We start from the raw sequence: 71,805 nt of genomic DNA, 5'->3' as shown, positions 1-71,805 counted from the left end.
AACGAATTTTGTAAGAAATTCTCTCTCTTTCACTGTCTTTGTTTCACGGGTTTTTAAAAGTAATTCATTTTTATAATGGGGTTTAGCTGCTTTTCACTGCTGTGTTTATGCCGCTTTATACCCACTTGACTCACTTACAGAGAGATATCAATACATAGGTAAGATTCTTACTAGTCAGATATATTCTTGGGCGGTGAGTAGGGGGTGTTGAGTCCAGTTCACTGAGCAAGGAGTAGGTCTTGTCTATTACATATTGGGTTTATGGAATGGTATCTGAGCTAATTTGAAACCCGTGTTTTATGCATCACCCCACCTCACCTTTCCCGTTGAGCAGCCATAGTGTGTTTTCTAAACGTGTGACTCTGTTCCGTTTTGTAACTCAGTTCAAGTGTAGCGGTTTTTACATTCCCTCTATAAGTGATATCTTATGACAAGTGTCGTTATCTGTGTGACTTTTTTCACTTAGAATCGCCGTACCTAAATGCACTCATCATGCTGCTACTAGCCTTATGACGTTGATTTCATGGCTGAGTGATATTCCATTGTACATAAGGACCACAACTTCTTTAGCCATTTTTCTCTTTCCTGGGATATTTAAGGTGTAACGAAGTGCAGGTTCTTGTCAAGAGAGCAGCCCTAAACTTTGGGGTGCCTGTGTCTTGCTGATTTTTAGTTTTCCCAATTTATACGCCCATGAGTGGAAGTGCCCTATGCTCTCTAAGCTGCGTTTTTTAGATGTTTCAGGACACACCGTACACTTCTCCAGAGTGGCTGTTGGCAATTTACATCCCGCCCATCAGCGTAGCCAGGCTCCCGGTTCTCCATGGCCTGTCCTTCATTTCTGGTTTTGACACTTTATTCAGCATGGCCCTTTTGACCGATGGGAAGCGAGACTTCTTTGTAGCGCTGATTTGCCTTTCCAGGTTGCTTGGTTGGCCAAACAGGGCGTATGCGTTTTTTCCTGAATATATTTAGAAAAAAACGCATACGCCCTGTTTGGCCAAGGGCGTGATTGTCGAGGTTTGGCCGCTTTTCCTGTGCTTTCAAGGCGATTCGAATCTACCTCCTGAAATCTGTTTCCTGCAATTCTGCCTTGCTTTCAAATCCTCTTCGTTGCCTTCCCTCAATATATTTGTGGACGAGAGTTATCATTTATAACTCTGCAGGTTTGTGAATTGCAGTGCCCCTGAGCTCCATTGTTCAAATCGGTTTCTTGGGAGCTGGCCGCAAAAGCGCAGGATTGCTTCAGGCCCTGTTCTGGTCCCGGGCGGCAGGCTGAGCCTGTGGTTAATTCTTCTTCCTGATGGGAAAATAGAGTGACCTGTGCCAGTCCCAACACCTAGAGCTAGTCTCTCATTGGTTCCCCCTCTTCCCGTTCATCCTCAGGACAAATTGCAACCTGTACGGAACAGGAGGTTAAAGGTGCTGAGTCTCCAAGGAGGGAGATTGCTAGTAAAGCGGCTGGAATGGCGAACCCGAGCACAAGGAGATGAGAAATGAGGTGCGTTTTAGAAACCTTTCCCGATCACACGGTGTACCATCTTCTGGGTTTCTCATGCATGTTTTCGAAGTAGGAAGATGCCCTTGAACCTGAGATTTGGGACCCATGGGATGGGTACCACGCAGTATTACTTTAAAGGGTCTGTGTTTGCTCACCCAACCTCAGCAAACCTCTCAGCCCCAAGAGTGTCCACCCTTATGTCTCCATCAGCTGTGGGTCTAGATATCGTCAATCCAGGTGGCATCACAGCCCCTGAACGAATTTTGTAAGAATTTCTCTCTCTTTCACTGTCTTTGTTTCACGGGTTTTTAAAAGTAATTGATTTTTATAATGGGTTTTAGCTGCTTTTCATTGCTGTGTTTATGCCGCTTTACACCCACTTGACTCACTTACAGAGAGATATCAATACATAGGTTTTAAGACTCTTACTAGTCAGATATATTCTTGGGCGGTGAGTAGGGGGTGTTGAGTCCAGTTCCCTGAGCAAGGAGTAGGTCTTGTCTTTTACATATTGGGTTTATGGAACGGTATCTGAGCTAATTTGAAACCCGTGTTTTATGCATCACCCTGCCTCACCTTTCCCGTTGAGCAGCCATAGTGTGTTTTCTAAACGTGTGACTCTGTTCCGTTTTGTAACTCAGTTCAAGTGTAGCGGTTTTTACATTCCCTCTATAAGTGATATCTTATGACAAGTGTCGTTATCTGTGTGACTTTTTTCACTTAGAATCGTCGTACCTAAATCCACTCATCATGCTGCTACTAGCCTTATGACGTTGATTTCATGGCTGAGTGATATTCCATTGTACATAAGGACCACAACTTCTTTATCCATTTTTCTCTTTCCTGGGATATTTAAGGTGTAACGAAGTGCAGGTTCTTGTCAAGAGAGCAGCCCTAAACTTTCGGGTGCCTGTGTCTTGCTGATTTTTAGTTTTCCCAATTTATACACCCATGAGTGGAAGTGCCCTATGCTCTCTAAGCTGAGTTTTTTAGATGTTTCAGGACACACCGTACACTTCTCCAGAGTGGCTGTTAGCAATTTACATCCCGCCCATCAGCGTAGCCAGGCTCCCGGTTCTCCATGGCCTGTCCTGCATTTCTGGTTTTGACACTTTATTCAGCATGGCCCTTTTGACCGATGGGAAGCGAGACTTCTTTGTAGCGCTGATTTGCCTTTCCAGGTTGCTTGGTTGGCCAAACAGGGCGTATGCGTTTTTTCCTGAATATATTCAGGAAAAAACGCATACGCCCTGTTTGGCCAAGGGCGTGATTGTCGAGGTTTGGCCGCTTTTCCTGTGCTTTCAAGGCGATTCGAATCTACCTCCTGAAATCTGTTTCCTGCAATTCTGCCTTGCTTTCAAATCCTCTTCGTTGCCTTCCCTCAATATATTTGTGGACGAGAGTTATCATTTATAACTCTGCAGGTTTGTGAATTGCAGTGCCCCTGAGCACCATTGTTCAAATCGCTTTCTTGGGAGCTGGCCGCAAAAGCGCAGGATTGCTTCAGGCCCTGTTCTGGTCCCGGGTGGCAGGCTGAGCCTGTGGTTAATTCTTCTTCCTGATGGGAAAATAGAGTGACCTGTGCCAGTCCCAACACCTAGAGCTAGTCTCTCATTGGTTCCCCCTCTTCCCGTTCATCCTCAGGACAAATTGCAACCTGTACGGAACAGGAGGTTAAAGGTGCTGAGTCTCCAAGGAGGGAGATTGCTAGTAAAGCGGCTGGAATGGCGAACCCGAGCACAAGGAGATGAGAAATGAGGTGCGTTTTAGAAACCTTTCCCGATCACACGGTGTACCATCTTCTGGGTTGCTCATGCATGTTTTCGAAGTAGGAAGATGCCCTTGAACCTGAGATTTGGGACCCATGGGATGGGTACCATGCAGTATTACTTTAAAGGGTCTGTGTTTGCTCACCCAACCTCAGCAAACCTCTCAGCCCCAAGAGTGTCCACCCTTATGTCTCCATCAGCTGTGGGTCTAGATATGGTCAATCCAGGTGACATCACAGCCCCTGAACGAATTTTGTAAGAATTTCTCTCTCTTTCACTGTCTTTGTTTCACGGGTTTTTAAAAGTAATTGATTTTTATAATGGGGTTTAGCTGCTTTTCATTGCTGTGTTTAAGCCGCTTTACACCCACTTGACTCACTTACAGAGAGATATCAATACATAGGTTTTAAGATTCTTACTAGTCAGATATATTCTTGGGCAGTGAGTAGGGGGTGTTGAGTCCAGTTCCCTGAGCAAGGAGTAGGTCTTGTCTTTTACATATTGGGTTTATGGAACGGTATCTGAGCTAATTTGAAACCCGTGTTTTATGCATCACCCCGCCTCACCTTTCCCGTTGAGCAGCCATAGTGTGTTTTCTAAACGTGTGACTCTGTTCCGTTTTGTAACTCAGTTCAAGTGTAGCGGTTTTTACATTCCCTCTATAAGTGATATCTTATGACAAGTGTCGTTATCTGTGTGACTTTTTTCACTTAGAATCGTCGTACCTAAATCCACTCATCATGCTGCTACTAGCCTTATGACGTTGATTTCATGGCTGAGTGATATTCCATTGTACATAAGGACCACAACTTCTTTATCCATTTTTCTCTTTCCTGGGATATTTAAGGTGTAACGAAGTGCAGGTTCTTGTCAAGAGAGCAGCCCTAAACTTTGGGGTGCCTGTGTCTTGCTGATTTTTAGTTTTCCCAATTTATACACCCATGAGTGGAAGTGCCCTATGCTCTCTAAGCTGAGTTTTTTAGATGTTTCAGGACACACCGTACACTTCTCCAGAGTGGCTGTTGGCAATTTACATCCCGCCCATCAGCGTAGCCAGGCTCCCGGTTCTCCATGGCCTGTCCTGCATTTCTGGTTTTGACACTTTATTCAGCATGGCCCTTTTGACCGATGGGAAGTGAGACTTCTTTGTAGCGCTGATTTGCCTTTCCAGGTTGCTTGGTTGGCCAAACAGGGCGTATGCGTTTTTTCCTGAATATATTCAGGAAAATACGCATACGCCCTGTTTGGCCAAGGGCGTGATTGTCGAGGTTTGGCCGCTTTTCCTGTGCTTTCAAGGCGATTCGAATCTACCTCCTGAAATCTGTTTCCTGCAATTCTGCCTTGCTTTCAAATCCTCTTCGTTGCCTTCCCTCAATATATTTGTGGACGAGAGTTATCATTTATAACTCTGCAGTTTTGTGAATTGCAGTGCCCCTGAGCTCCATTGTTCAACTCGCTTTCTTGGGAGCTGGCCGCAAAAGCGCAGGATTGCTTCAGGCCCTGTTCTGGTCCCAGGCGGCAGGCTGAGCCTGTGGTTAATTCTTCTTTCTGATGGGAAAATAGAGTGATCTGTGCCAGTCCCAACACCTAGAGCTAGTCTCTCATTGGTTCCCCCTCTTCCCGTTCATCCTCAGGACAAATTGCAACCTGTACGGAAGAGGAGGTTAAAGGTGCTGAGTCTCCAAGGAGGGAGATTGCTAGTAAAGCGGCTGGAATGGCGAACCCGAGCACAAGGAGATGAGAAATGAGGTGCGTTTTAGAAACCTTTCCCGATCACACGGTGTACCATCTTCTGGGTTTCTCATGCATGTTTTCGAAGTAGGAAGATGCCCTTGAACCTGAGATTTGGGACCCATGGGATGGGTACCACGCAGTATTACTTTAAAGGGTCTGTGTTTGCTCACCCAACCTCAGCAAACCTCTCAGCCCCAAGAGTGTCCACCCTTATGTCTCCATCATCTGTGGGTCTAGATATGGTCAATCCAGGTGGCATCACAGCCCCTGAACGAATTTTGTAAGAATTTCTCTCTCTTTCACTGTCTTTGTTTCACGGGTTTTTAAAAGTAATTGATTTTTATAATGGTGTTTAGCTGCTTTTCATTGCTGTGTTTAAGCCGCTTTACACCCACTTGACTCACTTACAGAGAGATATCAATACATAGGTTTTAAGATTCTTACTAGTCAGATATATTCTTGGGCGGTGAGTAGGGGGTGTTGAGTCCAGTTCCCTGAGCAAGGAGTAGGTCTTGTCTATTACATATTGGGTTTATGGAACGGTATCTGAGCTAATTTGAAACCCGTGTTTTATGCATCACCCCGCCTCACCTTTCCCGTTGAGCAGCCATAGTGTGTTTTCTAAACGTGTGACTCTGTTCCGTTTTGTAACTCAGTTCAAGTGTAGCGGTTTTTACATTCCCTCTATAAGTGATATCTTATGACAAGTGTCGTTATCTGTGTGACTTTTTTCACTTAGAATCGTTGTACCTAAATCCACTCATCATGCTGCTACTAGCCTTATGACGTTGATTTCATGGCTGAGTGATATTCCATTGTACATAAGGACCACAACTTCTTTATCCATTTTTCTCTTTCCTGGGATATTTAAGGTGTAACGAAGTGCAGGTTCTTGTCAAGAGAGCAGCCCTAAACTTTGGGGTGCATGTGTCTTGCTGATTTTTAGTTTTCCCAATTTATACACCCATGAGTGGAAGTGCCCTATGCTCTCTAAGCTGAGTTTTTTAGATGTTTCAGGACACACCGTACACTTCTCCAGAGTGGCTGTTGGCAATTTACATCCCGCCCATCAGCGTAGCCAGGCTCCCGGTTCTCCATGGCCTGTCCTGCATTTCTGGTTTTGACACTTTATTCAGCATGGCCCTTTTGACCGATGGGAAGCGAGACTTCTTTGTAGCGCTGATTTGCCTTTCCAGGTTGCTTGGTTGGCCAAACAGGGCGTATGCGTTTTTTCCTGAATATATTCAGGAAAAAACGCATACGCCCTGTTTGGCCAAGGGCGTGATTGTCGAGGTTTGGCCGCTTTTCCTGTGCTTTCAAGGCGATTCGAATCTACCTCCTGAAATCTGTTTCCTGCAATTCTGCCTTGCTTTCAAATCCTCTTCGTTGCCTTCCCTCAATATATTTGTGGACGAGAGTTATCATTTATAACTCCGCAGGTTTGTGAATTGCAGTGCCCCTGAGCTCCATTGTTCAAATCGCTTTCTTGGGAGCTGGCCGCAAAAGCGCCGGATTGCTTCAGGCCCTGTTCTGGTCCCGGGCGGCAGGCTGAGCCTGTGGTTAATTCTTCTTCCTGATGGGAAAATAGAGTGACCTGTGCCAGTCCCAACACCTAGAGCTAGTCTCTCATTGGTTCCCCCTCTTCCCGTTCATCCTCAGGACAAATTGCAACCTGTACGGAACAGGAGGTTAAAGGTGCTGAGTCTCCAAGGAGGGAGATTGCTAGTAAAGCGGCTGGAATGGCGAACCCGAGCACAAGGAGATGAGAAATGAGGTGCGTTTTAGAAACCTTTCCCGATCACACGGTGTACCATCTTCTGGGTTTCTCATGCATGTTTTCGAAGTAGGAAGATGCCCTTGAACCTGAGATTTGGGACCCATGGGATGGGTACCACGCAGTATTACTTTAAAGGGTCTGTGTTTGCTCACCCAACCTCAGCAAACCTCTCAGCCCCAAGAGTGTCCACCCTTATGTCTCCATCATCTGTGGGTCTAGATATGGTCAATCCAGGTGGCATCACAGCCCCTGAACGAATTTTGTAAGAATTTCTCTCTCTTTCACTGTCTTTGTTTCACGGGTTTTTAAAAGTAATTGATTTTTATAATGGGGTTTAGCTGCTTTTCATTGCTGTGTTTAAGCCGCTTTACACCCACTTGACTCACTTACAGAGAGATATCAATACATAGGTTTTAAGATTCTTACTAGTCAGATATATTCTTGGGCGGTGAGTAGGGGGTGTTGAGTCCAGTTCCCTGAGCAAGGAGTAGGTCTTGTCTATTACATATTGGGTTTATGGAACGGTATCTGAGCTAATTTGAAACCCGTGTTTTATGCATCACCCCGCCTCACCTTTCCCGTTGAGCAGCCATAGTGTGTTTTCTAAACGTGTGACTCTGTTCCGTTTTGTAACTCAGTTCAAGTGTAGCGGTTTTTACATTCCCTCTATAAGTGATATCTTATGACAAGTGTCGTTATCTGTGTGACTTTTTTCACTTAGAATCGTCGTACCTAAATCCACTCATCATGCTGCTACTAGCCTTATGACGTTGATTTCATGGCTGAGTGATATTCCATTGTACATAAGGACCACAACTTCTTTATCCATTTTTCTCTTTCCTGGGATATTTAAGGTGTAACGAAGTGCAGGTTCTTGTCAAGAGAGCAGCCCTAAACTTTGGGGTGCCTGTGTCTTGCTGATTTTTAGTTTTCCCAATTTATACACCCATGAGTGGAAGTGCCCTATGCTCTCTAAGCTGAGTTTTTTAGATGTTTCAGGATACACCGTACACTTCTCCAGAGTGGCTGTTGGCAATTTACATCCCGCCCATCAGCGTAGCCAGGCTCCCGGTTCTCCATGGCCTGTCCTGCATTTCTGGTTTTGACACTTTATTCAGCATGGCCCTTTTGACCGATGGGAAGCGAGACTTCTTTGTAGCGCTGATTTGCCTTTCCAGGTTGCTTGGTTGGCCAAACAGGGCGTATGCGTTTTTTCCTGAATATATTCAGGAAAAAACGCATACGCCCTGTTTGGCCAAGGGCGTGATTGTCGAGGTTTGGCCGCTTTTCCTGTGCTTTCAAGGCGATTCGAATCTACCTCCTGAAATCTGTTTCCTGCAATTCTGCCTTGCTTTCAAATCCTCTTCGTTGCCTTCCCTCAATATATTTGTGGACGAGAGTTATCATTTATAACTCTGCAGTTTTGTGAATTGCAGTGCCCCTGAGCTCCATTGTTCAACTCGCTTTCTTGGGAGCTGGCCGCAAAAGCGCAGGATTGCTTCAGGCCCTGTTCTGGTCCCGGGCGGCAGGCTGAGCCTGTGGTTAATTCTTCTTCCTGATGGGAAAATAGAGTGACCTGTGCCAGTCCCAACACCTAGAGCTAGTCTCTCATTGGTTCCCCCTCTTCCCGTTCATCCTCAGGACAAATTGCAACCTGTACGGAACAGGAGGTTAAAGGTGCTGAGTCTCCAAGGAGGGAGATTGCTAGTAAAGCGGCTGGAATGGCGAACCCGAGCACAAGGAGATGAGAAATGAGGTGCGTTTTAGAAACCTTTCCCGATCACACGGTGTACCATCTTCTGGGTTTCTCATGTATGTTTTCGAAGTAGGAAGATGCCCTTGAACCTGAGATTTGGGACCCATGTGATGGGTACCACGCAGTATTACTTTAAAGGGTCTGTGTTTGCTCACCCAACCTCAGCAAACCTCTCAGCCCCAAGAGTGTCCACCCTTATGTCTCCATCAGCTGTGGGTGTAGATATGGTCAATCCAGGTGGCATCACAGCCCCTGAACGAATTTTGTAAGAATTTCTCTCTCTTTCACTGTCTTTGTTTCACGGGTTTTTAAAAGTAATTGATTTTTATAATGGGGTTTAGCTGCTTTTCATTGCTGTGTTTAAGCCGCTTTACACCCACTTGACTCACTTACAGAGAGATATCAATACATAGGTTTTAAGATTCTTACTAGTCAGATATATTGTTGGGCGGTGAGTAGGGGGTGTTGAGTCCAGTTCCCTGAGCAAGGAGTAGGTCTTGTCTATTACATATTGGGTTTATGGAACGGTATCTGAGCTAATTTGAAACCCGTGTTTTATGCATCACCCCGCCTCACCTTTCCCGTTGAGCAGCCATAGTGTGTTTTCTAAACGTGTGACTCTGTTCCGTTTTGTAACTCAGTTCAAGTGTAGCGGTTTTTACATTCCCTCTATAAGTGATATCTTATGACAAGTGTCGTTATCTGTGTGACTTTTTTCACTTAGAATCGTCGTACCTAAATCCACTCATCATGCTGCTACTAGCCTTATGACGTTGATTTCATGGCTGAGTGATATTCCATTGTACATAAGGACCACAACTTCTTTATCCATTTTTCTCTTTCCTGGGATATTTAAGGTGTAACGAAGTGCAGGTTCTTGTCAAGAGAGCAGCCCTAAACTTTGGGGTGCCTGTGTCTTGCTGATTTTTAGTTTTCCCAATTTATACACCCATGAGTGGAAGTGCCCTATGCTCTCTAAGCTGAGTTTTTTAGATGTTTCAGGATACACCTTACACTTCTCCAGAGTGGCTGTTGGCAATTTACATCCCGCCCATCAGCGTAGCCAGGCTCCCGGTTCTCCATGGCCTGTCCTGCATTTCTGGTTTTGACACTTTATTCAGCATGGCCCTTTTGACCTGTGGAAGCGAGACTTCTTTGTAGCGCTGATTTGCCTTTCCAGGTTGCTTGGTTGGCCAAACAGGGCGTATGCGTTTTTTCCTGAATATATTCAGGAAAAAACGCATACGCCCTGTTTGGCCAAGGGCGTGATTGTCGAGGTTTGGCCGCTTTTCCTGTGCTTTCAAGGCGATTCGAATCTACCTCCTGAAATCTGTTTCCTGCAATTCTGCCTTGCTTTCAAATCCTCTTCGTTGCCTTCCCTCAATATATTTGTGGACGAGAGTTATCATTTATAACTCTGCAGTTTTGTGAATTGCAGTGCCCCTGAGCTCCATTGTTCAACTCGCTTTCTTGGGAGCTGGCCGCAAAAGCGCAGGATTGCTTCAGGCCCTGTTCTGGTCCCGGGCGGCAGGCTGAGCCTGTGGTTAATTCTTCTTTCTGATGGGAAAATAGAGTGATCTGTGCCAGTCCCAACACCTAGAGCTAGTCTCTCATTGGTTCCCCCTCTTCCCGTTCATCCTCAGGACAAATTGCAACCTGTACGGAAGAGGAGGTTAAAGGTGCTGAGTCTCCAAGGAGGGAGATTGCTAGTAAAGCGGCTGGAATGGCGAACCCGAGCACAAGGAGATGAGAAATGAGGTGCGTTTTAGAAACCTTTCCCGATCACACGGTGTACCATCTTCTGGGTTTCTCATGCATGTTTTCGAAGTAGGAAGATGCCCTTGAACCTGAGATTTGGGACCCATGGGATGGGTACCACGCAGTATTACTTTAAAGGGTCTGTGTTTGCTCACCCAACCTCAGCAAACCTCTCAGCCCCAAGAGTGTCCACCCTTATGTCTCCATCAGCTGTGGGTCTAGATATGGTCAATCCAGGTGGCATCACAGCCCCTGAACGAATTTTGTAAGAAATTCTCTCTCTTTCACTGTCTTTGTTTCACCGGTTTTTAAAAGTAATTCATTTTTATAATGGGGTTTAGCTGCTTTTCACTGCTGTGTTTATGCCGCTTTATACCCACTTGACTCACTTACAGAGAGATATCAATACATAGGTAAGATTCTTACTAGTCAGATATATTCTTGGGCGGTGAGTAGGGGGTGTTGAGTCCAGTTCACTGAGCAAGGAGTAGGTCTTGTCTATTACATATTGGGTTTATGGAATGGTATCTGAGCTAATTTGAAACCCGTGTTTTATGCATCACCCCACCTCACCTTTCCCGTTGAGCAGCCATAGTGTGTTTTCTAAACGTGTGACTCTGTTCCGTTTTGTAACTCAGTTCAAGTGTAGCGGTTTTTACATTCCCTCTATAAGTGATATCTTATGACAAGTGTCGTTATCTGTGTGACTTTTTTCACTTAGAATCGCCGTACCTAAATGCACTCATCATGCTGCTACTAGCCTTATGACGTTGATTTCATGGCTGAGTGATATTCCATTGTACATAAGGACCACAACTTCTTTAGCCATTTTTCTCTTTCCTGGGATATTTAAGGTGTAACGAAGTGCAGGTTCTTGTCAAGAGAGCAGCCCTAAACTTTGGGGTGCCTGTGTCTTGCTGATTTTTAGTTTTCCCAATTTATACGCCCATGAGTGGAAGTGCCCTATGCTCTCTAAGCTGCGTTTTTTAGATGTTTCAGGACACACCGTACACTTCTCCAGAGTGGCTGTTGGCAATTTACATCCCGCCCATCAGCGTAGCCAGGCTCCCGGTTCTCCATGGCCTGTCCTTCATTTCTGGTTTTGACACTTTATTCAGCATGGCCCTTTTGACCGATGGGAAGCGAGACTTCTTTGTAGCGCTGATTTGCCTTTCCAGGTTGCTTGGTTGGCCAAACAGGGCGTATGCGTTTTTTCCTGAATATATTTAGAAAAAAACGCATACGCCCTGTTTGGCCAAGGGCGTGATTGTCGAGGTTTGGCCGCTTTTCCTGTGCTTTCAAGGCGATTCGAATCTACCTCCTGAAATCTGTTTCCTGCAATTCTGCCTTGCTTTCAAATCCTCTTCGTTGCCTTCCCTCAATATATTTGTGGACGAGAGTTATCATTTATAACTCTGCAGGTTTGTGAATTGCAGTGCCCCTGAGCTCCATTGTTCAAATCGGTTTCTTGGGAGCTGGCCGCAAAAGCGCAGGATTGCTTCAGGCCCTGTTCTGGTCCCGGGCGGCAGGCTGAGCCTGTGGTAAATTCTTCTTCCTGATGGGAAAATAGAGTGACCTGTGCCAGTCCCAACACCTAGAGCTAGTCTCTCATTGGTTCCCCCTCTTCCCGTTCATCCTCAGGACAAATTGCAACCTGTACGGAAGAGGAGGTTAAAGGTGCTGAGTCTCCAAGGAGGGAGATTGCTAGTAAAGCGGCTGGAATGGCGAACCCGAGCACAAGGAGATGAGAAATGAGGTGCGTTTTAGAAACCTTTCCCGATCACACGGTGTACCATCTTCTGGGTTTCTCATGCATGTTTTCGAAGTAGGAAGATGCCCTTGAACCTGAGATTTGGGACCCATGGGATGGGTACCACGCAGTATTACTTTAAAGGGTCTGTGTTTGCTCACCCAACCTCAGCAAACCTCTCAGCCCCAAGAGTGTCCACCCTTATGTCTCCATCAGCTGTGGGTCTAGATATCGTCAATCCAGGTGGCATCACAGCCCCTGAACGAATTTTGTAAGAATTTCTCTCTCTTTCACTGTCTTTGTTTCACGGGTTTTTAAAAGTAATTGATTTTTATAATGGGTTTTAGCTGCTTTTCATTGCTGTGTTTATGCCGCTTTACACCCACTTGACTCACTTACAGAGAGATATCAATACATAGGTTTTAAGACTCTTACTAGTCAGATATATTCTTGGGCGGTGAGTAGGGGGTGTTGAGTCCAGTTCCCTGAGCAAGGAGTAGGTCTTGTCTTTTACATATTGGGTTTATGGAACGGTATCTGAGCTAATTTGAAACCCGTGTTTTATGCATCACCCTGCCTCACCTTTCCCGTTGAGCAGCCATAGTGTGTTTTCTAAACGTGTGACTCTGTTCCGTTTTGTAACTCAGTTCAAGTGTAGCGGTTTTTACATTCCCTCTATAAGTGATATCTTATGACAAGTGTCGTTATCTGTGTGACTTTTTTCACTTAGAATCGTCGTACCTAAATCCACTCATCATGCTGCTACTAGCCTTATGACGTTGATTTCATGGCTGAGTGATATTCCATTGTACATAAGGACCACAACTTCTTTATCCATTTTTCTCTTTCCTGGGATATTTAAGGTGTAACGAAGTGCAGGTTCTTGTCAAGAGAGCAGCCCTAAACTTTCGGGTGCCTGTGTCTTGCTGATTTTTAGTTTTCCCAATTTATACACCCATGAGTGGAAGTGCCCTATGCTCTCTAAGCTGAGTTTTTTAGATGTTTCAGGACACACCGTACACTTCTCCAGAGTGGCTGTTAGCAATTTACATCCCGCCCATCAGCGTAGCCAGGCTCCCGGTTCTCCATGGCCTGTCCTGCATTTCTGGTTTTGACACTTTATTCAGCATGGCCCTTTTGACCGATGGGAAGCGAGACTTCTTTGTAGCGCTGATTTGCCTTTCCAGGTTGCTTGGTTGGCCAAACAGGGCGTATGCGTTTTTTCCTGAATATATTCAGGAAAAAACGCATACGCCCTGTTTGGCCAAGGGCGTGATTGTCGAGGTTTGGCCGCTTTTCCTGTGCTTTCAAGGCGATTCGAATCTACCTCCTGAAATCTGTTTCCTGCAATTCTGCCTTGCTTTCAAATCCTCTTCGTTGCCTTCCCTCAATATATTTGTGGACGAGAGTTATCATTTATAACTCTGCAGGTTTGTGAATTGCAGTGCCCCTGAGCACCATTGTTCAAATCGCTTTCTTGGGAGCTGGCCGCAAAAGCGCAGGATTGCTTCAGGCCCTGTTCTGGTCCCGGGTGGCAGGCTGAGCCTGTGGTTAATTCTTCTTCCTGATGGGAAAATAGAGTGACCTGTGCCAGTCCCAACACCTAGAGCTAGTCTCTCATTGGTTCCCCCTCTTCCCGTTCATCCTTAGGACAAATTGCAACCTGTACGGAACAGGAGGTTAAAGGTGCTGAGTCTCCAAGGAGGGAGATTGCTAGTAAAGCGGCTGGAATGGCGAACCCGAGCACAAGGAGATGAGAAATGAGGTGCGTTTTAGAAACCTTTCCCGATCACACGGTGTACCATCTTCTGGGTTGCTCATGCATGTTTTCGAAGTAGGAAGATGCCCTTGAACCTGAGATTTGGGACCCATGGGATGGGTACCATGCAGTATTACTTTAAAGGGTCTGTGTTTGCTCACCCAACCTCAGCAAACCTCTCAGCCCCAAGAGTGTCCACCCTTATGTCTCCATCAGCTGTGGGTCTAGATATGGTCAATCCAGGTGACATCACAGCCCCTGAACGAATTTTGTAAGAATTTCTCTCTCTTTCACTGTCTTTGTTTCACGGGTTTTTAAAAGTAATTGATTTTTATAATGGGGTTTAGCTGCTTTTCATTGCTGTGTTTAAGCCGCTTTACACCCACTTGACTCACTTACAGAGAGATATCAATACATAGGTTTTAAGATTCTTACTAGTCAGATATATTCTTGGGCAGTGAGTAGGGGGTGTTGAGTCCAGTTCCCTGAGCAAGGAGTAGGTCTTGTCTTTTACATATTGGGTTTATGGAACGGTATCTGAGCTAATTTGAAACCCGTGTTTTATGCATCACCCCGCCTCACCTTTCCCGTTGAGCAGCCATAGTGTGTTTTCTAAACGTGTGACTCTGTTCCGTTTTGTAACTCAGTTCAAGTGTAGCGGTTTTTACATTCCCTCTATAAGTGATATCTTATGACAAGTGTCGTTATCTGTGTGACTTTTTTCACTTAGAATCGTCGTACCTAAATCCACTCATCATGCTGCTACTAGCCTTATGACGTTGATTTCATGGCTGAGTGATATTCCATTGTACATAAGGACCACAACTTCTTTATCCATTTTTCTCTTTCCTGGGATATTTAAGGTGTAACGAAGTGCAGGTTCTTGTCAAGAGAGCAGCCCTAAACTTTGGGGTGCCTGTGTCTTGCTGATTTTTAGTTTTCCCAATTTATACACCCATGAGTGGAAGTGCCCTATGCTCTCTAAGCTGAGTTTTTTAGATGTTTCAGGACACACCGTACACTTCTCCAGAGTGGCTGTTGGCAATTTACATCCCGCCCATCAGCGTAGCCAGGCTCCCGGTTCTCCATGGCCTGTCCTGCATTTCTGGTTTTGACACTTTATTCAGCATGGCCCTTTTGACCGATGGGAAGTGAGACTTCTTTGTAGCGCTGATTTGCCTTTCCAGGTTGCTTGGTTGGCCAAACAGGGCGTATGCGTTTTTTCCTGAATATATTCAGGAAAATACGCATACGCCCTGTTTGGCCAAGGGCGTGATTGTCGAGGTTTGGCCGCTTTTCCTGTGCTTTCAAGGCGATTCGAATCTACCTCCTGAAATCTGTTTCCTGCAATTCTGCCTTGCTTTCAAATCCTCTTCGTTGCCTTCCCTCAATATATTTGTGGACGAGAGTTATCATTTATAACTCTGCAGTTTTGTGAATTGCAGTGCCCCTGAGCTCCATTGTTCAACTCGCTTTCTTGGGAGCTGGCCGCAAAAGCGCAGGATTGCTTCAGGCCCTGTTCTGGTCCCAGGCGGCAGGCTGAGCCTGTGGTTAATTCTTCTTTCTGATGGGAAAATAGAGTGATCTGTGCCAGTCCCAACACCTAGAGCTAGTCTCTCATTGGTTCCCCCTCTTCCCGTTCATCCTCAGGACAAATTGCAACCTGTACGGAAGAGGAGGTTAAAGGTGCTGAGTCTCCAAGGAGGGAGATTGCTAGTAAAGCGGCTGGAATGGCGAACCCGAGCACAAGGAGATGAGAAATGAGGTGCGTTTTAGAAACCTTTCCCGATCACACGGTGTACCATCTTCTGGGTTTCTCATGCATGTTTTCGAAGTAGGAAGATGCCCTTGAACCTGAGATTTGGGACCCATGGGATGGGTACCACGCAGTATTACTTTAAAGGGTCTGTGTTTGCTCACCCAACCTCAGCAAACCTCTCAGCCCCAAGAGTGTCCACCCTTATGTCTCCATCATCTGTGGGTCTAGATATGGTCAATCCAGGTGGCATCACAGCCCCTGAACGAATTTTGTAAGAATTTCTCTCTCTTTCACTGTCTTTGTTTCACGGGTTTTTAAAAGTAATTGATTTTTATAATGGGGTTTAGCTGCTTTTCATTGCTGTGTTTAAGCCGCTTTACACCCACTTGACTCACTTACAGAGAGATATCAATACATAGGTTTTAAGATTCTTACTAGTCAGATATATTCTTGGGCGGTGAGTAGGGGGTGTTGAGTCCAGTTCCCTGAGCAAGGAGTAGGTCTTGTCTATTACATATTGGGTTTATGGAACGGTATCTGAGCTAATTTGAAACCCGTGTTTTATGCATCACCCCGCCTCACCTTTCCCGTTGAGCAGCCATAGTGTGTTTTCTAAACGTGTGACTCTGTTCCGTTTTGTAACTCAGTTCAAGTGTAGCGGTTTTTACATTCCCTCTATAAGTGATATCTTATGACAAGTGTCGTTATCTGTGTGACTTTTTTCACTTAGAATCGTTGTACCTAAATCCACTCATCATGCTGCTACTAGCCTTATGACGTTGATTTCATGGCTGAGTGATATTCCATTGTACATAAGGACCACAACTTCTTTATCCATTTTTCTCTTTCCTGGGATATTTAAGGTGTAACGAAGTGCAGGTTCTTGTCAAGAGAGCAGCCCTAAACTTTGGGGTGCATGTGTCTTGCTGATTTTTAGTTTTCCCAATTTATACACCCATGAGTGGAAGTGCCCTATGCTCTCTAAGCTGAGTTTTTTAGATGTTTCAGGACACACCGTACACTTCTCCAGAGTGGCTGTTGGCAATTTACATCCCGCCCATCAGCGTAGCCAGGCTCCCGGTTCTCCATGGCCTGTCCTGCATTTCTGGTTTTGACACTTTATTCAGCATGGCCCTTTTGACCGATGGGAAGCGAGACTTCTTTGTAGCGCTGATTTGCCTTTCCAGGTTGCTTGGTTGGCCAAACAGGGCGTATGCGTTTTTTCCTGAATATATTCAGGAAAAAACGCATACGCCCTGTTTGGCCAAGGGCGTGATTGTCGAGGTTTGGCCGCTTTTCCTGTGCTTTCAAGGCGATTCGAATCTACCTCCTGAAATCTGTTTCCTGCAATTATGCCTTGCTTTCAAATCCTCTTCGTTGCCTTCCCTCAATATATTTGTGGACGAGAGTTATCATTTATAACTCTGCAGGTTTGTGAATTGCAGTGCCCCTGAGCTCCATTGTTCAAATCGCTTTCTTGGGAGCTGGCCGCAAAAGCGCAGGATTGCTTCAGGCCCTGTTCTGGTCCCGGGTGGCAGGCTGAGCCTGTGGTTAATTCTTCTTCCTGATGGGAAAATAGAGTGACCTGTGCCAGTCCCAACACCTAGAGCTAGTCTCTCATTGGTTCCCCCTCTTCCCGTTCATCCTCAGGACAAATTGCAACCTGTACGGAACAGGAGGTTAAAGGTGCTGAGTCTCCAAGGAGGGAGATTGCTAGTAAAGCGGCTGGAATGGCGAACCCGAGCACAAGGAGATGAGAAATGAGGTGCGTTTTAGAAACCTTTCCCGATCACACGGTGTACCATCTTCTGGGTTTCTCATGCATGTTTTCGAAGTAGGAAGATGCCCTTGAACCTGAGATTTGGGACCCATGGGATGGGTACCACGCAGTATTACTTTAAAGGGTCTGTGTTTGCTCACCCAACCTCAGCAAACCTCTCAGCCCCAAGAGTGTCCACCCTTATGTCTCCATCAGCTGTGGGTCTAGATATGGTCAATCCAGGTGGCATCACAGCCCCTGAACGAATTTTGTAAGAATTTCTCTCTCTTTCACTGTCTTTGTTTCACGGGTTTTTAAAAGTAATTGATTTTTATAATGGGGTTTAGCTGCTTTTCATTGCTGTGTTTAAGCCGCTTTACACCCACTTGACTCACTTACAGAGAGATATCAATACATAGGTTTTAAGATTCTTACTAGTCAGATATATTGTTGGGCGGTGAGTAGGGGGTGTTGAGTCCAGTTCCCTGAGCAAGGAGTAGGTCTTGTCTATTACATATTGGGTTTATGGAACGGTATCTGAGCTAATTTGAAACCCGTGTTTTATGCATCACCCCGCCTCACCTTTCCCGTTGAGCAGCCATAGTGTGTTTTCTAAACGTGTGACTCTGTTCCGTTTTGTAACTCAGTTCAAGTGTAGCGGTTTTTACATTCCCTCTATAAGTGATATCTTATGACAAGTGTCGTTATCTGTGTGACTTTTTTCACTTAGAATCGTCGTACCTAAATCCACTCATCATGCTGCTACTAGCCTTATGACGTTGATTTCATGGCTGAGTGATATTCCATTGTACATAAGGACCACAACTTCTTTATCCATTTTTCTCTTTCCTGGGATATTTAAGGTGTAACGAAGTGCAGGTTCTTGTCAAGAGAGCAGCCCTAAACTTTGGGGTGCCTGTGTCTTGCTGATTTTTAGTTTTCCCAATTTATACACCCATGAGTGGAAGTGCCCTATGCTCTCTAAGCTGAGTTTTTTAGATGTTTCAGGATACACCTTACACTTCTCCAGAGTGGCTGTTGGCAATTTACATCCCGCCCATCAGCGTAGCCAGGCTCCCGGTTCTCCATGGCCTGTCCTGCATTTCTGGTTTTGACACTTTATTCAGCATGGCCCTTTTGACCTGTGGAAGCGAGACTTCTTTGTAGCGCTGATTTGCCTTTCCAGGTTGCTTGGTTGGCCAAACAGGGCGTATGCGTTTTTTCCTGAATATATTCAGGAAAAAACGCATACGCCCTGTTTGGCCAAGGGCGTGATTGTCGAGGTTTGGCCGCTTTTCCTGTGCTTTCAAGGCGATTCGAATCTACCTCCTGAAATCTGTTTCCTGCAATTCTGCCTTGCTTTCAAATCCTCTTCGTTGCCTTCCCTCAATATATTTGTGGACGAGAGTTATCATTTATAACTCTGCAGTTTTGTGAATTGCAGTGCCCCTGAGCTCCATTGTTCAACTCGCTTTCTTGGGAGCTGGCCGCAAAAGCGCAGGATTGCTTCAGGCCCTGTTCTGGTCCCGGGCGGCAGGCTGAGCCTGTGGTTAATTCTTCTTTCTGATGGGAAAATAGAGTGATCTGTGCCAGTCCCAACACCTAGAGCTAGTCTCTCATTGGTTCCCCCTCTTCCCGTTCATCCTCAGGACAAATTGCAACCTGTACGGAAGAGGAGGTTAAAGGTGCTGAGTCTCCAAGGAGGGAGATTGCTAGTAAAGCGGCTGGAATGGCGAACCCGAGCACAAGGAGATGAGAAATGAGGTGCGTTTTAGAAACCTTTCCCGATCACACGGTGTACCATCTTCTGGGTTTCTCATGCATGTTTTCGAAGTAGGAAGATGCCCTTGAACCTGAGATTTGGGACCCATGGGATGGGTACCACGCAGTATTACTTTAAAGGGTCTGTGTTTGCTCACCCAACCTCAGCAAACCTCTCAGCCCCAAGAGTGTCCACCCTTATGTCTCCATCAGCTGTGGGTCTAGATATGGTCAATCCAGGTGGCATCACAGCCCCTGAACGAATTTTGTAAGAAATTCTCTCTCTTTCACTGTCTTTGTTTCACCGGTTTTTAAAAGTAATTCATTTTTATAATGGGGTTTAGCTGCTTTTCACTGCTGTGTTTATGCCGCTTTATACCCACTTGACTCACTTACAGAGAGATATCAATACATAGGTAAGATTCTTACTAGTCAGATATATTCTTGGGCGGTGAGTAGGGGGTGTTGAGTCCAGTTCACTGAGCAAGGAGTAGGTCTTGTCTATTACATATTGGGTTTATGGAATGGTATCTGAGCTAATTTGAAACCCGTGTTTTATGCATCACCCCACCTCACCTTTCCCGTTGAGCAGCCATAGTGTGTTTTCTAAACGTGTGACTCTGTTCCGTTTTGTAACTCAGTTCAAGTGTAGCGGTTTTTACATTCCCTCTATAAGTGATATCTTATGACAAGTGTCGTTATCTGTGTGACTTTTTTCACTTAGAATCGCCGTACCTAAATGCACTCATCATGCTGCTACTAGCCTTATGACGTTGATTTCATGGCTGAGTGATATTCCATTGTACATAAGGACCACAACTTCTTTAGCCATTTTTCTCTTTCCTGGGATATTTAAGGTGTAACGAAGTGCAGGTTCTTGTCAAGAGAGCAGCCCTAAACTTTGGGGTGCCTGTGTCTTGCTGATTTTTAGTTTTCCCAATTTATACGCCCATGAGTGGAAGTGCCCTATGCTCTCTAAGCTGCGTTTTTTAGATGTTTCAGGACACACCGTACACTTCTCCAGAGTGGCTGTTGGCAATTTACATCCCGCCCATCAGCGTAGCCAGGCTCCCGGTTCTCCATGGCCTGTCCTTCATTTCTGGTTTTGACACTTTATTCAGCATGGCCCTTTTGACCGATGGGAAGCGAGACTTCTTTGTAGCGCTGATTTGCCTTTCCAGGTTGCTTGGTTGGCCAAACAGGGCGTATGCGTTTTTTCCTGAATATATTTAGAAAAAAACGCATACGCCCTGTTTGGCCAAGGGCGTGATTGTCGAGGTTTGGCCGCTTTTCCTGTGCTTTCAAGGCGATTCGAATCTACCTCCTGAAATCTGTTTCCTGCAATTCTGCCTTGCTTTCAAATCCTCTTCGTTGCCTTCCCTCAATATATTTGTGGACGAGAGTTATCATTTATAACTCTGCAGGTTTGTGAATTGCAGTGCCCCTGAGCTCCATTGTTCAAATCGGTTTCTTGGGAGCTGGCCGCAAAAGCGCAGGATTGCTTCAGGCCCTGTTCTGGTCCCGGGCGGCAGGCTGAGCCTGTGGTAAATTCTTCTTCCTGATGGGAAAATAGAGTGACCTGTGCCAGTCCCAACACCTAGAGCTAGTCTCTCATTGGTTCCCCCTCTTCCCGTTCATCCTCAGGACAAATTGCAACCTGTACGGAAGAGGAGGTTAAAGGTGCTGAGTCTCCAAGGAGGGAGATTGCTAGTAAAGCGGCTGGAATGGCGAACCCGAGCACAAGGAGATGAGAAATGAGGTGCGTTTTAGAAACCTTTCCCGATCACACGGTGTACCATCTTCTGGGTTTCTCATGCATGTTTTCGAAGTAGGAAGATGCCCTTGAACCTGAGATTTGGGACCCATGGGATGGGTACCACGCAGTATTACTTTAAAGGGTCTGTGTTTGCTCACCCAACCTCAGCAAACCTCTCAGCCCCAAGAGTGTCCACCCTTATGTCTCCATCAGCTGTGGGTCTAGATATCGTCAATCCAGGTGGCATCACAGCCCCTGAACGAATTTTGTAAGAATTTCTCTCTCTTTCACTGTCTTTGTTTCACGGGTTTTTAAAAGTAATTGATTTTTATAATGGGTTTTAGCTGCTTTTCATTGCTGTGTTTATGCCGCTTTACACCCACTTGACTCACTTACAGAGAGATATCAATACATAGGTTTTAAGACTCTTACTAGTCAGATATATTCTTGGGCGGTGAGTAGGGGGTGTTGAGTCCAGTTCCCTGAGCAAGGAGTAGGTCTTGTCTTTTACATATTGGGTTTATGGAACGGTATCTGAGCTAATTTGAAACCCGTGTTTTATGCATCACCCTGCCTCACCATTCCCGTTGAGCAGCCATAGTGTGTTTTCTAAACGTGTGACTCTGTTCCGTTTTGTAACTCAGTTCAAGTGTAGCGGTTTTTACATTCCCTCTATAAGTGATATCTTATGACAAGTGTCGTTATCTGTGTGACTTTTTTCACTTAGAATCGTCGTACCTAAATCCACTCATCATGCTGCTACTAGCCTTATGACGTTGATTTCATGGCTGAGTGATATTCCATTGTACATAAGGACCACAACTTCTTTATCCATTTTTCTCTTTCCTGGGATATTTAAGGTGTAACGAAGTGCAGGTTCTTGTCAAGAGAGCAGCCCTAAACTTTCGGGTGCCTGTGTCTTGCTGATTTTTAGTTTTCCCAATTTATACACCCATGAGTGGAAGTGCCCTATGCTCTCTAAGCTGAGTTTTTTAGATGTTTCAGGACACACCGTACACTTCTCCAGAGTGGCTGTTGGCAATTTACATCCCGCCCATCAGCGTAGCCAGGCTCCCGGTTCTCCATGGCCTGTCCTGCATTTCTGGTTTTGACACTTTATTCAGCATGGCCATTTTGACCGATGGGAAGCGAGACTTCTTTGTAGCGCTGATTTGCCTTTCCAGGTTGCTTGGTTGGCCAAACAGGGCGTATGCGTTTTTTCCTGAATATATTCAGGAAAAAACGCATACGCCCTGTTTGGCCAAGGGCGTGATTGTCGAGGTTTGGCCGCTTTTCCTGTGCTTTCAAGGCGATTCGAATCTACCTCCTGAAATCTGTTTCCTGCAATTCTGCCTTGCTTTCAAATCCTCTTCGTTGCCTTCCCTCAATATATTTGTGGACGAGAGTTATCATTTATAACTCTGCAGGTTTGTGAATTGCAGTGCCCCTGAGCACCATTGTTCAAATCGCTTTCTTGGGAGCTGGCCGCAAAAGCGCAGGATTGCTTCAGGCCCTGTTCTGGTCCCGGGTGGCAGGCTGAGCCTGTGGTTAATTCTTCTTCCTGATGGGAAAATAGAGTGACCTGTGCCAGTCCCAACACCTAGAGCTAGTCTCTCATTGGTTCCCCCTCTTCCCGTTCATCCTCAGGACAAATTGCAACCTGTACGGAACAGGAGGTTAAAGGTGCTGAGTCTCCAAGGAGGGAGATTGCTAGTAAAGCGGCTGGAATGGCGAACCCGAGCACAAGGAGATGAGAAATGAGGTGCGTTTTAGAAACCTTTCCCGATCACACGGTGTACCATCTTCTGGGTTGCTCATGCATGTTTTCGAAGTAGGAAGATGCCCTTGAACCTGAGATTTGGGACCCATGGGATGGGTACCATGCAGTATTACTTTAAAGGGTCTGTGTTTGCTCACCCAACCTCAGCAAACCTCTCAGCCCCAAGAGTGTCCACCCTTATGTCTCCATCAGCTGTGGGTCTAGATATGGTCAATCCAGGTGACATCACAGCCCCTGAACGAATTTTGTAAGAATTTCTCTCTCTTTCACTGTCTTTGTTTCACGGGTTTTTAAAAGTAATTGATTTTTATAATGGGGTTTAGCTGCTTTTCATTGCTGTGTTTAAGCCGCTTTACACCCACTTGACTCACTTACAGAGAGATATCAATACATAGGTTTTAAGATTCTTACTAGTCAGATATATTCTTGGGCAGTGAGTAGGGGGTGTTGAGTCCAGTTCCCTGAGCAAGGAGTAGGTCTTGTCTTTTACATATTGGGTTTATGGAACGGTATCTGAGCTAATTTGAAACCCGTGTTTTATGCATCACCCCGCCTCACCTTTCCCGTTGAGCAGCCATAGTGTGTTTTCTAAACGTGTGACTCTGTTCCGTTTTGTAACTCAGTTCAAGTGTAGCGGTTTTTACATTCCCTCTATAAGTGATATCTTATGACAAGTGTCGTTATCTGTGTGACTTTTTTCACTTAGAATCGTCGTACCTAAATCCACTCATCATGCTGCTACTAGCCTTATGACGTTGATTTCATGGCTGAGTGATATTCCATTGTACATAAGGACCACAACTTCTTTATCCATTTTTCTCTTTCCTGGGATATTTAAGGTGTAACGAAGTGCAGGTTCTTGTCAAGAGAGCAGCCCTAAACTTTGGGGTGCCTGTGTCTTGCTGATTTTTAGTTTTCCCAATTTATACACCCATGAGTGGAAGTGCCCTATGCTCTCTAAGCTGAGTTTTTTAGATGTTTCAGGACACACCGTACACTTCTCCAGAGTGGCTGTTGGCAATTTACATCCCGCCCATCAGCGTAGCCAGGCTCCCGGTTCTCCATGGCCTGTCCTGCATTTCTGGTTTTGACACTTTATTCAGCATGGCCCTTTTGACCGATGGGAAGTGAGACTTCTTTGTAGCGCTGATTTGCCTTTCCAGGTTGCTTGGTTGGCCAAACAGGGCGTATGCGTTTTTTCCTGAATATATTCAGGAAAATACGCATACGCCCTGTTTGGCCAAGGGCGTGATTGTCGAGGTTTGGCCGCTTTTCCTGTGCTTTCAAGGCGATTCGAATCTACCTCCTGAAATCTGTTTCCTGCAATTCTGCCTTGCTTTCAAATCCTCTTCGTTGCCTTCCCTCAATATATTTGTGGACGAGAGTTATCATTTATAACTCTGCAGTTTTGTGAATTGCAGTGCCCCTGAGCTCCATTGTTCAACTCGCTTTCTTGGGAGCTGGCCGCAAAAGCGCAGGATTGCTTCAGGCCCTGTTCTGGTCCCAGGCGGCAGGCTGAGCCTGTGGTTAATTCTTCTTTCTGATGGGAAAATAGAGTGATCTGTGCCAGTCCCAACACCTAGAGCTAGTCTCTCATTGGTTCCCCCTCTTCCCGTTCATCCTCAGGACAAATTGCAACCTGTACGGAAGAGGAGGTTAAAGGTGCTGAGTCTCCAAGGAGGGAGATTGCTAGTAAAGCGGCTGGAATGGCGAACCCGAGCACAAGGAGATGAGAAATGAGGTGCGTTTTAGAAACCTTTCCCGATCACACGGTGTACCATCTTCTGGGTTTCTCATGCATGTTTTCGAAGTAGGAAGATGCCCTTGAACCTGAGATTTGGGACCCATGGGATGGGTACCACGCAGTATTACTTTAAAGGGTCTGTGTTTGCTCACCCAACCTCAGCAAACCTCTCAGCCCCAAGAGTGTCCACCCTTATGTCTCCATCATCTGTGGGTCTAGATATGGTCAATCCAGGTGGCATCACAGCCCCTGAACGAATTTTGTAAGAATTTCTCTCTCTTTCACTGTCTTTGTTTCACGGGTTTTTAAAAGTAATTGATTTTTATAATGGGGTTTAGCTGCTTTTCATTGCTGTGTTTAAGCCGCTTTACACCCACTTGACTCACTTACAGAGAGATATCAATACATAGGTTTTAAGATTCTTACTAGTCAGATATATTCTTGGGCGGTGAGTAGGGGGTGTTGAGTCCAGTTCCCTGAGCAAGGAGTAGGTCTTGTCTATTACATATTGGGTTTATGGAACGGTATCTGAGCTAATTTGAAACCCGTGTTTTATGCATCACCCCGCCTCACCTTTCCCGTTGAGCAGCCATAGTGTGTTTTCTAAACGTGTGACTCTGTTCCGTTTTGTAACTCAGTTCAAGTGTAGCGGTTTTTACATTCCCTCTATAAGTGATATCTTATGACAAGTGTCGTTATCTGTGTGACTTTTTTCACTTAGAATCGTTGTACCTAAATCCACTCATCATGCTGCTACTAGCCTTATGACGTTGATTTCATGGCTGAGTGATATTCCATTGTACATAAGGACCACAACTTCTTTATCCATTTTTCTCTTTCCTGGGATATTTAAGGTGTAACGAAGTGCAGGTTCTTGTCAAGAGAGCAGCCCTAAACTTTGGGGTGCATGTGTCTTGCTGATTTTTAGTTTTCCCAATTTATACACCCATGAGTGGAAGTGCCCTATGCTCTCTAAGCTGAGTTTTTTAGATGTTTCAGGACACACCGTACACTTCTCCAGAGTGGCTGTTGGCAATTTACATCCCGCCCATCAGCGTAGCCAGGCTCCCGGTTCTCCATGGCCTGTCCTGCATTTCTGGTTTTGACACTTTATTCAGCATGGCCCTTTTGACCGATGGGAAGCGAGACTTCTTTGTAGCGCTGATTTGCCTTTCCAGGTTGCTTGGTTGGCCAAACAGGGCGTATGCGTTTTTTCCTGAATATATTCAGGAAAAAACGCATACGCCCTGTTTGGCCAAGGGCGTGATTGTCGAGGTTTGGCCGCTTTTCCTGTGCTTTCAAGGCGATTCGAATCTACCTCCTGAAATCTGTTTCCTGCAATTATGCCTTGCTTTCAAATCCTCTTCGTTGCCTTCCCTCAATATATTTGTGGACGAGAGTTATCATTTATAACTCTGCAGGTTTGTGAATTGCAGTGCCCCTGAGCTCCATTGTTCAAATCGCTTTCTTGGGAGCTGGCCGCAAAAGCGCAGGATTGCTTCAGGCCCTGTTCTGGTCCCGGGTGGCAGGCTGAGCCTGTGGTTAATTCTTCTTCCTGATGGGAAAATAGAGTGACCTGTGCCAGTCCCAACACCTAGAGCTAGTCTCTCATTGGTTCCCCCTCTTCCCGTTCATCCTCAGGACAAATTGCAACCTGTACGGAACAGGAGGTTAAAGGTGCTGAGTCTCCAAGGAGGGAGATTGCTAGTAAAGCGGCTGGAATGGCGAACCCGAGCACAAGGAGATGAGAAATGAGGTGCGTTTTAGAAACCTTTCCCGATCACACGGTGTACCATCTTCTGGGTTTCTCATGCATGTTTTCGAAGTAGGAAGATGCCCTTGAACCTGAGATTTGGGACCCATGGGATGGGTACCACGCAGTATTACTTTAAAGGGTCTGTGTTTGCTCACCCAACCTCAGCAAACCTCTCAGCCCCAAGAGTGTCCACCCTTATGTCTCCATCAGCTGTGGGTCTAGATATGGTCAATCCAGGTGGCATCACAGCCCCTGAACGAATTTTGTAAGAATTTCTCTCTCTTTCACTGTCTTTGTTTCACGGGTTTTTAAAAGTAATTGATTTTTATAATGGGGTTTAGCTGCTTTTCATTGCTGTGTTTAAGCCGCTTTACACCCACTTGACTCACTTACAGAGAGATATCAATACATAGGTTTTAAGACTCTTACTAGTCAGATATATTCTTGGGCGGTGAGTAGGGGGTGTTGAGTCCAGTTCCCTGAGCAAGGAGTAGGTCTTGTCTTTTACATATTGGGTTTATGGAACGGTATCTGAGCTAATTTGAAACCCGTGTTTTATGCATCACCCCGCCTCACCTTTCCCGTTGAGCAGCCATAGTGTGTTTTCTAAACGTGTGACTCTGTTCCGTTTTGTAACTCAGTTCAAGTGTAGCGGTTTTTACATTCCCTCTATAAGTGATATCTTATGACAAGTGTCGTTATCTGTGTGACTTTTTTCACTTAGAATCGTCGTACCTAAATCCACTCATCATGCTGCTACTAGCCTTATGACGTTGATTTCATGGCTGAGTGATATTCCATTGTACATAAGGACCGCAACTTCTTTATCCATTTTTCTCTTTCCTGGAATATTTAAGGTGTAACGAAGTGCAGGTTCTTGTCAAGAGAGCAGCCCTAAACTTTCGGGTGCCTGTGTCTTGCTGATTTTTAGTTTTCCCAATTTATACACCCATGAGTGGAAGTGCCCTATGCTCTCTAAGCTGAGTTTTTTAGATGTTTCAGGACACACCGTACACTTCTCCAGAGTGGCTGTTAGCAATTTACATCCCGCCCATCAGCGTAGCCAGGCTCCCGGTTCTCCATGGCCTGTCCTGCATTTCTGGTTTTGACACTTTATTCAGCATGGCCCTTTTGACCGATGGGAAGCGAGACTTCTTTGTAGCGCTGATTTGCCTTTCCAGGTTGCTTGGTTGGCCAAACAGGGCGTATGCGTTTTTTCCTGAATATATTCAGGAAAAAACGCATACGCCCTTTTTGGCCAAGGGCGTGATTGTCGAGGTTTGGCCGCTTTTCCTGTGCTTTCAAGGCGATTCGAATCTACCTCCTGAAATCTGTTTCCTGCAATTATGCCTTGCTTTCAAATCCTCTTCGTTGCCTTCCCTCAATATATTTGTGGACGAGAGTTATCATTTATAACTCTGCAGGTTTGTGAATTGCAGTGCCCCTGAGCTCCATTGTTCAAATCGCTTTCTTGGGAGCTGGCCGCAAAAGCGCAGGATTGCTTCAGGCCCTGTTCTGGTCCCGGGTGGCAGGCTGAGCCTGTGGTTAATTCTTCTTCCTGATGGGAAAATAGAGTGACCTGTGCCAGTCCCAACACCTAGAGCTAGTCTCTCATTGGTTCCCCCTCTTCCCGTTCATCCTCAGGACAAATTGCAACCTGTACGGAACAGGAGGTTAAAGGTGCTGAGTCTCCAAGGAGGGAGATTGCTAGTAAAGCGGCTGGAATGGCGAACCCGAGCACAAGGAGATGAGAAATGAGGTGCGTTTTAGAAACCTTTCCCGATCACACGGTGTACCATCTTCTGGGTTTCTCAAGCATGTTTTCGAAGTAGGAAGATGCCCTTGAACCTGAGATTTGGGACCCATGGGATGGGTACCACGCAGTATTACTTTAAAGGGTCTGTGTTTGCTCACCCAACCTCAGCAAACCTCTCAGCCCCAAGAGTGTCCACCCTTATGTCTCCATCAGCTGTGGGTCTAGATATGGTCAATCCAGGTGGCATCACAGCCCCTGAACGAATTTTGTAAGAATTTCTCTCTCTTTCACTGTCTTTGTTTCACGGGTTTTTAAAAGTAATTGATTTTTATAATGGGGTTTAGCTGCTTTTCATTGCTGTGTTTAAGCCGCTTTACACCCACTTGACTCACTTACAGAGAGATATCAATACATAGGTTTTAAGATTCTTACTAGTCAGATATATTCTTGGGCAGTGAGTAGGGGGTGTTGAGTCCAGTTCCCTGAGCAAGGAGTAGGTCTTGTCTATTACATATTGGGTTTATGGAACGGTATCTGAGCTAATTTGAAACCCGTGTTTTATGCATCACCCCGCCTCACCTTTCCCGTTGAGCAGCCATAGTGTGTTTTCTAAACGTGTGACTCTGTTCCGTTTTGTAACTCAGTTCAAGTGTAGCGGTTTTTACATTCCCTCTATAAGTGATATCTTATGACAAGTGTCGTTATCTGTGTGACTTTTTTCACTTAGAATCGTCGTACCTAAATCCACTCATCATGCTGCTACTAGCCTTATGACGTTGATTTCATGGCTGAGTGATATTCCATTGTACAAAAGGACCACAACTTCTTTATCCATTTTTCTCTTTCCTGGGATATTTAAGGTGTAACGAAGTGCAGGTTCTTGTCAAGAGAGCAGCCCTAAACTTTGGGGTGCCTGTGTCTTGCTGATTTTTAGTTTTCCCAATTTATACACCCATGAGTGGAAGTGCCCTATGCTCTCTAAGCTGAGTTTTTTAGATGTTTCAGGACACACCGTACACTTCTCCAGAGTGGCTGTTGGCAATTTACATCCCGCCCATCAGCGTAGCCAGGCTCCCGGTTCTCCATGGCCTGTCCTGCATTTCTGGTTTTGACACTTTATTCAGCATGGCCCTTTTGACCGATGGGAAGCGAGACTTCTTTGTAGCGCTGATTTGCCTTTCCAGGTTGCTTGGTTGGCCAAACAGGGCGTATGCGTTTTTTCCTGAATATATTCAGGAAAAAACGCATACGCCCTGTTTGGCCAAGGGCGTGATTGTCGAGGTTTGGCCGCTTTTCCTGTGCTTTCAAGGCGATTCGAATCTACCTCCTGAAATCTGTTTCCTGCAATTCTGCCTTGCTTTCAAATCCTCTTCGTTGCCTTCCCTCAATATATTTGTGGACGAGAGTTATCATTTATAACTCTGCAGTTTTGTGAATTGCAGTGCCCCTGAGCTCCATTGTTCAACTCGCTTTCTTGGGAGCTGGCCGCAAAAGCGCAGGATTGCTTCAGGCCCTGTTCTGGTCCCGGGCGGCAGGCTGAGCCTGTGGTTAATTCTTCTTTCTGATGGGAAAATAGAGTGATCTGTGCCAGTCCCAACACCTAGAGCTAGTCTCTCATTGGTTCCCCCTCTTCCCGTTCATCCTCAGGACAAATTGCAACCTGTACGGAAGAGGAGGTTAAAGGTGCTGAGTCTCCAAGGAGGGAGATTGCTAGTAAAGCGGCTGGAATGGCGAACCCGAGCACAAGGAGATGAGAAATGAGGTGCGTTTTAGAAACCTTTCCCGATCACACGGTGTACCATCTTCTGGGTTTCTCATGCATGTTTTCGAAGTAGGAAGATGCCCTTGAACCTGAGATTTGGGACCCATGGGATGGGTACCACGCAGTATTACTTTAAAGGGTCTGTGTTTGCTCACCCAACCTCAGCAAACCTCTCAGCCCCAAGAGTGTCCACCCTTATGTCTCCATCAGCTGTGGGTCTAGATATGGTCAATCCAGGTGGCATCACAGCCCCTGAACGAATTTTGTAAGAATTTCTCTCTCTTTCACTGTCTTTGTTTCACGGGTTTTTAAAAGTAATTGATTTTTATAATGGGGTTTAGCTGCTTTTCATTGCTGTGTTTAAGCCGCTTTACACCCACTTGACTCACTTACAGAGAGATATCAATACATAGGTTTTAAGATTCTTACTAGTCAGATATATTCTTGGGCAGTGAGTAGGGGGTGTTGAGTCCAGTTCCCTGAGCAAGGAGTAGGTCTTGTCTATTACATATTGGGTTTATGGAATGGTATCTGAGCTAATTTGAAACCCGTGTTTTATGCATCACCCCACCTCACCTTTCCCGTTGAGCAGCCATAGTGTGTTTTCTAAACGTGTGACTCTGTTCCGTTTTGTAACTCAGTTCAAGTGTAGCGGTTTTTACATTCCCTCTATAAGTGATATCTTATGACAAGTGTCGTTATCTGTGTGACTTTTTTCACTTAGAATCGCCGTACCTAAATGCACTCATCATGCTGCTACTAGCCTTATGACGTTGATTTCATGGCTGAGTGATATTCCATTGTACATAAGGACCACAACTTCTTTATCCATTTTTCTCTTTCCTGGGATATTTAAGGTGTAACGAAGTGCAGGTTCTTGTCAAGAGAGCAGCCCTAAACTTTGGGGTGCCTGTGTCTTGCTGATTTTTAGTTTTCCCAATTTATACGCCCATGAGTGGAAGTGCCCTATGCTCTCTAAGCTGCGTTTTTTAGATGTTTCAGGACACACCGTACACTTCTCCAGAGTGGCTGTTGGCAATTTACATCCCGCCCATCAGCGTAGCCAGGCTCCCGGTTCTCCATGGCCTGTCCTTCATTTCTGGTTTTGACACTTTATTCAGCATGGCCCTTTTGACCGATGGGAAGCGAGACTTCTTTGTAGCGCTGATTTGCCTTTCCAGGTTGCTTGGTTGGCCAAACAGGGCGTATGCGTTTTTTCCTGAATATATTTAGAAAAAAACGCATACGCCCTGTTTGGCCAAGGGCGTGATTGTCGAGGTTTGGCCGCTTTTCCTGTGCTTTCAAGGCGATTCGAATCTACCTCCTGAAATCTGTTTCCTGCAATTCTGCCTTGCTTTCAAATCCTCTTCGTTGCCTTCCCTCAATATATTTGTGGACGAGAGTTATCATTTATAACTCTGCAGGTTTGTGAATTGCAGTGCCCCTGAGCTCCATTGTTCAAATCGGTTTCTTGGGAGCTGGCCGCAAAAGCGCAGGATTGCTTCAGGCCCTGTTCTGGTCCCGGGCGGCAGGCTGAGCCTGTGGTTAATTCTTCTTCCTGATGGGAAAATAGAGTGACCTGTGCCAGTCCCAACACCTAGAGCTAGTCTCTCATTGGTTCCCCCTCTTCCCGTTCATCCTCAGGACAAATTGCAACCTGTACGGAACAGGAGGTTAAAGGTGCTGAGTCTCCAAGGAGGGAGATTGCTAGTAAAGCGGCTGGAATGGCGAACCCGAGCACAAGGAGATGAGAAATGAGGTGCGTTTTAGAAACCTTTCCCGATCACACGGTGTACCATCTTCTGGGTTTCTCATGCATGTTTTCGAAGTAGGAAGATGCCCTTGAACCTGAGATTTGGGACCCATGGGATGGGTACCACGCAGTATTACTTTAAAGGGTCTGTGTTTGCTCACCCAACCTCAGCAAACCTCTCAGCCCCAAGAGTGTCCACCCTTATGTCTCCATCAGCTGTGGGTCTAGATATCGTCAATCCAGGTGGCATCACAGCCCCTGAACGAATTTTGTAAGAATTTCTCTCTCTTTCACTGTCTTTGTTTCACGGGTTTTTAAAAGTAATTGATTTTTATAATGGGTTTTAGCTGCTTTTCATTGCTGTGTTTATGCCGCTTTACACCCACTTGACTCACTTACAGAGAGATATCAATACATAGGTTTTAAGACTCTTACTAGTCAGATATATTCTTGGGCGGTGAGTAGGGGGTGTTGAGTCCAGTTCCCTGAGCAAGGAGTAGGTCTTGTCTTTTACATATTGGGTTTATGGAACGGTATCTGAGCTAATTTGAAACCCGTGTTTTATGCATCACCCTGCCTCACCTTTCCCGTTGAGCAGCCATAGTGTGTTTTCTAAACGTGTGACTCTGTTCCGTTTTGTAACTCAGTTCAAGTGTAGCGGTTTTTACATTCCCTCTATAAGTGATATCTTATGACAAGTGTCGTTATCTGTGTGACTTTTTTCACTTAGAATCGTCGTACCTAAATCCACTCATCATGCTGCTACTAGCCTTATGACGTTGATTTCATGGCTGAGTGATATTCCATTGTACATAAGGACCACAACTTCTTTATCCATTTTTCTCTTTCCTGGGATATTTAAGGTGTAACGAAGTGCAGGTTCTTGTCAAGAGAGCAGCCCTAAACTTTCGGGTGCCTGTGTCTTGCTGATTTTTAGTTTTCCCAATTTATACACCCATGAGTGGAAGTGCCCTATGCTCTCTAAGCTGAGTTTTTTAGATGTTTCAGGACACACCGTACACTTCTCCAGAGTGGCTGTTAGCAATTTACATCCCGCCCATCAGCGTAGCCAGGCTCCCGGTTCTCCATGGCCTGTCCTGCATTTCTGGTTTTGACACTTTATTCAGCATGGCCCTTTTGACCGATGGGAAGCGAGACTTCTTTGTAGCGCTGATTTGCCTTTCCAGGTTGCTTGGTTGGCCAAACAGGGCGTATGCGTTTTTTCCTGAATATATTCAGGAAAAAACGCATACGCCCTGTTTGGCCAAGGGCGTGATTGTCGAGGTTTGGCCGCTTTTCCTGTGCTTTCAAGGCGATTCGAATCTACCTCCTGAAATCTGTTTCCTGCAATTCTGCCTTGCTTTCAAATCCTCTTCGTTGCCTTCCCTCAATATATTTGTGGACGAGAGTTATCATTTATAACTCTGCAGGTTTGTGAATTGCAGTGCCCCTGAGCACCATTGTTCAAATCGCTTTCTTGGGAGCTGGCCACAAAAGCGCAGGATTGCTTCAGGCCCTGTTCTGGTCCCGGGTGGCAGGCTGAGCCTGTGGTTAATTCTTCTTCCTGATGGGAAAATAGAGTGACCTGTGCCAGTCCCAACACCTAGAGCTAGTCTCTCATTGGTTCCCCCTCTTCCCGTTCATCCTCAGGACAAATTGCAACCTGTACGGAACAGGAGGTTAAAGGTGCTGAGTCTCCAAGGAGGGAGATTGCTAGTAAAGCGGCTGGAATGGCGAACCCGAGCACAAGGAGATGAGAAATGAGGTGCGTTTTAGAAACCTTTCCCGATCACACGGTGTACCATCTTCTGGGTTGCTCATGCATGTTTTCGAAGTAGGAAGATGCCCTTGAACCTGAGATTTGGGACCCATGGGATGGGTACCATGCAGTATTACTTTAAAGGGTCTGTGTTTGCTCACCCAACCTCAGCAAACCTCTCAGCCCCAAGAGTGTCCACCCTTATGTCTCCATCAGCTGTGGGTCTAGATATGGTCAATCCAGGTGGCATCACAGCCCCTGAACGAATTTTGTAAGAATTTCTCTCTCTTTCACTGTCTTTGTTTCACGGGTTTTTAAAAGTAATTGATTTTTATAATGGGGTTTAGCTGCTTTTCATTGCTGTGTTTAAGCCGCTTTACACCCACTTGACTCACTTACAGAGAGATATCAATACATAGGTTTTAAGATTCTTACTAGTCAGATATATTCTTGGGCAGTGAGTAGGGGGTGTTGAGTCCAGTTCCCTGAGCAAGGAGTAGGTCTTGTCTTTTACATATTGGGTTTATGGAACGGTATCTGAGCTAATTTGAAACCCGTGTTTTATGCATCACCCCGCCTCACCTTTCCCGTTGAGCAGCCATAGTGTGTTTTCTAAACGTGTGACTCTGTTCCGTTTTGTAACTCAGTTCAAGTGTAGCGGTTTTTACATTCCCTCTATAAGTGATATCTTATGACAAGTGTCGTTATCTGTGTGACTTTTTTCACTTAGAATCGTCGTACCTAAATCCACTCATCATGCTGCTACTAGCCTTATGACGTTGATTTCATGGCTGAGTGATATTCCATTGTACATAAGGACCACAACTTCTTTATCCATTTTTCTCTTTCCTGGGATATTTAAGGTGTAACGAAGTGCAGGTTCTTGTCAAGAGAGCAGCCCTAAACTTTGGGGTGCCTGTGTCTTGCTGATTTTTAGTTTTCCCAATTTATACACCCATGAGTGGAAGTGCCCTATGCTCTCTAAGCTGAGTTTTTTAGATGTTTCAGGACACACCGTACACTTCTCCAGAGTGGCTGTTGGCAATTTACATCCCGCCCATCAGCGTAGCCAGGCTCCCGGTTCTCCATGGCCTGTCCTGCATTTCTGGTTTTGACACTTTATTCAGCATGGCCCTTTTGACCGATGGGAAGTGAGACTTCTTTGTAGCGCTGATTTGCCTTTCCAGGTTGCTTGGTTGGCCAAACAGGGCGTATGCGTTTTTTCCTGAATATATTCAGGAAAAAACGCATACGCCCTTTTTGGCCAAGGGCATGATTGTCGAGGTTTGGCCGCTTTTCCTGTGCTTTCAAGGCGATTCGAATCTACCTCCTGAAATCTGTTTCCTGCAATTCTGCCTTGCTTTCAAATCCTCTTCGTTGCCTTCCCTCAATATATTTGTGGACGAGAGTTATCATTTATAACTCTGCAGTTTTGTGAATTGCAGTGCCCCTGAGCTCCATTGTTCAACTCGCTTTCTTGGGAGCTGGCCGCAAAAGCGCAGGATTGCTTCAGGCCCTGTTCTGGTCCCAGGCGGCAGGCTGAGCCTGTGGTTAATTCTTCTTTCTGATGGGAAAATAGAGTGATCTGTGCCAGTCCCAACACCTAGAGCTAGTCTCTCATTGGTTCCCCCTCTTCCCGTTCATCCTCAGGACAAATTGCAACCTGTACGGAAGAGGAGGTTAAAGGTGCTGAGTCTCCAAGGAGGGAGATTGCTAGTAAAGCGGCTGGAATGGCGAACCCGAGCACAAGGAGATGAGAAATGAGGTGCGTTTTAGAAACCTTTCCCGATCACACGGTGTACCATCTTCTGGGTTTCTCATGCATGTTTTCGAAGTAGGAAGATGCCCTTGAACCTGAGATTTGGGACCCATGGGATGGGTACCACGCAGTATTACTTTAAAGGGTCTGTGTTTGCTCACCCAACCTCAGCAAACCTCTCAGCCCCAAGAGTGTCCACCCTTATGTCTCCATCATCTGTGGGTCTAGATATGGTCAATCCAGGTGGCATCACAGCCCCTGAACGAATTTTGTAAGAATTTCTCTCTCTTTCACTGTCTTTGTTTCACGGGTTTTTAAAAGTAATTGATTTTTATAATGGGGTTTAGCTGCTTTTCATTGCTGTGTTTAAGCCGCTTTACACCCACTTGACTCACTTACAGAGAGATATCAATACATAGGTTTTAAGATTCTTACTAGTCAGATATATTCTTGGGCGGTGAGTAGGGGGTGTTGAGTCCAGTTCCCTGAGCAAGGAGTAGGTCTTGTCTATTACATATTGGGTTTATGGAACGGTATCTGAGCTAATTTGAAACCCGTGTTTTATGCATCACCCCGCCTCACCTTTCCCGTTGAGCAGCCATAGTGTGTTTTCTAAACGTGTGACTCTGTTCCGTTTTGTAACTCAGTTCAAGTGTAGCGGTTTTTACATTCCCTCTATAAGTGATATCTTATGACAAGTGTCGTTATCTGTGTGACTTTTTTCACTTAGAATCGTTGTACCTAAATCCACTCATCATGCTGCTACTAGCCTTATGACGTTGATTTCATGGCTGAGTGATATTCCATTGTACATAAGGACCACAACTTCTTTATCCATTTTTCTCTTTCCTGGGATATTTAAGGTGTAACGAAGTGCAGGTTCTTGTCAAGAGAGCAGCCCTAAACTTTGGGGTGCATGTGTCTTGCTGATTTTTAGTTTTCCCAATTTATACACCCATGAGTGGAAGTGCCCTATGCTCTCTAAGCTGAGTTTTTTAGATGTTTCAGGACACACCGTACACTTCTCCAGAGTGGCTGTTGGCAATTTACATCCCGCCCATCAGCGTAGCCAGGCTCCCGGTTCTCCATGGCCTGTCCTGCATTTCTGGTTTTGACACTTTATTCAGCATGGCCCTTTTGACCGATGGGAAGCGAGACTTCTTTGTAGCGCTGATTTGCCTTTCCAGGTTGCTTGGTTGGCCAAACAGGGCGTATGCGTTTTTTCCTGAATATATTCAGGAAAAAACGCATACGCCCTGTTTGGCCAAGGGCGTGATTGTCGAGGTTTGGCCGCTTTTCCTGTGCTTTCAAGGCGATTCGAATCTACCTCCTGAAATCTGTTTCCTGCAATTATGCCTTGCTTTCAAATCCTCTTCGTTGCCTTCCCTCAATATATTTGTGGACGAGAGTTATCATTTATAACTCTGCAGGTTTGTGAATTGCAGTGCCCCTGAGCTCCATTGTTCAAATCGCTTTCTTGGGAGCTGGCCGCAAAAGCGCAGGATTGCTTCAGGCCCTGTTCTGGTCCCGGGTGGCAGGCTGAGCCTGTGGTTAATTCTTCTTCCTGATGGGAAAATAGAGTGACCTGTGCCAGTCCCAACACCTAGAGCTAGTCTCTCATTGGTTCCCCCTCTTCCCGTTCATCCTCAGGACAAATTGCAACCTGTACGGAACAGGAGGTTAAAGGTGCTGAGTCTCCAAGGAGGGAGATTGCTAGTAAAGCGGCTGGAATGGCGAACCCGAGCACAAGGAGATGAGAAATGAGGTGCGTTTTAGAAACCTTTCCCGATCACACGGTGTACCATCTTCTGGGTTTCTCATGCATGTTTTCGAAGTAGGAAGATGCCCTTGAACCTGAGATTTGGGACCCATGGGATGGGTACCACGCAGTATTACTTTAAAGGGTCTGTGTTTGCTCACCCAACCTCAGCAAACCTCTCAGCCCCAAGAGTGTCCACCCTTATGTCTCCATCAGCTGTGGGTCTAGATATGGTCAATCCAGGTGGCATCACAGCCCCTGAACGAATTTTGTAAGAATTTCTCTCTCTTTCACTGTCTTTGTTTCACGGGTTTTTAAAAGTAATTGATTTTTATAATGGGGTTTAGCTGCTTTTCATTGCTGTGTTTAAGCCGCTTTACACCCACTTGACTCACTTACAGAGAGATATCAATACATAGGTTTTAAGACTCTTACTAGTCAGATATATTCTTGGGCGGTGAGTAGGGGGTGTTGAGTCCAGTTCCCTGAGCAAGGAGTAGGTCTTGTCTTTTACATATTGGGTTTATGGAACGGTATCTGAGCTAATTTGAAACCCGTGTTTTATGCATCACCCCGCCTCACCTTTCCCGTTGAGCAGCCATAGTGTGTTTTCTAAACGTGTGACTCTGTTCCGTTTTGTAACTCAGTTCAAGTGTAGCGGTTTTTACATTCCCTCTATAAGTGATATCTTATGACAAGTGTCGTTATCTGTGTGACTTTTTTCACTTAGAATCGTCGTACCTAAATCCACTCATCATGCTGCTACTAGCCTTATGACGTTGATTTCATGGCTGAGTGATATTCCATTGTACATAAGGACCGCAACTTCTTTATCCATTTTTCTCTTTCCTGGAATATTTAAGGTGTAACGAAGTGCAGGTTCTTGTCAAGAGAGCAGCCCTAAACTTTCGGGTGCCTGTGTCTTGCTGATTTTTAGTTTTCCCAATTTATACACCCATGAGTGGAAGTGCCCTATGCTCTCTAAGCTGAGTTTTTTAGATGTTTCAGGACACACCGTACACTTCTCCAGAGTGGCTGTTAGCAATTTACATCCCGCCCATCAGCGTAGCCAGGCTCCCGGTTCTCCATGGCCTGTCCTGCATTTCTGGTTTTGACACTTTATTCAGCATGGCCCTTTTGACCGATGGGAAGCGAGACTTCTTTGTAGCGCTGATTTGCCTTTCCAGGTTGCTTGGTTGGCCAAACAGGGCGTATGCGTTTTTTCCTGAATATATTCAGGAAAAAACGCATACGCCCTTTTTGGCCAAGGGCGTGATTGTCGAGGTTTGGCCGCTTTTCCTGTGCTTTCAAGGCGATTCGAATCTACCTCCTGAAATCTGTTTCCTGCAATTATGCCTTGCTTTCAAATCCTCTTCGTTGCCTTCCCTCAATATATTTGTGGACGAGAGTTATCATTTATAACTCTGCAGGTTTGTGAATTGCAGTGCCCCTGAGCTCCATTGTTCAAATCGCTTTCTTGGGAGCTGGCCGCAAAAGCGCAGGATTGCTTCAGGCCCTGTTCTGGTCCCGGGTGGCAGGCTGAGCCTGTGGTTAATTCTTCTTCCTGATGGGAAAATAGAGTGACCTGTGCCAGTCCCAACACCTAGAGCTAGTCTCTCATTGGTTCCCCCTCTTCCCGTTCATCCTCAGGACAAATTGCAACCTGTACGGAACAGGAGGTTAAAGGTGCTGAGTCTCCAAGGAGGGAGATTGCTAGTAAAGCGGCTGGAATGGCGAACCCGAGCACAAGGAGATGAGAAATGAGGTGCGTTTTAGAAACCTTTCCCGATCACACGGTGTACCATCTTCTGGGTTTCTCATGCATGTTTTCGAAGTAGGAAGATGCCCTTGAACCTGAGATTTGGGACCCATGGGATGGGTACCACGCAGTATTACTTTAAAGGGTCTGTGTTTGCTCACCCAACCTCAGCAAACCTCTCAGCCCCAAGAGTGTCCACCCTTATGTCTCCATCAGCTGTGGGTCTAGATATGGTCAATCCAGGTGGCATCACAGCCCCTGAACGAATTTTGTAAGAATTTCTCTCTCTTTCACTGTCTTTGTTTCACGGGTTTTTAAAAGTAATTGATTTTTATAATGGGGTTTAGCTGCTTTTCATTGCTGTGTTTAAGCCGCTTTACACCCACTTGACTCACTTACAGAGAGATATCAATACATAGGTTTTAAGATTCTTACTAGTCAGATATATTCTTGGGCAGTGAGTAGGGGGTGTTGAGTCCAGTTCCCTGAGCAAGGAGTAGGTCTTGTCTATTACATATTGGGTTTATGGAACGGTATCTGAGCTAATTTGAAACCCGTGTTTTATGCATCACCCCGCCTCACCTTTCCCGTTGAGCAGCCATAGTGTGTTTTCTAAACGTGTGACTCTGTTCCGTTTTGTAACTCAGTTCAAGTGTAGCGGTTTTTACATTCCCTCTATAAGTGATATCTTATGACAAGTGTCGTTATCTGTGTGACTTTTTTCACTTAGAATCGTCGTACCTAAATCCACTCATCATGCTGCTACTAGCCTTATGACGTTGATTTCATGGCTGAGTGATATTCCATTGTACATAAGGACCACAACTTCTTTATCCATTTTTCTCTTTCCTGGGATATTTAAGGTGTAACGAAGTGCAGGTTCTTGTCAAGAGAGCAGCCCTAAACTTTGGGGTGCCTGTGTCTTGCTGATTTTTAGTTTTCCCAATTTATACACCCATGAGTGGAAGTGCCCTATGCTCTCTAAGCTGAGTTTTTTAGATGTTTCAGGACACACCGTACACTTCTCCAGAGTGGCTGTTGGCAATTTACATCCCGCCCATCAGCGTAGCCAGGCTCCCGGTTCTCCATGGCCTGTCCTGCATTTCTGGTTTTGACACTTTATTCAGCATGGCCCTTTTGACCGATGGGAAGTGAGACTTCTTTGTAGCGCTGATTTGCCTTTCCAGGTTGCTTGGTTGGCCAAACAGGGCGTATGCGTTTTTTCCTGAATATATTCAGGAAAAAACGCATACGCCCTTTTTGGCCAAGGGCGTGATTGTCGAGGTTTGGCCGCTTTTCCTGTGCTTTCAAGGCGATTCGAATCTACCTCCTGAAATCTGTTTCCTGCAATTCTGCCTTGCTTTCAAATCCTCTTCGTTGCCTTCCCTCAATATATTTGTGGATGAGAGTTATCATTTATAACTCTGCAGTTTTGTGAATTGCAGTGCCCCTGAGCTCCATTGTTCAACTCGCTTTCTTGGGAGCTGGCCGCAAAAGCGCAGGATTGCTTCAGGCCCTGTTCTGGTCCCGGGCGGCAGGCTGAGCCTGTGGTTAATTCTTCTTTCTGATGGGAAAATAGAGTGATCTGTGCCAGTCCCAACACCTAGAGCTAGTCTCTCATTGGTTCCCCCTCTTCCCGTTCATCCTCAGGACAAATTGCAACCTGTACGGAAGAGGAGGTTAAAGGTGCTGAGTCTCCAAGGAGGGAGATTGCTAGTAAAGCGGCTGGAATGGCGAACCCGAGCACAAGGAGATGAGAAATGAGGTGCGTTTTAGAAACCTTTCCCGATCACACGGTGTACCATCTTCTGGGTTTCTCATGCATGTTTTCGAAGTAGGAAGATGCCCTTGAACCTGAGATTTGGGACCCATGGGATGGGTACCACGCAGTATTACTTTAAAGGGTCTGTGTTTGCTCACCCAACCTCAGCAAACCTCTCAGCCCCAAGAGTGTCCACCCTTATGTCTCCATCAGCTGTGGGTCTAGATATGGTCAATCCAGGTGGCATCACAGCCCCTGAACGAATTTTGTAAGAATTTCTCTCTCTTTCACTGTCTTTGTTTCACGGGTTTTTAAAAGTAATTGATTTTTATAATGGGGTTTAGCTGCTTTTCATTGCTGTGTTTAAGCCGCTTTACACCCACTTGACTCACTTACAGAGAGATATCAATACATAGGTTTTAAGATTCTTACTAGTCAGATATATTCTTGGGCGGTGAGTAGGGGGTGTTGAGTCCAGTTCCCTGAGCAAGGAGTAGGTCTTGTCTATTACATATTGGGTTTATGGAACGGTATCTGAGCTAATTTGAAACCCGTGTTTTATGCATCACCCCGCCTCACCTTTCCCGTTGAGCAGCCATAGTGTGTTTTCTAAACGTGTGACTCTGTTCCGTTTTGTAACTCAGTTCAAGTGTAGCGGTTTTTACATTCCCTCTATAAGTGATATCTTATGACAAGTGTCGTTATCTGTGTGACTTTTTTCACTTAGAATCGTCGTACCTAAATCCACTCATCATGCTGCTACTAGCCTTATGACGTTGATTTCATGGCTGAGTGATATTCCATTGTACATAAGGACCACAACTTCTTTATCCATTTTTCTCTTTCCTGGGATATTTAAGGTGTAACGAAGTGCAGGTTCTTGTCAAGAGAGCAGCCCTAAACTTTGGGGTGCCTGTGTCTTGCTGATTTTTAGTTTTCCCAATTTATACACCCATGAGTGGAAGTGCCCTATGCTCTCTAAGCTGAGTTTTTTAGATGTTTCAGGACACACCGTACACTTCTCCAGAGTGGCTGTTGGCAATTTACATCCCGCCCATCAGCGTAGCCAGGCTCCCGGTTCTCCATGGCCTGTCCTGCATTTCTGGTTTTGACACTTTATTCAGCATGGCCCTTTTGACCGATGGGAAGCAAGACTTCTTTGTAGCGCTGATTTGCCTTTCCAGGTTGCTTGGTTGGCCAAACAGGGCGTATGCGTTTTTTCCTGAATATATTCAGGAAAAAACGCATACGCCCTGTTTGGCCAAGGGCGTGATTGTCGAGGTTTGGCCGCTTTTCCTGTGCTTTCAAGGCGATTCGAATCTACCTCCTGAAATCTGTTTCCTGCAATTCTGCCTTGCTTTCAAATCCTCTTCGTTGCCTTCCCTCAATATATTTGTGGACGAGAGTTATCATTTATAACTCTGTAGTTTTGTGAATTGCAGTGCCCCTGAGCTCCATTGTTCAACTCGCTTTCTTGGGAGCTGGCCGCAAAAGCGCAGGATTGCTTCAGGCCCTGTTCTGGTCCCGGGCGGCAGGCTGAGCCTGTGGTTAATTCTTCTTTCTGATGGGAAAATAGAGTGATCTGTGCCAGTCCCAACACCTAGAGCTAGTCTCTCATTGGTTCCCCCTCTTCCCGTTCATCCTCAGGACAAATTGCAACCTGTACGGAAGAGGAGGTTAAAGGTGCTGAGTCTCCAAGGAGGGAGATTGCTAGTAAAGCGGCTGGAATGGCGAACCCGAGCACAAGGAGATGAGAAATGAGGTGCGTTTTAGAAACCTTTCCCGATCACACGGTGTACCATCTTCTGTGTTTCTCATGCATGTTTTCGAAGTAGGAAGATGCCCTTGAACCTGAGATTTGGGACCCATGGGATGGGTACCACGCAGTATTACTTTAAAGGGTCTGTGTTTGCTCACCCAACCTCAGCAAACCTCTCAGCCCCAAGAGTGTCCACCCTTATGTCTCCATCAGCTGTGGGTCTAGATATGGTCAATCCAGGTGGCATCACAGCCCCTGAACGAATTTTGTAAGAATTTCTCTCTCTTTCACTGTCTTTGTTTCACGGGTTTTTAAAAGTAATTGATTTTTATAATGGGGTTTAGCTGCTTTTCATTGCTGTGTTTAAGCCGCTTTACACCCACTTGACTCACTTACAGAGAGATATCAATACATAGGTTTTAAGATTCTTACTAGTCAGATATATTGTTGGGCGGTGAGTAGGGGGTGTTGAGTCCAGTTCCCTGAGCAAGGAGTAGGTCTTGTCTATTACATATTGGGTTTATGGAACGGTATCTGAGCTAATTTGAAACCCGTGTTTTATGCATCACCCCGCCTCACCTTTCCCGTTGAGCAGCCATAGTGTGTTTTCTAAACGTGTGACTCTGTTCCGTTTTGTAACTCAGTTCAAGTGTAGCGGTTTTTACATTCCCTCTATAAGTGATATCTTATGACAAGTGTCGTTATCTGTGTGACTTTTTTCACTTAGAATCGTTGTACCTAAATCCAATCATCATGCTGCTACTAGCCTTATGACGTTGATTTCATGGCTGAGTGATATTCCATTGTACATAAGGACCACAACTTCTTTATCCATTTTTCTCTTTCCTGGGATATTTAAGGTGTAACGAAGTGCAGGTTCTTGTCAAGAGAGCAGCCCTAAACTTTGGGGTGCCTGTGTCTTGCTGATTTTTAGTTTTCCCAATTTATACACCCATGAGTGGAAGTGCCCTATGCTCTCTAAGCTGAGTTTTTTAGATGTTTCAGGACACACCGTACACTTCTCCAGAGTGGCTGTTGGCAATTTACATCCCGCCCATCAGCGTAGCCAGGCTCCCGGTTCTCCATGGCCTGTCCTGCATTTCTGGTTTTGACACTTTATTCAGCATGGCCCTTTTGACCGATGGGAAGCGAGACTTCTTTGTAGCGCTGATTTGCCTTTCCAGGTTGCTTGGTTGGCCAAACAGGGCGTATGCGTTTTTTCCTGAATATATTCAGGAAAAAACGCATACGCCCTGTTTGGCCAAGGGCGTGATTGTCGAGGTTTGGCCGCTTTTCCTGTGCTTTCAAGGTGATTCGAATCTACCTTCTGAAATCTGTTTCCTGCAATTATGCCTTGCTTTCAAATCCTCTTCGTTGCCTTCCCTCAATATATTTGTGGACGAGAGTTATCATTTATAACTCTGCAGGTTTGTGAATTGCAGTGCCCCTGAGCTCCATTGTTCAAATCGCTTTCTTGGGAGCTGGCCGCAAAAGCGCAGGATTGCTTCAGGCCCTGTTCTGGTCCCGGGTGGCAGGCTGAGCCTGTGGTTAATTCTTCTTCCTGATGGGAAAATAGAGTGACCTGTGCCAGTCCCAACACCTAGAGCTAGTCTCTCATTGGTTCCCCCTCTTCCCGTTCATCCTCAGGACAAATTGCAACCTGTACGGAACAGGAGGTTAAATGTGCTGAGTCTCCAAGGAGGGAGATTGCTAGTAAAGCGGCTGGAATGGCGAACCCGAGCACAAGGAGATGAGAAATGAGGTGCGTTTTAGAAACCTTTCCCGATCACACGGTGTACCATCTTCTGGGTTTCTCATGCATGTTTTCGAAGTAGGAAGATGCCCTTGAACCTGAGATTTGGGACCCATGGGATGGGTACCACGCAGTATTACTTTAAAGGGTCTGTGTTTGCTCACCCAACCTCAGCAAACCTCTCAGCCCCAAGAGTGTCCACCCTTATGTCTCCATCAGCTGTGGGTCTAGATATGGTCAATCCAGGTGGCATCACAGCCCCTGAACGAATTTTGTAAGAATTTCTCTCTCTTTCACTGTCTTTGTTTCACGGGTTTTTAAAAGTAATTGATTTTTATAATGGGGTTTAGCTGCTTTTCATTGCTGTGTTTAAGCCGCTTTACACCCACTTGACTCACTTACAGAGAGATATCAATACATAGGTTTTAAGATTCTTACTAGTCAGATATATTCTTGGGCAGTGAGTAGGGGGTGTTGAGTCCAGTTCCCTGAGCAAGGAGTAGGTCTTGTCTATTACATATTGGGTTTATGGAACGGTATCTGAGCTAATTTGAAACCCGTGTTTTATGCATCACCCCGCCTCACCTTTCCCGTTGAGCAGCCATAGTGTGTTTTCTAAACGTGTGACTCTGTTCCGTTTTGTAACTCAGTTCAAGTGTAGCGGTTTTTACATTCCCTCTATAAGTGATATCTTATGACAAGTGTCGTTATCTGTGTGACTTTTTTCACTTAGAATCGTCGTACCTAAATCCACTCATCATGCTGCTACTAGCCTTATGACGTTGATTTCATGGCTGAGTGATATTCCATTGTACATAAGGACCACAACTTCTTTATCCATTTTTCTCTTTCCTGGGATATTTAAGGTGTAACGAAGTGCAGGTTCTTGTCAAGAGAGCAGCCCTAAACTTTGGGGTGCCTGTGTCTTGCTGATTTTTAGTTTTCCCAATTTATACACCCATGAGTGGAAGTGCCCTATGCTCTCTAAGCTGAGTTTTTTAGATGTTTCAGGACACACCGTACACTTCTCCAGAGTGGCTGTTGGCAATTTACATCCCGCCCATCAGCGTAGCCAGGCTCCCGGTTCTCCATGGCCTGTCCTGCATTTCTGGTTTTGACACTTTATTCAGCATGGCCCTTTTGACCGATGGGAAGTGAGACTTCTTTGTAGCGCTGATTTGCATTTTCCAGGTTGCTTGGTTGGCCAAACAGGGCGTATGCGTTTTTTCCTGAATATATTCAGGAAAAAACGCATACGCCCTTTTTGGCCAAGGGCGTGATTGTCGAGGTTTGGCCGCTTTTCCTGTGCTTTCAAGGCGATTCGAATCTACCTCCTGAAATCTGTTTCCTGCAATTCTGCCTTGCTTTCAAATCCTCTTCGTTGCCTTCCCTCAATATATTTGTGGACGAGAGTCATCATTTATAACTCTGCAGGTTTGTGAATTGCAGTGCCCCTGAGCTCCATTGTTCAAATCGCTTTCTTGGGAGCTGGCCGCAAAAGCGCAGGATTGCTTCAGGCCCTGTTCTGGTCCCGGGCGGCAGGCTGAGCCTGTGGTTAATTCTTCTTCCTGATGGGAAAATAGAGTGACCTGTGCCAGTCCCAACACCTAGAGCTAGTCTCTCATTGGTTCCCCCTCTTCCCGTTCATCCTCAGGACAAATTGCAACCTGTACGGAACAGGAGGTTAAAGGTGCTGAGTCTCCAAGGAGGGAGATTGCTAGTAAAGCGGCTGGAATGGCGAACCCGAGCACAAGGAGATGAGAAATGAGGTGCGTTTTAGAAACCTTTCCCGATCACACGGTGTACCATCTTCTGGGTTTCTCATGCATGTTTTCGAAGTAGGAAGATGCCCTTGAACCTGAGATTTGGGACCCATGGGATGGGTACCACGCAGTATTACTTTAAAGGGTCTGTGTTTGCTCACCCAACCTCAGCAAACCTCTCAGCCCCAAGAGTGTCCACCCTTATGTCTCCATCAGCTGTGGGTCTAGATATGGTCAATCCAGGTGGCATCACAGCCCCTGAACGAATTTTGTAAGAATTTCTCTCTCTTTCACTGTCTTTGTTTCACGGGTTTTTAAAAGTAATTGATTTTTATAATGGGGTTTAGCTGCTTTTCATTGCTGTGTTTAAGCCGCTTTACACCCACTTGACTCACTTACAGAGAGATATCAATACATAGGTTTTAAGATTCTTACTAGTCAGATATATTCTTGGGCAGTGAGTAGGGGGTGTTGAGTCCAGTTCCCTGAGCAAGGAGTAGGTCTTGTCTATTACATATTGGGTTTATGGAACGGTATCTGAGCTAATTTGAAACCCGTGTTTTATGCATCACCCCGCCTCACCTTTCCCGTTGAGCAGCCATAGTGTGTTTTCTAAACGTGTGACTCTGTTCCGTTTTGTAACTCAGTTCAAGTGTAGCGGTTTTTACATTCCCTCTATAAGTGATATCTTATGACAAGTGTCGTTATCTGTGTGACTTTTTTCACTTAGAATCGTCGTACCTAAATCCACTCATCATGCTGCTACTAGCCTTATGACGTTGATTTCATGGCTGAGTGATATTCCATTGTACATAAGGACCACAACTTCTTTATCCATTTTTCTCTTTCCTGGGATATTTAAGGTGTAACGAAGTGCAGGTTCTTGTCAAGAGAGCAGCCCTAAACTTTGGGGTGCCTGTGTCTTGCTGATTTTTAGTTTTCCCAATTTATACACCCATGAGTGGAAGTGCCCTATGCTCTCTAAGCTGAGTTTTTTAGATGTTTCAGGACACACCGTACACTTCTCCAGAGTGGCTGTTGGCAATTTACATCCCGCCCATCAGCGTAGCCAGGCTCCCGGTTCTCCATGGCCTGTCCTGCATTTCTGGTTTTGACACTTTATTCAGCATGGCCCTTTTGACCGATGGGAAGTGAGACTTCTTTGTAGCGCTGATTTGCATTTTCCAGGTTGCTTGGTTGGCCAAACAGGGCGTATGCGTTTTTTCCTGAATATATTCAGGAAAAAACGCATACGCCCTTTTTGGCCAAGGGCGTGATTGTCGAGGTTTGGCCGCTTTTCCTGTGCTTTCAAGGCGATTCGAATCTACCTCCTGAAATCTGTTTCCTGCAATTCTGCCTTGCTTTCAAATCCTCTTCGTTGCCTTCCCTCAATATATTTGTGGACGAGAGTCATCATTTATAACTCTGCAGGTTTGTGAATTGCAGTGCCCCTGAGCTCCATTGTTCAAATCGCTTTCTTGGGAGCTGGCCGCAAAAGCGCAGGATTGCTTCAGGCCCTGTTCTGGTCCCGGGTGGCAGGCTGAGCCTGTGGTTAATTCTTCTTCCTGATGGGAAAATAGAGTGACCTGTGCCAGTCCCAACACCTAGAGCTAGTCTCTCATTGGTTCCCCCTCTTCCCGTTCATCCTCAGGACAAATTGCAACCTGTACGGAACAGGAGGTTAAATGTGCTGAGTCTCCAAGGAGGGAGATTGCTAGTAAAGCGGCTGGAATGGCGAACCCGAGCACAAGGAGATGAGAAATGAGGTGCGTTTTAGAAACCTTTCCCGATCACACGGTGTACCATCTTCTGGGTTTCTCATGCATGTTTTCGAAGTAGGAAGATGCCCTTGAACCTGAGATTTGGGACCCATGGGATGGGTACCACGCAGTATTACTTTAAAGGGTCTGTGTTTGCTCACCCAACCTCAGCAAACCTCTCAGCCCCAAGAGTGTCCACCCTTATGTCTCCATCAGCTGTGGGTCTAGATATGGTCAATCCAGGTGGCATCACAGCCCCTGAACGAATTTTGTAAGAATTTCTCTCTCTTTCACTGTCTTTGTTTCACGGGTTTTTAAAAGTAATTGATTTTTATAATGGGGTTTAGCTGCTTTTCATTGCTGTGTTTAAGCCGCTTTACACCCACTTGACTCACTTACAGAGAGATATCAATACATAGGTTTTAAGATTCTTACTAGTCAGATATATTCTTGGGCAGTGAGTAGGGGGTGTTGAGTCCAGTTCCCTGAGCAAGGAGTAGGTCTTGTCTATTACATATTGGGTTTATGGAACGGTATCTGAGCTAATTTGAAACCCGTGTTTTATGCATCACCCCGCCTCACCTTTCCCGTTGAGCAGCCATAGTGTGTTTTCTAAACGTGTGACTCTGTTCCGTTTTGTAACTCAGTTCAAGTGTAGCGGTTTTTACATTCCCTCTATAAGTGATATCTTATGACAAGTGTCGTTATCTGTGTGACTTTTTTCACTTAGAATCGTCGTACCTAAATCCACTCATCATGCTGCTACTAGCCTTATGACGTTGATTTCATGGCTGAGTGATATTCCATTGTACATAAGGACCACAACTTCTTTATCCATTTTTCTCTTTCCTGGGATATTTAAGGTGTAACGAAGTGCAGGTTCTTGTCAAGAGAGCAGCCCTAAACTTTGGGGTGCCTGTGTCTTGCTGATTTTTAGTTTTCCCAATTTATACACCCATGAGTGGAAGTGCCCTATGCTCTCTAAGCTGAGTTTTTTAGATGTTTCAGGACACACCGTACACTTCTCCAGAGTGGCTGTTGGCAATTTACATCCCGCCCATCAGCGTAGCCAGGCTCCCGGTTCTCCATGGCCTGTCCTGCATTTCTGGTTTTGACACTTTATTCAGCATGGCCCTTTTGACCGATGGGAAGTGAGACTTCTTTGTAGCGCTGATTTGCATTTTCCAGGTTGCTTGGTTGGCCAAACAGGGCGTATGCGTTTTTTCCTGAATATATTCAGGAAAAAACGCATACGCCCTTTTTGGCCAAGGGCGTGATTGTCGAGGTTTGGCCGCTTTTCCTGTGCTTTCAAGGCGATTCGAATCTACCTCCTGAAATCTGTTTCCTGCAATTCTGCCTTGCTTTCAAATCCTCTTCGTTGCCTTCCCTCAATATATTTGTGGACGAGAGTCATCATTTATAACTCTGCAGGTTTGTGAATTGCAGTGCCCCTGAGCTCCATTGTTCAAATCGCTTTCTTGGGAGCTGGCCGCAAAAGCGCAGGATTGCTTCAGGCCCTGTTCTGGTCCCGGGCGGCAGGCTGAGCCTGTGGTTAATTCTTCTTCCTGATGGGAAAATAGAGTGACCTGTGCCAGTCCCAACACCTAGAGCTAGTCTCTCATTGGTTCCCCCTCTTCCCGTTCATCCTCAGGACAAATTGCAACCTGTACGGAACAGGAGGTTAAAGGTGCTGAGTCTCCAAGGAGGGAGATTGCTAGTAAAGCGGCTGGAATGGCGAACCCGAGCACAAGGAGATGAGAAATGAGGTGCGTTTTAGAAACCTTTCCCGATCACACGGTGTACCATCTTCTGGGTTTCTCATGCATGTTTTCGAAGTAGGAAGATGCCCTTGAACCTGAGATTTGGGACCCATGGGATGGGTACCACGCAGTATTACTTTAAAGGGTCTGTGTTTGCTCACCCAACCTCAGCAAACCTCTCAGCCCCAAGAGTGTCCACCCTTATGTCTCCATCAGCTGTGGGTCTAGATATGGTCAATCCAGGTGGCATCACAGCCCCTGAACGAATTTTGTAAGAATTTCTCTCTCTTTCACTGTCTTTGTTTCACGGGTTTTTAAAAGTAATTGATTTTTATAATGGGGTTTAGCTGCTTTTCATTGCTGTGTTTAAGCCGCTTTACACCCACTTGACTCACTTACAGAGAGATATCAATACATAGGTTTTAAGATTCTTACTAGTCAGATATATTCTTGGGCAGTGAGTAGGGGGTGTTGAGTCCAGTTCCCTGAGCAAGGAGTAGGTCTTGTCTATTACATATTGGGTTTATGGAACGGTATCTGAGCTAATTTGAAACCCGTGTTTTATGCATCACCCCGCCTCACCTTTCCCGTTGAGCAGCCATAGTGTGTTTTCTAAACGTGTGACTCTGTTCCGTTTTGTAACTCAGTTCAAGTGTAGCGGTTTTTACATTCCCTCTATAAGTGATATCTTATGACAAGTGTCGTTATCTGTGTGACTTTTTTCACTTAGAATCGTCGTACCTAAATCCACTCATCATGCTGCTACTAGCCTTATGACGTTGATTTCATGGCTGAGTGATATTCCATTGTACATAAGGACCACAACTTCTTTATCCATTTTTCTCTTTCCTGGGATATTTAAGGTGTAACGAAGTGCAGGTTCTTGTCAAGAGAGCAGCCCTAAACTTTGGGGTGCCTGTGTCTTGCTGATTTTTAGTTTTCCCAATTTATACACCCATGAGTGGAAGTGCCCTATGCTCTCTAAGCTGAGTTTTTTAGATGTTTCAGGACACACCGTACACTTCTCCAGAGTGGCTGTTGGCAATTTACATCCCGCCCATCAGCGTAGCCAGGCTCCCGGTTCTCCATGGCCTGTCCTGCATTTCTGGTTTTGACACTTTATTCAGCATGGCCCTTTTGACCGATGGGAAGTGAGACTTCTTTGTAGCGCTGATTTGCATTTTCCAGGTTGCTTGGTTGGCCAAACAGGGCGTATGCGTTTTTTCCTGAATATATTCAGGAAAAAACGCATACGCCCTTTTTGGCCAAGGGCGTGATTGTCGAGGTTTGGCCGCTTTTCCTGTGCTTTCAAGGCGATTCGAATCTACCTCCTGAAATCTGTTTCCTGCAATTCTGCCTTGCTTTCAAATCCTCTTCGTTGCCTTCCCTCAATATATTTGTGGACGAGAGTCATCATTTATAACTCTGCAGGTTTGTGAATTGCAGTGCCCCTGAGCTCCATTGTTCAAATCGCTTTCTTGGGAGCTGGCCGCAAAAGCGCAGGATTGCTTCAGGCCCTGTTCTGGTCCCGGGCGGCAGGCTGAGCCTGTGGTTAATTCTTCTTCCTGATGGGAAAATAGAGTGACCTGTGCCAGTCCCAACACCTAGAGCTAGTCTCTCATTGGTTCCCCCTCTTCCCGTTCATCCTCAGGACAAATTGCAACCTGTACGGAACAGGAGGTTAAAGGTGCTGAGTCTCCAAGGAGGGAGATTGCTAGTAAAGCGGCTGGAATGGCGAACCCGAGCACAAGGAGATGAGAAATGAGGTGCGTTTTAGAAACCTTTCCCGATCACACGGTGTACCATCTTCTGGGTTTCTCATGCATGTTTTCGAAGTAGGAAGATGCCCTTGAACCTGAGATTTGGGACCCATGGGATGGGTACCACGCAGTATTACTTTAAAGGGTCTGTGTTTGCTCACCCAACCTCAGCAAACCTCTCAGCCCCAAGAGTGTCCACCCTTATGTCTCCATCAGCTGTGGGTCTAGATATGGTCAATCCAGGTGGCATCACAGCCCCTGAACGAATTTTGTAAGAATTTCTCTCTCTTTCACTGTCTTTGTTTCACGGGTTTTTAAAAGTAATTGATTTTTATAATGGGGTTTAGCTGCTTTTCATTGCTGTGTTTAAGCCGCTTTACACCCACTTGACTCACTTACAGAGAGATATCAATACATAGGTTTTAAGATTCTTACTAGTCAGATATATTCTTGGGCAGTGAGTAGGGGGTGTTGAGTCCAGTTCCCTGAGCAAGGAGTAGGTCTTGTCTATTACATATTGGGTTTATGGAACGGTATCTGAGCTAATTTGAAACCCGTGTTTTATGCATCACCCCGCCTCACCTTTCCCGTTGAGCAGCCATAGTGTGTTTTCTAAACGTGTGACTCTGTTCCGTTTTGTAACTCAGTTCAAGTGTAGCGGTTTTTACATTCCCTCTATAAGTGATATCTTATGACAAGTGTCGTTATCTGTGTGACTTTTTTCACTTAGAATCGTCGTACCTAAATCCACTCATCATGCTGCTACTAGCCTTATGACGTTGATTTCATGGCTGAGTGATATTCCATTGTACATAAGGACCACAACTTCTTTATCCATTTTTCTCTTTCCTGGGATATTTAAGGTGTAACGAAGTGCAGGTTCTTGTCAAGAGAGCAGCCCTAAACTTTGGGGTGCCTGTGTCTTGCTGATTTTTAGTTTTCCCAATTTATACACCCATGAGTGGAAGTGCCCTATGCTCTCTAAGCTGAGTTTTTTAGATGTTTCAGGACACACCGTACACTTCTCCAGAGTGGCTGTTGGCAATTTACATCCCGCCCATCAGCGTAGCCAGGCTCCCGGTTCTCCATGGCCTGTCCTGCATTTCTGGTTTTGACACTTTATTCAGCATGGCCCTTTTGACCGATGGGAAGTGAGACTTCTTTGTAGCGCTGATTTGCATTTTCCAGGTTGCTTGGTTGGCCAAACAGGGCGTATGCGTTTTTTCCTGAATATATTCAGGAAAAAACGCATACGCCCTTTTTGGCCAAGGGCGTGATTGTCGAGGTTTGGCCGCTTTTCCTGTGCTTTCAAGGCGATTCGAATCTACCTCCTGAAATCTGTTTCCTGCAATTCTGCCTTGCTTTCAAATCCTCTTCGTTGCCTTCCCTCAATATATTTGTGGACGAGAGTCATCATTTATAACTCTGCAGGTTTGTGAATTGCAGTGCCCCTGAGCTCCATTGTTCAAATCGCTTTCTTGGGAGCTGGCCGCAAAAGCGCAGGATTGCTTCAGGCCCTGTTCTGGTCCCGGGCGGCAGGCTGAGCCTGTGGTTAATTCTTCTTCCTGATGGGAAAATAGAGTGACCTGTGCCAGTCCCAACACCTAGAGCTAGTCTCTCATTGGTTCCCCCTCTTCCCGTTCATCCTCAGGACAAATTGCAACCTGTACGGAACAGGAGGTTAAAGGTGCTGAGTCTCCAAGGAGGGAGATTGCTAGTAAAGCGGCTGGAATGGCGAACCCGAGCACAAGGAGATGAGAAATGAGGTGCGTTTTAGAAACCTTTCCCGATCACACGGTGTACCATCTTCTGGGTTTCTCATGCATGTTTTCGAAGTAGGAAGATGCCCTTGAACCTGAGATTTGGGACCCATGGGATGGGTACCACGCAGTATTACTTTAAAGGGTCTGTGTTTGCTCACCCAACCTCAGCAAACCTCTCAGCCCCAAGAGTGTCCACCCTTATGTCTCCATCAGCTGTGGGTCTAGATATGGTCAATCCAGGTGGCATCACAGCCCCTGAACGAATTTTGTAAGAATTTCTCTCTCTTTCACTGTCTTTGTTTCACGGGTTTTTAAAAGTAATTGATTTTTATAATGGGGTTTAGCTGCTTTTCATTGCTGTGTTTAAGCCGCTTTACACCCACTTGACTCACTTACAGAGAGATATCAATACATAGGTTTTAAGATTCTTACTAGTCAGATATATTCTTGGGCAGTGAGTAGGGGGTGTTGAGTCCAGTTCCCTGAGCAAGGAGTAGGTCTTGTCTATTACATATTGGGTTTATGGAACGGTATCTGAGCTAATTTGAAACCCGTGTTTTATGCATCACCCCGCCTCACCTTTCCCGTTGAGCAGCCATAGTGTGTTTTCTAAACGTGTGACTCTGTTCCGTTTTGTAACTCAGTTCAAGTGTAGCGGTTTTTACATTCCCTCTATAAGTGATATCTTATGACAAGTGTCGTTATCTGTGTGACTTTTTTCACTTAGAATCGTCGTACCTAAATCCACTCATCATGCTGCTACTAGCCTTATGACGTTGATTTCATGGCTGAGTGATATTCCATTGTACATAAGGACCACAACTTCTTTATCCATTTTTCTCTTTCCTGGGATATTTAAGGTGTAACGAAGTGCAGGTTCTTGTCAAGAGAGCAGCCCTAAACTTTGGGGTGCCTGTGTCTTGCTGATTTTTAGTTTTCCCAATTTATACACCCATGAGTGGAAGTGCCCTATGCTCTCTAAGCTGAGTTTTTTAGATGTTTCAGGACACACCGTACACTTCTCCAGAGTGGCTGTTGGCAATTTACATCCCGCCCATCAGCGTAGCCAGGCTCCCGGTTCTCCATGGCCTGTCCTGCATTTCTGGTTTTGACACTTTATTCAGCATGGCCCTTTTGACCGATGGGAAGTGAGACTTCTTTGTAGCGCTGATTTGCATTTTCCAGGTTGCTTGGTTGGCCAAACAGGGCGTATGCGTTTTTTCCTGAATATATTCAGGAAAAAACGCATACGCCCTTTTTGGCCAAGGGCGTGATTGTCGAGGTTTGGCCGCTTTTCCTGTGCTTTCAAGGCGATTCGAATCTACCTCCTGAAATCTGTTTCCTGCAATTCTGCCTTGCTTTCAAATCCTCTTCGTTGCCTTCCCTCAATATATTTGTGGACGAGAGTCATCATTTATAACTCTGCAGGTTTGTGAATTGCAGTGCCCCTGAGCTCCATTGTTCAAATCGCTTTCTTGGGAGCTGGCCGCAAAAGCGCAGGATTGCTTCAGGCCCTGTTCTGGTCCCGGGCGGCAGGCTGAGCCTGTGGTTAATTCTTCTTCCTGATGGGAAAATAGAGTGACCTGTGCCAGTCCCAACACCTAGAGCTAGTCTCTCATTGGTTCCCCCTCTTCCCGTTCATCCTCAGGACAAATTGCAACCTGTACGGAACAGGAGGTTAAAGGTGCTGAGTCTCCAAGGAGGGAGATTGCTAGTAAAGCGGCTGGAATGGCGAACCCGAGCACAAGGAGATGAGAAATGAGGTGCGTTTTAGAAACCTTTCCCGATCACACGGTGTACCATCTTCTGGGTTTCTCATGCATGTTTTCGAAGTAGGAAGATGCCCTTGAACCTGAGATTTGGGACCCATGGGATGGGTACCACGCAGTATTACTTTAAAGGGTCTGTGTTTGCTCACCCAACCTCAGCAAACCTCTCAGCCCCAAGAGTGTCCACCCTTATGTCTCCATCAGCTGTGGGTCTAGATATGGTCAATCCAGGTGGCATCACAGCCCCTGAACGAATTTTGTAAGAATTTCTCTCTCTTTCACTGTCTTTGTTTCACGGGTTTTTAAAAGTAATTGATTTTTATAATGGGGTTTAGCTGCTTTTCATTGCTGTGTTTAAGCCGCTTTACACCCACTTGACTCACTTACAGAGAGATATCAATACATAGGTTTTAAGATTCTTACTAGTCAGATATATTCTTGGGCAGTGAGTAGGGGGTGTTGAGTCCAGTTCCCTGAGCAAGGAGTAGGTCTTGTCTATTACATATTGGGTTTATGGAACGGTATCTGAGCTAATTTGAAACCCTGTTTTATGCATCACCCCGCCTCACCTTTCCCGTTGAGCAGCCATAGTGTGTTTTCTAAACGTGTGACTCTGTTCCGTTTTGTAACTCAGTTCAAGTGTAGCGGTTTTTACATTCCCTCTATAAGTGATATCTTATGACAAGTGTCGTTATCTGTGTGACTTTTTTCACTTAGAATCGTCGTACCTAAATCCACTCATCATGCTGCTACTAGCCTTATGACGTTGATTTCATGGCTGAGTGATATTCCATTGTACATAAGGACCACAACTTCTTTATCCATTTTTCTCTTTCCTGGGATATTTAAGGTGTAACGAAGTGCAGGTTCTTGTCAAGAGAGCAGCCCTAAACTTTGGGGTGCCTGTGTCTTGCTGATTTTTAGTTTTCCCAATTTATACACCCATGAGTGGAAGTGCCCTATGCTCTCTAAGCTGAGTTTTTTAGATGTTTCAGGACACACCGTACACTTCTCCAGAGTGGCTGTTGGCAATTTACATCCCGCCCATCAGCGTAGCCAGGCTCCCGGTTCTCCATGGCCTGTCCTGCATTTCTGGTTTTGACACTTTATTCAGCATGGCCCTTTTGACCGATGGGAAGTGAGACTTCTTTGTAGCGCTGATTTGCCTTTCCAGGTTGCTTGGTTGGCCAAACAGGGCGTATGCGTTTTTTCCTGAATATATTCAGTAAAATACGCATACGCCCTGTTTGGCCAAGGGCGTGATTGTCGAGGTTTGGCCGCTTTTCCTGTGCTTTCAAGGCGATTCGAATCTACCTCCTGAAATCTGTTTCCTGCAATTCTGCCTTGCTTTCAAATCCTCTTCGTTGCCTTCCCTCAATATATTTGTGGACGAGAGTTATCATTTATAACTCTGCAGGTTTGTGAATTGCAGTGCCCCTGAGCTCCATTGTTCAAATCGCTTTCTTGGGAGCTGGCCGCAAAAGCGCAGGATTGCTTCAGGCCCTGTTCTGGTCCCGGGCGGCAGGCTGAGCCTGTGGTTAATTCTTCTTTCTGATGGGAAAATAGAGTGATCTGTGCCAGTCCCAACACCTAGAGCTATTCTCTCATTGGTTCCCCCTCTTCCCGTTCATCCTCAGGACAAATTGCAACCTGTACGGAAGAGGAGGTTAAAGGTGCTGAGTCTCCAAGGAGGGAGATTGCTAGTAAAGCGGCTGGAATGGCGAACCCGAGCACAAGGAGATGAGAAATGAGGTGCGTTTTAGAAACCTTTCCCGATCACACGGTGTACCATCTTCTGGGTTTCTCATGCATGTTTTCGAAGTAGGAAGATGCCCTTGAACCTGAGATTTGGGACCCATGGGATGGGTACCACGCAGTATTACTTTAAAGGGTCTGTGTTTGCTCACCCAACCTCAGCAAACCTCTCAGCCCCAAGAGTGTCCACCCTTATGTCTCCATCAGCTGTGGGTCTAGATATGGTCAATCCAGGTGGCATCACAGCCCCTGAACGAATTTTGTAAGAATTTCTCTCTCTTTCACTGTCTTTGTTTCACGGGTTTTTAAAAGTAATTGATTTTTATAATGGGGTTTAGCTGCTTTTCATTGCTGTGTTTAAGCCGCTTTACACCCACTTGACTCACTTACAGAGAGATATCAATACATAGGTATTAAGATTCTTACTAGTCAGATATATTCTTGGGCGGTGAGTAGGGGGTGTTGAGTCCAGTTCCCTGAGCAAGGAGTAGGTCTTGTCTATTACATATTGGGTTTATGGAACGGTATCTGAGCTAATTTGAAACCCGTGTTTTATGCATCACCCCGCCTCACCTTTCCCGTTGAGCAGCCATAGTGTGTTTTCTAAACGTGTGACTCTGTTCCGTTTTGTAACTCAGTTCAAGTGTAGCGGTTTTTACATTCCCTCTATAAGTGATATCTTATGACAAGTGTCGTTATCTGTGTGACTTTTTTCACTTAGAATCGTTGTACCTAAATCCACTCATCATGCTGCTACTAGCCTTATGACGTTGATTTCATGGCTGAGTGATATTCCATTGTACAAAAGGACCACAACTTCTTTATCCATTTTTCTCTTTCCTGGGATATTTAAGGTGTAACGAAGTGCAGGTTCTTGTCAAGAGAGCAGCCCTAAACTTTGGGGTGCCTGTGTCTTGCTGATTTTTAGTTTTCCCAATTTATACACCCATGAGTGGAAGTGCCCTATGCTCTCTAAGCTGAGTTTTTTAGATGTTTCAGGACACACCGTACACTTCTCCAGAGTGGCTGTTGGCAATTTACATCCCGCCCATCAGCGTAGCCAGGCTCCCGGTTCTCCATGGCCTGTCCTGCATTTCTGGTTTTGACACTTTATTCAGCATGGCCCTTTTGACCGATGGGAAGCGAGACTTCTTTGTAGCGCTGATTTGCCTTTCCAGGTTGCTTGGTTGGCCAAACAGGGCGTATGCGTTTTTTCCTGAATATATTCAGGAAAAAACGCATACGCCCTTTTTGGCCAAGGGCGTGATTGTCGAGGTTTGGCCGCTTTTCCTGTGCTTTCAAGGCGATTCGAATCTACCTCCTGAAATCTGTTTCCTGCAATTCTGCCTTGCTTTCAAATCCTCTTCGTTGCCTTCCCTCAATATATTTGTGGACGAGAGTTATCATTTATAACTCTGCAGGTTTGTGAATTGCAGTGCCCCTGAGCTCCATTGTTCAAATCGCTTTCTTGGGAGCTGGCCGCAAAAGCGCAGGATTGCTTCAGGCCCTGTTCTGGTCCCGGGTGGCAGGCTGAGCCTGTGGTTAATTCTTCTTCCTGATGGGAAAATAGAGTGACCTGTGCCAGTCCCAACACCTAGAGCTAGTCTCTCATTGGTTCCCCCTCTTCCCGTTCATCCTCAGGACAAATTGCAACCTGTACGGAAGAGGAGGTTAAAGGTGCTGAGTCTCCAAGGAGGGAGATTGCTAGTAAAGCGGCTGGAATGGCGAACCCGAGCACAAGGAGATGAGAAATGAGGTGCGTTTTAGAAACCTTTCCCGATCACACGGTGTACCATCTTCTGGGTTTCTCATGCATGTTTTCGAAGTAGGAAGATGCCCTTGAACCTGAGATTTGGGACCCATGGGATGGGTACCACGCAGTATTACTTTAAAGGGTCTGTGTTTGCTCACCCAACCTCAGCAAACCTCTCAGCCCCAAGAGTGTCCACCCTTATGTCTCCATCAGCTGTGGGTCTAGATATGGTCAATCCAGGTGGCATCACAGCCCCTGAACGAATTTTGTAAGAATTTCTCTCTCTTTCACTGTCTTTGTTTCACGGGTTTTTAAAAGTAATTGATTTTTATAATGGGGTTTAGCTGCTTTTCATTGCTGTGTTTAAGCCGCTTTACACCCACTTGACTCACTTACAGAGAGATATCAATACATAGGTTTTAAGACTCTTACTAGTCAGATATATTCTTGGGCGGTGAGTAGGGGGTGTTGAGTCCAGTTCCCTGAGCAAGGAGTAGGTCTTGTCTTTTACATATTGGGTTTATGGAACGGTATCTGAGCTAATTTGAAACCCGTGTTTTATGCATCACCCCGCCTCACCTTTCCCGTTGAGCAGCCATAGTGTGTTTTCTAAACGTGTGACTCTGTTCCGTTTTGTAACTCAGTTCAAGTGTAGCGGTTTTTACATTCCCTCTATAAGTGATATCTTATGACAAGTGTCGTTATCTGTGTGACTTTTTTCACTTAGAATCGTCGTACCTAAATCCACTCATCATGCTGCTACTAGCCTTATGACGTTGATTTCATGGCTGAGTGATATTCCATTGTACATAAGGACCACAACTTCTTTATCCATTTTTCTCTTTCCTGGGATATTTAAGGTGTAACGAAGTGCAGGTTCTTGTCAAGAGAGCAGCCCTAAACTTTGGGGTGCCTGTGTCTTGCTGATTTTTAGTTTTCCCAATTTATACACCCATGAGTGGAAGTGCCCTATGCTCTCTAAGCTGAGTTTTTTAGATGTTTCAGGACACACCGTACACTTCTCCAGAGTGGCTGTTGGCAATTTACATCCCGCCCATCAGCGTAGCCAGGCTCCCGGTTCTCCATGGCCTGTCCTGCATTTCTGGTTTTGACACTTTATTCAGCATGGCCCTTTTGACCGATGGGAAGTGAGACTTCTTTGTAGCGCTGATTTGCCTTTCCAGGTTGCTTGGTTGGCCAAACAGGGCGTATGCGTTTTTTCCTGAATATATTCAGGAAAAAACGCATACGCCCTTTTTGGCCAAGGGCGTGATTGTCGAGGTTTGGCCGCTTTTCCTGTGCTTTCAAGGCGATTCGAATCTACCTCCTGAAATCTGTTTCCTGCAATTCTGCCTTGCTTTCAAATCCTCTTCGTTGCCTTCCCTCAATATATTTGTGGACGAGAGTTATCATTTATAACTCTGCAGGTTTGTGAATTGCAGTGCCCCTGAGCTCCATTGTTCAAATCGCTTTCTTGGGAGCTGGCCGCAAAAGCGCAGGATTGCTTCAGGCCCTGTTCTGGTCCCGGGCGGCAGGCTGAGCCTGTGGTTAATTCTTCTTCCTGATGGGAAAATAGAGTGACCTGTGCCAGTCCCAACACCTAGAGCTAGTCTCTCATTGGTTCCCCCTCTTCCCGTTCATCCTCAGGACAAATTGCAACCTGTACGGAACAGGAGGTTAAAGGTGCTGAGTCTCCAAGGAGGGAGATTGCTAGTAAAGCGGCTGGAATGGCGAACTCGAGCACAAGGAGATGAGAAATGAGGTGCGTTTTAGAAACCTTTCCCGATCACACGGTGTACCATCTTCTGGGTTTCTCATGCATGTTTTCGAAGTAGGAAGATGCCCTTGAACCTGAGATTTGGGACCCATGGGATGGGTACCACGCAGTATTACTTTAAAGGGTCTGTGTTTGCTCACCCAACCTCAGCAAACCTCTCAGCCCCAAGAGTGTCCACCCTTATGTCTCCATCAGCTGTGGGTCTAGATATGGTCAATCCAGGTGGCATCACAGCCCCTGAACGAATTTTGTAAGAATTTCTCTCTCTTTCACTGTCTTTGTTTCACGGGTTTTTAAAAGTAATTGATTTTTATAATGGGGTTTAGCTGCTTTTCATTGCTGTGTTTAAGCCGCTTTACACCCACTTGACTCACTTACAGAGAGATATCAATACATAGGTTTTAAGATTCTTACTAGTCAGATATATTCTTGGGCAGTGAGTAGGGGGTGTTGAGTCCAGTTCCCTGAGCAAGGAGTAGGTCTTGTCTATTACATATTGGGTTTATGGAACGGTATCTGAGCTAATTTGAAACCCGTGTTTTATGCATCACCCCGCCTCACCTTTCCCGTTGAGCAGCCATAGTGTGTTTTCTAAACGTGTGACTCTGTTCCGTTTTGTAACTCAGTTCAAGTGTAGCGGTTTTTACATTCCCTCTATAAGTGATATCTTATGACAAGTGTCGTTATCTGTGTGACTTTTTTCACTTAGAATCGTCGTACCTAAATCCACTCATCATGCTGCTACTAGCCTTATGACGTTGATTTCATGGCTGAGTGATATTCCATTGTACATAAGGACCACAACTTCTTTATCCATTTTTCTCTTTCCTGGGATATTTAAGGTGTAACGAAGTGCAGGTTCTTGTCAAGAGAGCAGCCCTAAACTTTGGGGTGCCTGTGTCTTGCTGATTTTTAGTTTTCCCAATTTATACACCCATGAGTGGAAGTGCCCTATGCTCTCTAAGCTGAGTTTTTTAGATGTTTCAGGACACACCGTACACTTCTCCAGAGTGGCTGTTGGCAATTTACATCCCGCCCATCAGCGTAGCCAGGCTCCCGGTTCTCCATGGCCTGTCCTGCATTTCTGGTTTTGACACTTTATTCAGCATGGCCCTTTTGACCGATGGGAAGTGAGACTTCTTTGTAGCGCTGATTTGCATTTTCCAGGTTGCTTGGTTGGCCAAACAGGGCGTATGCGTTTTTCCTGAATATATTCAGGAAAAAACGCATACGCCCTTTTTGGCCAAGGGCGTGATTGTCGAGGTTTGGCCGCTTTTCCTGTGCTTTCAAGGCGATTCGAATCTACCTCCTGAAATCTGTTTCCTGCAATTCTGCCTTGCTTTCAAATCCTCTTCGTTGCCTTCCCTCAATATATTTGTGGACCAGAGTCATCATTTATAACTCTGCAGGTTTGTGAATTGCAGTGCCCCTGAGCTCCATTGTTCAAATCGCTTTCTTGGGAGCTGGCCGCAAAAGCGCAGGATTGCTTCAGGCCCTGTTCTGGTCCCGGGCGGCAGGCTGAGCCTGTGGTTAATTCTTCTTCCTGATGGGAAAATAGAGTGACCTGTGCCAGTCCCAACACCTAGAGCTAGTCTCTCATTGGTTCCCCCTCTTCCCGTTCATCCTCAGGACAAATTGCAACCTGTACGGAACAGGAGGTTAAAGGTGCTGAGTCTCCAAGGAGGGAGATTGCTAGTAAAGCGGCTGGAATGGCGAACCCGAGCACAAGGAGATGAGAAATGAGGTGCGTTTTAGAAACCTTTCCCGATCACACGGTGTACCATCTTCTGGGTTTCTCATGCATGTTTTCGAAGTAGGAAGATGCCCTTGAACCTGAGATTTGGGACCCATGGGATGGGTACCACGCAGTATTACTTTAAAGGGTCTGTGTTTGCTCACCCAACCTCAGCAAACCTCTCAGCCCCAAGAGTGTCCACCCTTATGTCTCCATCAGCTGTGGGTCTAGATATGGTCAATCCAGGTGGCATCACAGCCCCTGAACGAATTTTGTAAGAATTTCTCTCTCTTTCACTGTCTTTGTTTCACGGGTTTTTAAAAGTAATTGATTTTTATAATGGGGTTTAGCTGCTTTTCATTGCTGTGTTTAAGCCGCTTTACACCCACTTGACTCACTTACAGAGAGATATCAATACATAGGTTTTAAGATTCTTACTAGTCAGATATATTCTTGGGCAGTGAGTAGGGGGTGTTGAGTCCAGTTCCCTGAGCAAGGAGTAGGTCTTGTCTATTACATATTGGGTTTATGGAACGGTATCTGAGCTAATTTGAAACCCGTGTTTTATGCATCACCCCGCCTCACCTTTCCCGTTGAGCAGCCATAGTGTGTTTTCTAAACGTGTGACTCTGTTCCGTTTTGTAACTCAGTTCAAGTGTAGCGGTTTTTACATTCCCTCTATAAGTGATATCTTATGACAAGTGTCGTTATCTGTGTGACTTTTTTCACTTAGAATCGTCGTACCTAAATCCACTCATCATGCTGCTACTAGCCTTATGACGTTGATTTCATGGCTGAGTGATATTCCATTGTACATAAGGACCACAACTTCTTTATCCATTTTTCTCTTTCCTGGGATATTTAAGGTGTAACGAAGTGCAGGTTCTTGTCAAGAGAGCAGCCCTAAACTTTGGGGTGCCTGTGTCTTGCTGATTTTTAGTTTTCCCAATTTATACACCCATGAGTGGAAGTGCCCTATGCTCTCTAAGCTGAGTTTTTTAGATGTTTCAGGACACACCGTACACTTCTCCAGAGTGGCTGTTGGCAATTTACATCCCGCCCATCAGCGTAGCCAGGCTCCCGGTTCTCCATGGCCTGTCCTGCATTTCTGGTTTTGACACTTTATTCAGCATGGCCCTTTTGACCGATGGGAAGTGAGACTTCTTTGTAGCGCTGATTTGCATTTTCCAGGTTGCTTGGTTGGCCAAACAGGGCGTATGCGTTTTTTCCTGAATATATTCAGGAAAAAACGCATACGCCCTTTTTGGCCAAGGGCGTGATTGTCGAGGTTTGGCCGCTTTTCCTGTGCTTTCAAGGCGATTCGAATCTACCTCCTGAAATCTGTTTCCTGCAATTCTGCCTTGCTTTCAAATCCTCTTCGTTGCCTTCCCTCAATATATTTGTGGACGAGAGTTATCATTTATAACTCTGCAGGTTTGTGAATTGCAGTGCCCCTGAGCTCCATTGTTCAAATCGCTTTCTTGGGAGCTGGCCGCAAAAGCGCAGGATTGCTTCAGGCCCTGTTCTGGTCCCGGGCGGCAGGCTGAGCCTGTGGTTAATTCTTCTTCCTGATGGGAAAATAGAGTGACCTGTGCCAGTCCCAACACCTAGAGCTAGTCTCTCATTGGTTCCCCCTCTTCCCGTTCATCCTCAGGACAAATTGCAACCTGTACGGAACAGGAGGTTAAAGGTGCTGAGTCTCCAAGGAGGGAGATTGCTAGTAAAGCGGCTGGAATGGCGAACCCGAGCACAAGGAGATGAGAAATGAGGTGCGTTTTAGAAACCTTTCCCGATCACACGGTGTACCATCTTCTGGGTTTCTCATGCATGTTTTCGAAGTAGGAAGATGCCCTTGAACCTGAGATTTGGGACCCATGGGATGGGTACCACGCAGTATTACTTTAAAGGGTCTGTGTTTGCTCACCCAACCTCAGCAAACCTCTCAGCCCCAAGAGTGTCCACCCTTATGTCTCCATCAGCTGTGGGTCTAGATATGGTCAATCCAGGTGGCATCACAGCCCCTGAACGAATTTTGTAAGAATTTCTCTCTCTTTCACTGTCTTTGTTTCACGGGTTTTTAAAAGTAATTGATTTTTATAATGGGGTTTAGCTGCTTTTCATTGCTGTGTTTAAGCCGCTTTACACCCACTTGACTCACTTACAGAGAGATATCAATACATAGGTTTTAAGATTCTTACTAGTCAGATATATTCTTGGGCAGTGAGTAGGGGGTGTTGAGTCCAGTTCCCTGAGCAAGGAGTAGGTCTTGTCTATTACATATTGGGTTTATGGAACGGTATCTGAGCTAATTTGAAACCCGTGTTTTATGCATCACCCCGCCTCACCTTTCCCGTTGAGCAGCCATAGTGTGTTTTCTAAACGTGTGACTCTGTTCCGTTTTGTAACTCAGTTCAAGTGTAGCGGTTTTTACATTCCCTCTATAAGTGATATCTTATGACAAGTGTCGTTATCTGTGTGACTTTTTTCACTTAGAATCGTCGTACCTAAATCCACTCATCATGCTGCTACTAGCCTTATGACGTTGATTTCATGGCTGAGTGATATTCCATTGTACATAAGGACCACAACTTCTTTATCCATTTTTCTCTTTCCTGGAATATTTAAGGTGTAACGAAGTGCAGGTTCTTGTCAAGAGAGCAGCCCTAAACTTTGGGGTGCCTGTGTCTTGCTGATTTTTAGTTTTCCCAATTTATACACCCATGAGTGGAAGTGCCCTATGCTCTCTAAGCTGAGTTTTTTAGATGTTTCAGGACACACCGTACACTTCTCCAGAGTGGCTGTTGGCAATTTACATCCCGCCCATCAGCGTAGCCAGGCTCCCGGTTCTCCATGGCCTGTCCTGCATTTCTGGTTTTGACACTTTATTCAGCATGGCCCTTTTGACCGATGGGAAGTGAGACTTCTTTGTAGCGCTGATTTGCCTTTCCAGGTTGCTTGGTTGGCCAAACAGGGCGTATGCGTTTTTTCCTGAATATATTCAGTAAAATACGCATACGCCCTGTTTGGCCAAGGGCGTGATTGTCAAGGTTTGGCCGCTTTTCCTGTGCTTTCAAGGCGATTCGAATCTACCTCCTGAAATCTGTTTCCTGCAATTCTGCCTTGCTTTCAACTCCTCTTCGTTGCCTTCCCTCAATATATTTGTGGACGAGAGTTATCATTTATAACTCTGCAGGTTTGTGAATTGCAGTGCCCCTGAGCTCCATTGTTCAACTCGCTTTCTTGGGAGCTGGCCGCAAAAGCGCAGGATTGCTTCAGGCCCTGTTCTGGTCCCGGGCGGCAGGCTGAGCCTGTGGTTAATTCTTCTTTCTGATGGGAAAATAGAGTGATCTGTGCCAGTCCCAACACCTAGAGCTATTCTCTCATTGGTTCCCCCTGTTCCCGTTCATCCTCAGGACAAATTGCAACCTGTACGGAAGAGGAGGTTAAAGGTGCTGAGTCTCCAAGGAGGGAGATTGCTAGTAAAGCGGCTGGAATGGCGAACCCGAGCACAAGGAGATGAGAAATGAGGTGCGTTTTAGAAACCTTTCCCGATCACACGGTGTACCATCTTCTGGGTTTCTCATGCATGTTTTCGAAGTAGGAAGATGCCCTTGAACCTGAGATTTGGGACCCATGGGATGGGTACCACGCAGTATTACTTTAAAGGGTCTGTGTTTGCTCACCCAACCTCAGCAAACCTCTCAGCCCCAAGAGTGTCCACCCTTATGTCTCCATCATCTGTGGGTCTAGATATGGTCAATCCAGGTGGCATCACAGCCCCTGAACGAATTTTGTAAGAATTTCTCTCTCTTTCACTGTCTTTGTTTCACGGGTTTTTAAAAGTAATTGATTTTTATAATGGGGTTTAGCTGCTTTTCATTGCTGTGTTTAAGCCGCTTTACACCCACTTGACTCACTTACAGAGAGATATCAATACATAGGTATTAAGATTCTTACTAGTCAGATATATTCTTGGGCGGTGAGTAGGGGGTGTTGAGTCCAGTTCCCTGAGCAAGGAGTAGGTCTTGTCTATTACATATTGGGTTTATGGAACGGTATCTGAGCTAATTTGAAACCCGTGTTTTATGCATCACCCCGCCTCACCTTTCCCGTTGAGCAGCCATAGTGTGTTTTCTAAACGTGTGACTCTGTTCCGTTTTGTAACTCAGTTCAAGTGTAGCGGTTTTTACATTCCCTCTATAAGTGATATCTTATGACAAGTGTCGTTATCTGTGTGACTTTTTTCACTTAGAATCGTTGTACCTAAATCCACTCATCATGCTGCTACTAGCCTTATGACGTTGATTTCATGGCTGAGTGATATTCCATTGTACAAAAGGACCACAACTTCTTTATCCATTTTTCTCTTTCCTGGGATATTTAAGGTGTAACGAAGTGCAGGTTCTTGTCAAGAGAGCAGCCCTAAACTTTGGGGTGCCTGTGTCTTGCTGATTTTTAGTTTTCCCAATTTATACACCCATGAGTGGAAGTGCCCTATGCTCTCTAAGCTGAGTTTTTTAGATGTTTCAGGACACACCGTACACTTCTCCAGAGTGGCTGTTGGCAATTTACATCCCGCCCATCAGCGTAGCCAGGCTCCCGGTTCTCCATGGCCTGTCCTGCATTTGTGGTTTTGACACTTTATTCAGCATGGCCCTTTTGACCGATGGGAAGCGAGACTTCTTTGTAGCGCTGATTTGCCTTTCCAGGTTGCTTGGTTGGCCAAACAGGGCGTATGCGTTTTTTCCTGAATATATTCAGGAAAAAACGCATACGCCCTTTTTGGCCAAGGGCGTGATTGTCGAGGTTTGGCCGCTTTTCCTGTGCTTTCAAGGCGATTCGAATCTACCTCCTGAAATCTGTTTCCTGCAATTCTGCCTTGCTTTCAAATCCTCTTCGTTGCCTTCCCTCAATATATTTGTGGACCAGAGTCATCATTTATAACTCTGCAGGTTTGTGAATTGCAGTGCCCCTGAGCTCCATTGTTCAAATCGCTTTCTTGGGAGCTGGCCGCAAAAGCGCAGGATTGCTTCAGGCCCTGTTCTGGTCCCGGGCGGCAGGCTGAGCCTGTGGTTAATTCTTCTTCCTGATGGGAAAATAGAGTGACCTGTGCCAGTCCCAACACCTAGAGCTAGTCTCTCATTGGTTCCCCCTCTTCCCGTTCATCCTCAGGACAAATTGCAACCTGTACGGAACAGGAGGTTAAAGGTGCTGAGTCTCCAAGGAGGGAGATTGCTAGTAAAGCGGCTGGAATGGCGAACCCGAGCACAAGGAGATGAGAAATGAGGTGCGTTTTAGAAACCTTTCCCGATCACACGGTGTACCATCTTCTGGGTTTCTCATGCATGTTTTCAAAGTAGGAAGATGCCCTTGAACCTGAGATTTGGGACCCATGGGATGGGTACCACGCAGTATTACTTTAAAGGGTCTGTGTTTGCTCACCCAACCTCAGCAAACCTCTCAGCCCCAAGAGTGTCCACCCTTATGTCTCCATCAGCTGTGGGTCTAGATATGGTCAATCCAGGTGGCATCACAGCCCCTGAACGAATTTTGTAAGAATTTCTCTCTCTTTCACTGTCTTTGTTTCACGGGTTTTTAAAAGTAATTGATTTTTATAATGGGGTTTAGCTGCTTTTCATTGCTGTGTTTAAGCCGCTTTACACCCACTTGACTCACTTACAGAGAGATATCAATACATAGGTTTTAAGATTCTTACTAGTCAGATATATTCTTGGGCAGTGAGTAGGGGGTGTTGAGTCCAGTTCCCTGAGCAAGGAGTAGGTCTTGTCTATTACATATTGGGTTTATGGAACGGTATCTGAGCTAATTTGAAACCCGTGTTTTATGCATCACCCCGCCTCACCTTTCCCGTTGAGCAGCCATAGTGTGTTTTCTAAACGTGTGACTCTGTTCCGTTTTGTAACTCAGTTCAAGTGTAGCGGTTTTTACATTCCCTCTATAAGTGATATCTTATGACAAGTGTCGTTATCTGTGTGACTTTTTTCACTTAGAATCGTCGTACCTAAATCCACTCATCATGCTGCTACTAGCCTTATGACGTTGATTTCATGGCTGAGTGATATTCCATTGTACATAAGGACCACAACTTCTTTATCCATTTTTCTCTTTCCTGGGATATTTAAGGTGTAACGAAGTGCAGGTTCTTGTCAAGAGAGCAGCCCTAAACTTTGGGGTGCCTGTGTCTTGCTGATTTTTAGTTTTCCCAATTTATACACCCATGAGTGGAAGTGCCCTATGCTCTCTAAGCTGAGTTTTTTAGATGTTTCAGGACACACCGTACACTTCTCCAGAGTGGCTGTTGGCAATTTACATCCCGCCCATCAGCGTAGCCAGGCTCCCGGTTCTCCATGGCCTGTCCTGCATTTCTGGTTTTGACACTTTATTCAGCATGGCCCTTTTGACCGATGGGAAGTGAGACTTCTTTGTAGCGCTGATTTGCATTTTCCAGGTTGCTTGGTTGGCCAAACAGGGCGTATGCGTTTTTTCCTGAATATATTCAGGAAAAAACGCATACGCCCTTTTTGGCCAAGGGCGTGATTGTCGAGGTTTGGCCGCTTTTCCTGTGCTTTCAAGGCGATTCGAATCTACCTCCTGAAATCTGTTTCCTGCAATTCTGCCTTGCTTTCAAATCCTCTTCGTTGCCTTCCCTCAATATATTTGTGGACGAGAGTTATCATTTATAACTCTGCAGGTTTGTGAATTGCAGTGCCCCTGAGCTCCATTGTTCAAATCGCTTTCTTGGGAGCTGGCCGCAAAAGCGCAGGATTGCTTCAGGCCCTGTTCTGGTCCCGGGCGGCAGGCTGAGCCTGTGGTTAATTCTTCTTCCTGATGGGAAAATAGAGTGACCTGTGCCAGTCCCAACACCTAGAGCTAGTCTCTCATTGGTTCCCCCTCTTCCCGTTCATCCTCAGGACAAATTGCAACCTGTACGGAACAGGAGGTTAAAGGTGCTGAGTCTCCAAGGAGGGAGATTGCTAGTAAAGCGGCTGGAATGGCGAACCCGAGCACAAGGAGATGAGAAATGAGGTGCGTTTTAGAAACCTTTCCCGATCACACGGTGTACCATCTTCTGGGTTTCTCATGCATGTTTTCGAAGTAGGAAGATGCCCTTGAACCTGAGATTTGGGACCCATGGGATGGGTACCACGCAGTATTACTTTAAAGGGTCTGTGTTTGCTCACCCAACCTCAGCAAACCTCTCAGCCCCAAGAGTGTCCACCCTTATGTCTCCATCAGCTGTGGGTCTAGATATGGTCAATCCAGGTGGCATCACAGCCCCTGAACGAATTTTGTAAGAATTTCTCTCTCTTTCACTGTCTTTGTTTCACGGGTTTTTAAAAGTAATTGATTTTTATAATGGGGTTTAGCTGCTTTTCATTGCTGTGTTTAAGCCGCTTTACACCCACTTGACTCACTTACAGAGAGATATCAATACATAGGTTTTAAGATTCTTACTAGTCAGATATATTCTTGGGCAGTGAGTAGGGGGTGTTGAGTCCAGTTCCCTGAGCAAGGAGTAGGTCTTGTCTATTACATATTGGGTTTATGGAACGGTATCTGAGCTAATTTGAAACCCGTGTTTTATGCATCACCCCGCCTCACCTTTCCCGTTGAGCAGCCATAGTGTGTTTTCTAAACGTGTGACTCTGTTCCGTTTTGTAACTCAGTTCAAGTGTAGCGGTTTTTACATTCCCTCTATAAGTGATATCTTATGACAAGTGTCGTTATCTGTGTGACTTTTTTCACTTAGAATCGTCGTACCTAAATCCACTCATCATGCTGCTACTAGCCTTATGACGTTGATTTCATGGCTGAGTGATATTCCATTGTACATAAGGACCACAACTTCTTTATCCATTTTTCTCTTTCCTGGGATATTTAAGGTGTAACGAAGTGCAGGTTCTTGTCAAGAGAGCAGCCCTAAACTTTGGGGTGCCTGTGTCTTGCTGATTTTTAGTTTTCCCAATTTATACACCCATGAGTGGAAGTGCCCTATGCTCTCTAAGCTGAGTTTTTTAGATGTTTCAGGACACACCGTACACTTCTCCAGAGTGGCTGTTGGCAATTTACATCCCGCCCATCAGCGTAGCCAGGCTCCCGGTTCTCCATGGCCTGTCCTGCATTTCTGGTTTTGACACTTTATTCAGCATGGCCCTTTTGACCGATGGGAAGTGAGACTTCTTTGTAGCGCTGATTTGCCTTTCCAGGTTGCTTGGTTGGCCAAACAGGGCGTATGCGTTTTTTCCTGAATATATTCAGTAAAATACGCATACGCCCTGTTTGGCCAAGGGCGTGATTGTCAAGGTTTGGCCGCTTTTCCTGTGCTTTCAAGGCGATTCGAATCTACCTCCTGAAATCTGTTTCCTGCAATTCTGCCTTGCTTTCAACTCCTCTTCGTTGCCTTCCCTCAATATATTTGTGGACGAGAGTTATCATTTATAACTCTGCAGGTTTGTGAATTGCAGTGCCCCTGAGCTCCATTGTTCAACTCGCTTTCTTGGGAGCTGGCCGCAAAAGCGCAGGATTGCTTCAGGCCCTGTTCTGGTCCCGGGCGGCAGGCTGAGCCTGTGGTTAATTCTTCTTTCTGATGGGAAAATAGAGTGATCTGTGCCAGTCCCAACACCTAGAGCTATTCTCTCATTGGTTCCCCCTGTTCCCGTTCATCCTCAGGACAAATTGCAACCTGTACGGAAGAGGAGGTTAAAGGTGCTGAGTCTCCAAGGAGGGAGATTGCTAGTAAAGCGGCTGGAATGGCGAACCCGAGCACAAGGAGATGAGAAATGAGGTGCGTTTTAGAAACCTTTCCCGATCACACGGTGTACCATCTTCTGGGTTTCTCATGCATGTTTTCGAAGTAGGAAGATGCCCTTGAACCTGAGATTTGGGACCCATGGGATGGGTACCACGCAGTATTACTTTAAAGGGTCTGTGTTTGCTCACCCAACCTCAGCAAACCTCTCAGCCCCAAGAGTGTCCACCCTTATGTCTCCATCATCTGTGGGTCTAGATATGGTCAATCCAGGTGGCATCACAGCCCCTGAACGAATTTTGTAAGAATTTCTCTCTCTTTCACTGTCTTTGTTTCACGGGTTTTTAAAAGTAATTGATTTTTATAATGGGGTTTAGCTGCTTTTCATTGCTGTGTTTAAGCCGCTTTACACCCACTTGACTCACTTACAGAGAGATATCAATACATAGGTATTAAGATTCTTACTAGTCAGATATATTCTTGGGCGGTGAGTAGGGGGTGTTGAGTCCAGTTCCCTGAGCAAGGAGTAGGTCTTGTCTATTACATATTGGGTTTATGGAACGGTATCTGAGCTAATTTGAAACCCGTGTTTTATGCATCACCCCGCCTCACCTTTCCCGTTGAGCAGCCATAGTGTGTTTTCTAAACGTGTGACTCTGTTCCGTTTTGTAACTCAGTTCAAGTGTAGCGGTTTTTACATTCCCTCTATAAGTGATATCTTATGACAAGTGTCGTTATCTGTGTGACTTTTTTCACTTAGAATCGTTGTACCTAAATCCACTCATCATGCTGCTACTAGCCTTATGACGTTGATTTCATGGCTGAGTGATATTCCATTGTACAAAAGGACCACAACTTCTTTATCCATTTTTCTCTTTCCTGGGATATTTAAGGTGTAACGAAGTGCAGGTTCTTGTCAAGAGAGCAGCCCTAAACTTTGGGGTGCCTGTGTCTTGCTGATTTTTAGTTTTCCCAATTTATACACCCATGAGTGGAAGTGCCCTATGCTCTCTAAGCTGAGTTTTTTAGATGTTTCAGGACACACCGTACACTTCTCCAGAGTGGCTGTTGGCAATTTACATCCCGCCCATCAGCGTAGCCAGGCTCCCGGTTCTCCATGGCCTGTCCTGCATTTGTGGTTTTGACACTTTATTCAGCATGGCCCTTTTGACCGATGGGAAGCGAGACTTCTTTGTAGCGCTGATTTGCCTTTCCAGGTTGCTTGGTTGGCCAAACAGGGCGTATGCGTTTTTTCCTGAATATATTCAGGAAAAAACGCATACGCCCTTTTTGGCCAAGGGCGTGATTGTCGAGGTTTGGCCGCTTTTCCTGTGCTTTCAAGGCGATTCGAATCTACCTCCTGAAATCTGTTTCCTGCAATTCTGCCTTGCTTTCAAATCCTCTTCGTTGCCTTCCCTCAATATATTTGTGGACGAGAGTTATCATTTATAACTCTGCAGGTTTGTGAATTGCAGTGCCCCTGAGCTCCATTGTTCAAATCGCTTTCTTGGGAGCTGGCCGCAAAAGCGCAGGATTGCTTCAGGCCCTGTTCTGGTCCCGGGTGGCAGGCTGAGCCTGTGGTTAATTCTTCTTCCTGATGGGAAAATAGAGTGACCTGTGCCAGTCCCAACACCTAGAGCTAGTCTCTCATTGGTTCCCCCTCTTCCCGTTCATCCTCAGGACAAATTGCAACCTGTACGGAAGAGGAGGTTAAAGGTGCTGAGTCTCCAAGGAGGGAGA

The sequence above is a fragment of the Eschrichtius robustus genome, chromosome 8 (genome assembly GCF_028021215.1).
Source record: "Eschrichtius robustus isolate mEscRob2 chromosome 8, mEscRob2.pri, whole genome shotgun sequence".
Classification (NCBI taxonomy): domain Eukaryota; kingdom Metazoa; phylum Chordata; class Mammalia; order Artiodactyla; family Eschrichtiidae; genus Eschrichtius; species Eschrichtius robustus.
This window is presented reverse-complemented; position numbering follows the sequence as displayed.